This window comes from Primulina eburnea, chromosome 17, assembly GCF_022965805.1.
Source record: "Primulina eburnea isolate SZY01 chromosome 17, ASM2296580v1, whole genome shotgun sequence".
NCBI classification, from domain to species: domain Eukaryota; kingdom Viridiplantae; phylum Streptophyta; class Magnoliopsida; order Lamiales; family Gesneriaceae; genus Primulina; species Primulina eburnea.
Genome location: NC_133117.1, coordinates 5,779,681 through 5,841,554, shown reverse-complemented (window position 1 = coordinate 5,841,554; position 61,874 = coordinate 5,779,681). Strand labels below are relative to the sequence as shown.

The following is a 61,874-nucleotide window of genomic DNA, read 5'->3' as shown; positions in this document are numbered from 1 at the left end:
GTAGTGACCCGTTCCAGAATCACCTACTAATGAAGAACTAAGCATGCAACTAACTTAATTAATAATAATCAGAGATAACAGCGGAAAAATGGCCAACGACAAATAGTTATACAACCCAAACGAAATCAGAACAATCTCAAAATATATTCGGTACAACCATATCGAAATAGAAAAGATACCGAAATACTAAACCAACCAGCTACTCAACGTCCTCCTCCTCCTCCTCCTGAGCTGTCCAACCTGAGGCCTGCCCCGTGGGAAGGGGGTGTCCAAGATAAACAAAACCGAGGACGTGAGCGATAAGAACGCCCAGTACAAAAGCATGAGTATACAAGCCTATATGAAATGCACATGCTATGATATGATACCAGGGTAGTCAAGAAACAGGAGTAACAAAGGATCTCAAAATACTCAGTCTAGAGGCGCCAAGTGGATAGTGCCGCGCGGTACTCCTCTGGGTCACTGCATCCACTACAAGAACAGACGTGGACCTAAAATGTCCCGGATCACCGAAGCCCTCCCGACCCGTCGGCCACTGTGTACTCTCGGTGTCCATGCGTCCACAAGACAAGACAGGGCTGAGCGGCCCCACAAGATATAGCTTATCTCGAAAGAGATACAGCTCAACAGTAAAGGCTATCTCGAAGGAGATACGGCTCAACATGAAATGCAACGTGCGTCATAAAACGTGACATAATAACATGCATCATATGACATATATCAATGCACCACATAATCATGCAACACATATAAGGATGTATACTCGACCAGGATATCTCGGATAGTACTTTCGTACCTCTATCACAGCAAGCCTAGCCTTACGCAACACCGCTAATCAGGTCTAGAACAAGCCTACGCATCAAAAACATACTCAATGAACAATACTACCATGCTCAACTAGCAAAACCAGTACTCCCTAGTACTACCAAAGGTTTAGGGTTTACCTTCGTCCGTCGACAGCCCTTTGATGTCGATTGCCTCGTAACTCAGGCGTCGCTACACTACCAATCCTGGCAGCTCTTGGCTATCGCTCGACCGACAACTAACCCTAGAAACCTTCCAAACCTCTCAAAATGAGACACAACTTCAAGAATTGACAATACAAAATGAGGAAATCCGAGCACTATTTATAGGCTATGTTCGGATCCACCGAACCCACTTCGGAACGTCCGAACTCCTACGTGTCCATCAGCTCTTGACACCTCATGATCGGATCCACCGAACCTACACTTCGGATCATCCGAACTTGCATGTAAACTGACGTGTCGATCAACTCTTGACACCTCATGATCGGATCCACCGAACCCACTTCGGATCGTCCGAACTAGTCGGAGCTACCGAACCATCTTCGGTCCGTCCGATCATGACCACGGTCAAAATTACACATTAAACCTTCTTAATCACCATTAACCCGTTAATTACCCAATTTGGAATTCGGGCTACTACAAGTAAGGAGAAGGTTCAGGGTCGCATCTTTACCATGACTAAGGAAGGTATAAACCATGATTATTCTGTGATCTCTAGCACTATTTTAATTTCAGGCAGAGTAGCTACGACATTGATTGATACTGGTGCTACTCATTCTTTTATGTCTGAATTGTTTTTGAGATCTTTGGGTATAGTTCCTTCTGTTCTTCCCCTCCAGTTCAATGTTGTTTTGCCTTCGGGAGATGTGTTGTGCCCGACGTCTATTGTGTATGCCTGCTCTGTTCAAATTGATGAGCGAGTGGTTTATGCTGATCTGATTGTTATCCCAATGGTTGCATTTGATATTATTTTTGGCATGGATTGGCTATCGACCTATCGTGCAGTGATTGATTGCGTTGTTAAGACGGTGACTTTTGCAGATGATGGCAATAGGTAAGGTATGCTCGCCAGTGCAGGTACTTCGCTGATCCTTCCTTTTATTTCTTGTCTTGAGGCTGAGAAGTTGTTGTGTAGAGGTTGTGATGGGTTTTTGGCTTCGATTGTTGATGTGGATAGAATGGTTAAGTTGAATATTGATGATATTGATGTGGTGAGTGAGTTCGCTGATGTTTTTGAGGATGATGTGCCGGGTTTGCCGCCGGATAGAGATGTGGAGTTTGTAATTGATCTGATTCCAGGTACGGTTCCTATTTCTAAGGCTCCGTACAGAATGGCCCCTACCGAGATGAAGGAGTTGAAGACGCAGTTGCAAGATCTTTTAGATAAAGGTTTCATTCGACCGAGTTCTTCACCTTGGGGAGCTCCGGTTCTTTTCGTCAAGAAGAAAGATGGGTCGTTGCGTCTTTGCATTGATTACAGAGAGCTAAACAAAGTGACGATTAAGAATAAGTATCCGTTGCCACGGATAGATGACTTGTTTGATCAGCTGCAAGGGGCTACTGTGTTTTCGAAGATTGATTTGCGATCTGGCTATTATCAGTTGAAGGTTAGGGAGTCTGATATCCCTAAGACAGCGTTCCGGACCAGGTACGGTCATTATGAATTTCTTGTGATGTCTTTTGGTCTGACCAATGCTCCTTCGGTCTTTATGGATCTGATGAACCGTGTGTTCAAGCCTTATTTGGATAGCTTCGTCATTGTCTTCATCGACGACATTTTGATCTATTCCAAGACCAGAGAGATTCATGCAGAGCACCTCAGAGTTGTTCTCCAGTTGTTGAGAGAGAAGAGGCTGTATGCTAAGTTGAAAAAGTGTGAGTTCTGGTTGGAGCAGATTTCTTTTCTAGGCCATGTTGTTTCGAAGGATGGCATAGCTGTTGATCCGATGAAGATAGAGGCAATTCAGAGGTGGACTATCCCTACCACTGTATCAGAGGTATGCAGTTTTCTTTGTTTGGCGGGTTACTATCGTCGTTTCATTTCAGATTTCTCCAAGATTGCCCTGCCGTTAACCAATCTGACGAGGAAGACTGTGAAGTTCGAGTGGTCCAATGAATGCCAGGGTGGATTCCAAGAGTTGAAAGATAAGTTGACGACAGCTCCTGTTCTTGCATTGCCTAGTGGATCAGAGGACTTTGTTGTTTACACTGACGCGTCGAAGAAGGGTCTTGGTGCAGTGTTGATGCAGCGTGGGAAAGTCATAGCCTATGCTTCTCGCCAGTTGACAGACTACGAGAAGAATTATCCGACGCACGATTTGGAGCTGGCAGCTGTGGTTTTCGCCCTGAATATTTGGAGACATTATTTGTATGGCGAAAAGTGTGAAATCTTCACGGACCACAAGAGTATGAAGTATTTGTTCTCTCAGAAAGAGCTCAATATGCGATAGAGGCGGTGGTTAGAGCTTGTCAAAGATTATGATGTGACTATCAGTTACCACCCAGGGAAAGCGAATGTTGTAGCGGATGCTTTGAGCCGTAAGTCGAGTTCTTCCTTGAGTTCGATGATTCAGCAGCCGTTGTTGATGGACTTGCAGCGAGAGGAGATTGTTTTGGTGGTTCCGGTGACCATTGCTCGCTTTTCAGCGTTGGTCATTCGGGCTACTTTGACGGACAGGATCCGTAGAGAGCAAGCCAGTGATTTGCAGTTGGCAGAGATGAGAGCTAGAGCAGAGGAGAGAGGTAATTCAGAGTTTGGGTGGAATGGAGATGGTTTGACGACTTTCAGAGGCCGTATTTGTGTTCCTGTTGGTGATGATATTCGGCAAGACATTTTGACTGAGGCACATACCGCGCCATATTTGATACATCCAGGCAGCACCAAGATGTATCAGGATCTTCGTAGACTCTATTGGTGGCCAGGTATGAAGAAAGATATTGCCATATTTATTTCTCAGTGCCTAACTTGTCAGCAGGTGAAGATTGAGCACCAGAGACCTGCTGGGACATTGTTGTCATTGCCGATTCCTCAGTGGAAATGGGAGCATATTACGATGGACTTCGTGACTGGTCTTCCCAGGACGCAGAAAGGTTTTAATTCCATTTGGGTTATTGTTGATCGATTGACCAAGTCAGCGCACTTTCTTCCAGTCAAGACGACGTATTCCATGAATCAGTATGCCGAAGAGTACGTAGCAGAGATTGTTAGACTTCATGGTGTTCCTGTGTCGATCGTGTCTGATCGTGACCCTAGATTTACTTCAGAGTTTTGGAAGAGTTTGCACAGAGCTATGGGTTCACGGTTAGCTTTCAGTACAGCATATCACCCTCAGAGCGACGGTCACTCAGAGAGAGTTATTCAGATTCTAGAGGATATGCTCAGAGCTTGTACCATTGATTATCCTGGTAGCTGGGATTCTAAGTTGCCTCTTGTTGAATTCACGTACAACAACAGTTACCAAACGACGATTGGCATGGCACCGTATGAAGCACTTTACGGCAGGAAGTGTAGATCTCCCTTGTATTGGGATGAGGTTGGTGAGAGGAAGTTGTTGGGTCCCGAGTTGGTCCAACAGATAGCTGATGTTGTTGCTGTTATTCGAGAGAGGATGAAGACTGCTCAGTCGAGACAGAAGAGCTATGCAGATGTGCGTCGTAGGCCGTTGCAGTTTGAGGTTGGTGACCATGTGTTCTTGAAGATTGCACCTCTCAAGGGTGTAATGCGATTTGGCAAGAAGGGTAAGTTGAGTCCGAGATTCATTGGCCCATTTGAGATCTTGGATAGAGTTGGTGATCGAGCTTACAGGTTAGCCTTACCGCCAGATCTTGACAGAGTTCACAATGTTTTTCATGTTTCGATGCTCATGAAGTATATTGCGAATCCTTCCCATGTTCTTCGCCACTATTGGATTTGACGCCGAACTTGACCTACCAAGAGATTCCAGTCCAGATTTTGGACCGCAAAGTCAGAGTATTGAGGAACAAAGAGATCGACATCGTTAAAGTCCTTTGGAGGAATCATTTGATCGAAGAGGCTACGTGGGAACCGGAGGATGAGATGAGAGAGAAATATCCTGAGTTGTTTGTGCAGTGATGTCAATTTCGAGGACGAAATTCCCTTAAGGAGGGGAGATTGTAATAGCCGAGCCTGGTGTACGGTACGGTTTAAGTTTTGTATGTTTATTGGGTTATATGATTTAGATGTTAAGAGTTGTGTTTATGGGTTATAGTGTGTTGGTTATTATTGTTTTGTGGTGTTGTTGTTAGTGGTTGATGGTGGTTATGTTGTATCAGTGTTTCGGTTCGATTTTAGTTGCTTAATATTTTGTCTTGGCCGTGACCAGACCGCACCCGCGCTCAGTACAGGACCGCACCCACGGTCGTAATTCTTGATTTTTGGTTGGTTTTGCCGTAGCCACACCGCACCCGCGGTGTTAAGTGTACCGCACCCACGGTGTAAGCAGCGCACCCGCGGTAGTGTTAGGACCGCACCCGCGGTCGTGGTTTTTCAGAAACTGTTGGGATGCCGAGAGCTTACCGCACCCGCGGTAAGGATAGACCGCACCCGCGGTCGTGCACAGCAGAAACGTGTTTCGCATTTTTAAGTGATATAATTGGATGATTGGTTCACTTTCCCTTTTCTTTTCTTCCCCTTTTTGATTTCTCTCCTTAGAGACTAGGGTTTCTCTCCTTTCTTTCATTTCCTACCTTTGATTCTTGCATCTTGGTGGTTATTTGTTGAGAGATTAAGGTTCTACTTGGTGCTAGGAAGCTAAGGTAAGCTTTTGGTGTTGTTTATCTTGGTTTTGGGGGAGATGTGATATGGGTTTGTTGATATTGTTGGTTTTATTGATTAATTGACATGTGTTTTTGGTTATTGAGATGTTGATGGAGTATATTATGGTTTATTGTTATAGGATTTCAACCAAGGGTTTAGTTGAAGGTTTCAAGTGGTTGTAAGTGAAATTTCATCCTTTGTGCTCACATGATAGTATATGTATTGTATTTCAATGATTTTAAAGTGCTATTCCTTCACTTGATTCATGTTTATGTATTGATATACTTGTTATGTATTGTGGAGACAATTGATGTCTCAATTATTGGAATGGGAATACAAAAGAGAAAGAGTTTACAAAGTGCTTGTTTAAATACCAAAGAGAGTTCAAATTGATTTATGGATTGATAGATATATAGTCAGAGATTGCATGCAATTAGTTGATCAACGACCATAGGCTTATATCCCTCAGAGTTGTCGATTTATATCGATGGGATATAGGTACAGAGACAGAGATACTATTTAGATATCAATCCATACCAGAGAAAAGAGAAATACCATCTTATTGTTGATATGCTATGATATTCACATTTCAGAGTTGATGTTATTTATGTTTTTAAAGCTATGATTTTCAGAGTATGATATGTTCATTGATATGTAAGAGTTCCACTTGCTGAGTTTTATACTCATTTCAGTTATTTCATGTGATGCAGATAAGAGCGACGGACCAGGACAGTGATTGTGGGCCGGAGTCATATGCATGGGAGAAGGAAGGAAGATGTTATTTTGTTGACATTTTGGACATGATCATAGGAATGATATTTTGTATTTTGTTATATCATTTGAATGATCATGTATTTAGTTTTGATGTAAATGTTTTATAGAAATGTATTTTGAATTCCTTCTTCCCTTTAAAGAAAATTTTAAATTCCGCTGTATTTTATTTTAAACGGGTCAGAGGTGTCACAATATCATATGTGATCTGATGAGTTAATAGTGAAAGGAGTCTTTGGCCAGATAAAGACACGTGCTTTGGGAAAATGTGTTTTCGTAGTTGCACATACCATGTCACTGTTATCACTCAAAGATAGATCATAGCATTATCGAATTCATTTGCAACTCTCGATATATCAATGATTGGAGATTCGATCGGAATATATGAGTTGAAGGGACCGTGTAGGACCGAGCGCTTGCCGCTTTACCAAAAGCTATAGCTAGTGGTAATGGTGCAACTCAAATCTTTTAAACCGCACAACAGCTCAAGCACCACGGTTCGATCGCTCTACTAAACAAGGATAATTATTGCACCCAACAATCTCCATCCCAATAATTGCACTCCTTGCAATCAATGATAATCGAACCCGCGACCTTGACTCTGATACCAATTGTAGGACCGAGCGCTTGCCGCTTTATCAAAAGCTATAGCTAGTGGTAATGGTGCAACTCAAATCTTTTAAACCGCACAACAGCTCAAGCACCACGGTTCGATCGCTCTACCAAACAAGGACAACTATTGCACCCAACAGACCGTACTGTACACTAACCATAACTTAAGGTTCTTACATGCACTATCAGAGATACCTAGGGGATCATAGGACGATGCTACTAGACACTCTTACCATGATCTGATGGGTGCAATTATAATTGAGTTATGACATTCTTGATAAATGTATTGATGAATAGAATGAGTCAAATTATGGTAAGTCCGAATAAGAATAAATGTTATTCTAAATCACAAGAAGTTGTGAACCCACAGCTAGCTCTATCGCTGACAAGTATAAGATTCTGTGTTCCCGTTGATATAGTCAAGTTCAAAGAGTTGAATTTGACGACTGTAGTTTGATGAAGATCAAACAGAATACTTATAAAAAAGTTTATAAGTTGATTCCATAAGATATAAGAAGCAGAAGTTAACTTAACTGACAATTGAGCTAGAAGAAAAAAATGTCTGTTTTCGCGAAGGAGTTCACAAAATTGGCTGTTGTAAAAAATGGATTAGTGTAAAATTTTGATTTTTGCAATTTTCAATTTCATTATATGAACAAGATTTGTATCATTGATATATCGGTCCTGTCTGATCATCGATCGGGATTATGATGAGTTTACAATTATTTATTTAGTGAATTTAGAATATACCAATTAAATAATAGTGTTAATAGTGATGCCTATTAATATGTACAAAATTCACATGAAATATTTCAAAAGAATCTAGAATTTATTTACTAATAAGTTAATTAAGAAATTAAATAATATGTCTATACATATAAAATATGTGCATCTATAGACGTATTAATATAAATATAAATATAATATATATATATATATATATATATATATATATATATATATTATAAATAAGTGAATATACTATCTATTATCCAGAGTTGATTTATATATGATATAATCACATGAGAATGTAAAATAATGATAACAAACAATCTTGATAGAAGAAAGACTCGTGATGTAATAAAAAAGTAAAGTCTATAAATATTTCATTAATGATTATTTGAAATAAGATTATTTTTGCATCTATATTTTGGCAACTAAAATTTTCCAACTCTCCCCTTCAACTAAAATTTCAGCCAAAACAGTTCTAGTGAAGCAAATCGACAGACCTCTTCCACCGTTCGTCGCCCGTCGCAGCCAGATCTCTGAAATTTCGACGATCCAGTCTTGACATAATATTGTTCGAGATTTCTAGTGTGATCCAAATAAATAATCCAGTCTTCGATCGTGAACTTAAATTCGACGATCAAAAAAAGAAGATTTGTTCGAAGAGATTTACAAGAATGACTATCTCGAATTAAAATTCGGAATAGTTTGTAGCTAAAGTTGATGTTTTAATTCATACGACGTCCAAGGAATGTTTCAACTTCGAAACAAAATTTTTAAACTTCCGACGCGCCTTAAGTATGAGAAATTTGAGTTTCCAACAATATTATATTTATTTATTAAATGGCTAGAATCGGGCAGCTCATTGCCGGTGTTCTTATCCTCTGCGCCGCCGGCGTACTGTCGGACCTCTTTGTGGAGGAGAATCCAATCTGCCAAGTTGTCCACGGTTTATGTCTCCATACTTTATGTGATCATTATGCCAACACATAAGGTTTCGTTGTGCATATAACATTTGCAAACATGGGATTAGAGGAAAATAATAAATTCTCTTTCATGAAACATTTTTTTTATTGAGAGATTTGCTTAAATAAACTTCACACAATTACTATAATCAATTTTAGTCTTCATTTAAATTAATTTATCAAAATAGTCTTTTTATCTTATCAAACTACACAGATATCCCCTATCATTTAAACTGTATTCACCGTCAATTTCTTCATCTCAAACTCTTTATTTGATTTTCTCATGCTCTCGAATAATCTTATGAATTCCATGCATTTGGACATAGAACGATGATAATTTGAGATAATTCTTTTGTCGAGTTGCATTTTTATGCATTTTATTTTTTTGAAGGTTTGTTGTGCATACTCATAAACTGTTAGAATTAAATGAAGTAGAGACTTAATTGAGACCATCAGATTTCTTATTTATATTTGTGTAAACTCACATTGATGTAATTATTACGTTTCATAACCATGATGATTGATGATTTTGTTTATATTATTTTGCATGATCAACAATCGTAATTAAAATATTATAACCTTAGTGGTTTCGTATGCACTAATTCAAGCTAACAATTTATAATTTTATTAAAATATGTTTATTGATATAAGTAAGTAGTATTAAAAAATTAATATATTATAAATTAAATAAAACAGAACAAATGTTAAATCAACTCTTAAGTCTTAAAGAAAAATAATAGATAATTAAACAAATGATTCACGAAAATGGAACATGTGTGTTCATAGAAAAATGTTATTTTAGGATTTTTTTAATTAAATAAGACATAATACAAAATGTGCAATAAAGAAGACAATGGACTAGAATAATCAATTTCTTTTTTTTTAGGCAAAAACTTGTGTGAGACGGTTTCACGGGTTGTATTTGTGAGACAGATCTCTTATTTGGGTTATCCATGAAAAAGTATTATTTTTTATGCTAAGAGTATTACTTTTTATTGTGAATATGGGTAGGGTTGACCCGACTCACAAATATTGATCCGTGAGATGGTCTCACATGAGACCCACTCTTTTTTTTAATACCATATCAAATAAAAAGGAAAAGATTTTGCTTCTTTTCCTGTAGATATTTTGATATACATAAAGTAGGATAGCGTGTAAAGATAATAATATATTTGATTTTTGAAATCAAATTAATTATACTAATTTTAAACAAAATCTAATTAAATAACGAATATTATATATATTGCAATATGATTTTCCGAGCGAAAACATACAATTCGGACTTTGAATTTGAGATTCAAATTGAGAATTCAATTCTCCCATCTTCTCGGTTGAAAGTTTTATAATATAATTTCATTCTTTTGTACTTTCGTACAATCTATACATCGTTGAGACCATGGTTTTACTAAGATATTAGAGTTTTGTTCGTGTAAAATTGAATAGTTGTCAAGTGCTAATTATTCGTGGTACTAAAACAATAGATGTCTCTGTGGATGATCGGCATTGCTGCTGATTGCTGAAGAATGAAGATAGGACAATGCACCAGCACATTCAGCAGCGATTCTTGGATGGTCGCTCCAAGAAAACCAAGGTGCTTCGCCATTGTTATGTATGTGATCACGAGAGAGTGTACCATTTGATATAAACTCGTAAACCAATAAAGGAACTTCACTCTCTAAACAACGTCCCAAAAGTTTAAAGACATTTCGATTATTTACTTGGATCAAAATGGACAATTCGTTTATAAATTGCTCGATTTGGTTCTGGTCCATTATTCTTGATTTCTTGATAACGACAACTCGTTGATCACGTAGGATTCCTTTGTATATCGTGCCATAACCCCCCATGCCAAGGATCCGGTCTTCAGAGTAGTTGTTAGTGGCTATTTCTAGCTCCTTGGCATAGAAGATCTTACACGACTCGACTCTAGACTCAAGAGATGAAGTCCGCTGCTTCAAAAAGAGCCCACCATTTTATGGAAGAATTTCTCTCATTTTAACAAGGTTTCTTTTCTTCATTCCATAATCTAGCCATGTCATACGAATAAAAATAAACATCAGTCCAATATTGAAACCTGAAACATCAAGTGACAACATCAAAATTACGAAGAGAACAAGGAAAATGTGCAAAAGTTGGTCAATTGAGGTGGTCGCTTATCTTCAATCTTACCTTTATATATTTATGTATTACACACAAACACATATATATAATATTTGATTTCACAATACTGAGGTACACGCATGTAAAATAAATTATTTTTGAAGTATTGCTATATTTTTCTATGAGTTTACAAGATATGCAACATGTGTCTTGAACATCTATTATACTGTCATGATCGAAAACTTGTAGTTGAACTCAACCCCAAACTTCCTTTGTATGTATATCGATTTGTCTTCAATATGCTAAAATCTCAAGCATGCATGTTAGCATAGAGATCAAGATATTTAGATGATTAATTTTCTCTGACAGTTAGTTCCTTTTGGCACTGTTTGGTACACGAGACAAGGGTGTGATTGATAAATAATCCGTCTTATCCCCTGTTTGGTACGTTTTTAAAAAGCCCATGATAATATCATGGGCCCTTGATAAATACATTTTTAGAAGGATAATACATCCTTAATGAGAGGTGTGATAGTTTTAATTTAATGATAAAATATACTACAAATTACTTAATTACCCCCATTTATAAAATGGAAATATGATTTTTTTAAAAAGTAAAATAAAATGGAAATATGGCTTTATTTGTTCGAAAACATTGAATGTCAAATAATGGGAATTTTATTTGAATAAATATTTATATGACGAGTAGGCAATAGGCATTATGTCAAATTTGTTTTAATTTCAACCTTTATGTTTTAGAATTAAACAAACTATTTACAATTAAATTGTATTTTATATATCGTTTAAAAGTATAAGAGGCAATTATTAAATGATAACTTACTCAAAATTCTTTTGAATTTATAGGATTAGAGATGTTCAGAAAATGGATTTTGGAGTAAAATATATAACATATATTGAAAATTATGATTTCTTTTGAATAAAAAGGGTACCGGATCCAAATTTCAGAACCATATATATATATATATATATATATATATATATATATATATATATATATATAATGAAATATAAGTTTTTGTGATAGAGTTAATTTTGTCATTACATGTCAATATATAAATTTAATCACTCATGTTAAAATCATACCAAACATTCAACATATTATCTTATCATTATATTTATCCTTGATTTATCCTTACACTGTATATCCCTTACTTATCATATCCTATGTACCAAACTGTACCTTTATGTGCAACCTCCACCTAAGAATATAATGAGACATATTTTGATTTAATACAAAATAAAAATCAATAAAAATATCTCATCAAACTAAATGCTTTTCGTATTTCATTTTCAAGGCATGTTTTATTTTAAATTTTTTTACATCGTATAAAGTTTCATTATTATTTAATGTTACTAAATTTATTCTGAAAATACAAAGAATTTTCGAGATTAAGGCATAAACCAAACTTCACCAATAAGAGAATCTGACCTTAGTTTATTTTGAGATTTATGAAATCCAGCTAATTATGGACCTCATATCTAGAACTTGTAAGATTTTGTCTGAGCTAGCTATACTTGGTTTGTCGCTTCTTCAAGTTATCATTCAAAAACTAAGCAGTGCAGATGAAACTAAGCTCATAATATTACAGGTGGCTGATCAAATCATACTGCTTTTCCTCAATGTTTTTGGTTGCCGTAGTTCTACAGTTCATGAAGAAGCTATGCTTGCTACTAGCGCACTGGCCTATGCCACCGGGCATGAATATTTAGAGATGGGTTTGCAAAATTTTGAGGAATATCAGGTTTGCGCCTTTTCCCGTGCACTGGATGAAAAGATCTTGCCGTGATGTGATCGGATGATGACACTTCTTCTCAATGATCTCTCCAGTGCTGAACTACACCGCTCGCTTAAGCCTGCCATATTTTCTTGCTTTGGTGACTTCGATCTTGCAATCACTGAGCATTTTGAGAAGTACATCAGTTATGTACTATCAATGATGCAGAGGAAGTGTGCACTCGGATGGATTACACCGATGAGATGGACTATGGCAACCTGCTCAGACACAATATTTCGAGGGTTATTCAGGAATTCTTCAGGGATTCAAGAATTCGAAGGCTGAGCTCGTGCTACCATATGCTCCTCTCATCTTCTGTAGTTCATTGATTTGGTTGCCACAGATAAAACAGAGTTATAATAAATTGATTTGTACATTAATATCTTCCATTATTAGTATTATTATATTATTATTTGTACATTAATATCTTTCATAAATCAACTCATTCCATGTGTCGGGCACCCCTGGAAGGCACCAATGCAAACAATCAGCGAATTTAGCCGGATCAGCTTTCTGCCGGGGCTGTTCATCCACCATATGTAAGTATTAAAGACTAGAATATCTGTATCCTTCCAATGGAATCCATTCTTGGAAATGTATTCTGCCATTTTGTTCTTTGGGATATGCTGTGATTTCGTGGATCATCTGAATTTGATTAAACCAGGATTGGCGCCGTCAAATTCAATTGTAGCATTATAATCCTACACATTACAAATTCAATGTTAAATCTAAAGAAAAATTTTTAGATTGCAAAGTCCACTGTCATTATTTGGTTGAAGTGATATAAATCTTTATGTTTTAAGAGAGATATATGGCTTTATGCCGGTATTAAAAAAAAAAAAAGAAAGTCCCCACCCCAAATGTTATAAAAAGGAAGAATTAATGAGGACCCCGACCATGACAGTCCAAGAATCCGACAGACAGAACCCCGCCACCGGTCGCAACTTCAATTTGGTGAGATAGAAAATAATGTAGGACCTAGCTTTTAAGGGTTCTTAATAATTGATCAACCGACACAATATAGATAAATATTTTGTACACAAATAAACAAAAATATTACTAGTATTACTAGTTATGAAAGAATGAAAATAATACAATTATTTGATATCTTTTGGACACATTTTAGCTTATGGAGAGTCAAACCTGAATCGAGAAAACAAAGAACGGGGCTCCCATTTTCCAGGATAGCAGAGCAAGTCGTGGCCTCCCATCGATTTCTGTTCACTGAATCCCCCACGAAGAAAAGTCTCTTCCCCCTTAGTTTCTCCCAGAACAATTTGGCTTTGAACCTCAACCAAACCAATCAATACATTTTTGAAGTTAAATCACTCATAAAATCAACACTAAAAACTAGCCCTACAAAAAACAAAAGCACACCAGTTGGATGGAGCAAAACTTATATAATAAATATTTTCGAACACACACACACATATGTAGACGTGTGTGTGTGTGTATATATGTGTGTATTTATAGACTAAAATAATGAGATTACTCATGAGTGCTTACTTGGGTAAAGAACAGTCATTAGCTTGCCATCTCCAGTTCTAATACATTGTGTCCATTCTACCATTCTTCACACAAGTGACCTGTGAAGTTAAGTAAGCACATTCCTCCTCTTTGTACAGCGGCCGGCTGATGTTATTAAAGACCCGTTTCCCCTGTGACAAATGAAAGCTCTCTGATGGCAAAACTATCTCCTCTTCCTCACTTGGATTGCTGATTTGTTCAAGAAAACTGACTTTGTACTCTTGGAACATTTGGAAGGCTGGCCGTTGGAGAAAAATCGAAGTAACATCTTTGGTGAATACTTATAAGCGGGTCGTTTATTGCGTGGATCAAAGGGATACTCCCCGTTGCTGCATTGTGTTCAAGTCTCTTTCTTTTCGTAGTACTTCGAGTTCCATCGCCACTTCTCTCATCGTTGGCCTATCATCACCTTGTAGCTTAAGGCAACTCTTTATGAGCTCTGCAACGGCCTGGAGTTGCTCTAGAGTCCCCTCTCTACGTACTCGGGGATCCAAGATTTGGAACAAGCGGTTGGATTCTAATGATATCAAGAAAAATATGGACAGGCTCTTCTCTTCATCTGGTGCCGTGCTGGAGATTGGCTTTCTCCCTGTCATTAGCTCTGCAAGAATAACTCCAAAGCTGTAGACGTCGCTTTTCTCGGTTAACCGGCTTGTTTGCATGTACTCGGGGTCTAAATATCCAAAGGTCCCTTGGACTCGAGTGATTACATGTGCTTGATCAGCGGGGACTAATTTGGAAACCCCAAAATCCGAAATTTTTGCATTGTATTTTTCATCCATGAGTATGTTTTGTGACTTGATGTCTCTGTGGATGATCGGCGTTGCTGCTTGAGAATGAAGATAGGACAATGCACCAAAACATTCAGCAGCAATTCTTAAACGGTCGCTCCAAGAAAACCAAGGCGCTTCGCCATTGTGATGTATGTGATGATAGAGTGTACCATTTGATATATACTCGTAAACTAATAAAGGAACTTCACTCTCCAAACAACATCCCAAAAGCTTCACGATATTTCGATGATTTACTTGGGTCAAAATGGACAGTTCGTTTATATATTGCTCGATTTGGTTCTGGTCCATTATTCTGGATTTTTTGATAGCCACAACTCGTTGGTCTCGTAGGATTCCTTTGTATACCGTGCCATAACCGCCCGTGCCAAGGATCCGGTCTTCAGAGTAGTTGTTTGTTGCCGTTTCTAGCTCTTTGGCATGGAAGATCTTACACGGCTCGACTCCAGACTCAAGAGATGAAATCCGCTGCTTCAGAAGGAGCCCGCCATTTTGACGGAAAATTTTTTCTCTCATTTTAATAAGGTTTCTTTTCTTCATTACGTAATATAGCCATGTAATACCAATAAAAATGGACAATAGTCCAATACTGAAACCTGAAACATCAAGTGACAACATCAAAATTACAAAGAGAACAAGGAAAATGTGCAAAAGTCGGTCAATATAGGTGGTCACTTATCTTCAATCTTACCTTTATATATTTATGTATTACTCACAAACACATATATAAAATATTTGATTTCACCATACCTATGGAGTATTTCATCAGTGGAAAATGAGAGTTTACAGCAATGCATCCGTGTCCGTCTTTTCTTCCATCACCGGAGTATCTCTTTTTGCAAACACAATGAAAGCTCCCAGGAGTGTTTGAACAAATACTATTTTCATCACATGGATTGTCCTTGCATTCATTTATATCTGTTACATGGAATCACATTATGTCATTTAGGAGCAATGCCAAAACCTTGGAAAGAAAACAATATTATTTTTGAAGTATTGTATATTTTTCTATGAGTTTACAAGATATGTAGCATGTGGCTTGAAGATCTATTATACTGTCATGAACGAAAACTTGTAGTTGAACTCAACCCCAAACTTCTTTTGTAACACACGTATATCGATTTGTCTTCAATATGCTAAAATCTCAAGCATGCAAGTTAGCATAGAGATCAAAAAATTTAGATGATTAATTTTCTATGACAGTCCCTTTATGTAGCTAGGCCTGTGCAACCTCGACCTAAGAATCTAATGAGACATATTTTGTTTAAACACAAAATAAAAATCAATAAACATATCTATCAAACAAAATGCTTTTCTTATATCATTTTCAAGGCATTTTTTATTTTAATTTTTTTTTACATAATTTCATTATTATTTAATGTTACTAACTAATTTATTCTGAAAATACATATCTACGTGATTGAACTTGTCACCTACAAGTTTGAGTTTACACAGAATGCCGAGGTCAAGGCATTGGCCAAATGTACAGCGAATGGTCGATAATTGAAATTTCTCTTGTTTTGTCAATCTTAATGAAAAATAAGTCTTAGAAAAAAAAACAAAGTACATTAATATTTAAGATGCTCAATCAACTTGAGCAACCTTTTAATTTGTCCTTCATTAAGGTAAAGTACTCCTCCATTATACAGTTGTTTTATTGTACCCTTTCAAGAAAGCAGCAGAACACTACAAATTTTGTGAATTACTTGATTTATGGAACAATATATATAATGGCATGTGCACAGCATGGCCTGCCGGATTAAGCTCATCGATCAGAGATTCTTTGAAAAGTCACTTATATTTAATTAGATCTAAAATAGTTTTTTTTTATTTACAAAAAAAATTACATCATCATTGATCCCTTTTAATTTTAGTGTGTCTTGATCTTTATACATTTCTCAAACACATAAAATGCAGATCTCGTCTTCTTATGGCAATAATATGACATAAATTCTCCTAAATAATTTATTAAACTCTTTACTTTCCATTCTTAGTTAAAAAATCATAAAATATGTTAGTATTAAATTTCATATTATTAGATTATTATAGAGTGAGTCTCATATGAGACCGTCTCACGGGTCATAATCCGTGAGACGGGTCAACCCTACCCATTTTCACGATAAAAAATAGTACTTTTAGCATAAAAAGTAATACTTTTTCATGGATGATCCAAATAAGAGATCCGTCTCACAAATATGACCCGTGAGACCGTCTCACACAAGTTTTTGCCATTATTATATTCTTATCATGTTATTCTATTATTGTATATATAATTATTACTTTTCTTATATCTTTTTGTGATACTACAATTTATTACTTAATTAGAAACTGCGTTAAAAATATAATTACAAAATTGTTTTAAAATCATAAAATAACATGTAAAGAGAAAATTAAAAGGATAAAATTTTTAAAGATAGTATAGAGGTGGATTCTTTAATAAAATTAATATAGGAGTTGCATTTTATTATAAAACTAAAGAGGAATTATTATTATTATTTTTATTATTACTTATTTATTATTTAATAATCATTAGCTTTATAAAAGTGTATATAATGGGACAAATTTTTTTATTTGCGATTTATCAACTTGACCCTTTATTCTACACTATTCTATATAAAACTACTTAAATGTAAAGATATAAATAATAGGATATAAATTCTCCTAAATAATTTATTAAACTCTTTACTTTCAATTCTTAGTTAAAAAATCATAAAATATGTTAATATTAAATTTCATATTATTAGATTATTATATACTTATCATATTATTCTACTATTGCAAATATAATTATTATTTTTCTTATATCTTCTTGTGATACTACAATGTATTACTTAATTAGAAACTGAGCTAAAAATATAATTAGAAAATTGCTTTAAAATCATAAAATAACATGTAGAGAGAAAATTAAAAAGATAAAATATTTAAAGGTAGTATAGAAATGAATTATTTAATAAAATTAATATAAGAGTTATATTTTATTCTTGAAGTGATATAAATTATCATAATCAATGTATATTGTGGTGATAATAATAATTAGACTACTAATTAATTATATATTAAGTGGAATAAATATAAAATTTTGATATTTCATTTTTACTCTTACAACAATTATGAATTTATATAGATAAATCCGTACTGATTTTTTGAATTTGTATTGATAAAGAGGTCATTTTTCTCTTTTGACAATTGGAAAAACATGGCCAATGATCCACATTTTTGTAGGTACGTAGATATAGATAAAAAAAAAATGTATATTAATTAATAATTAATACTAATTAACCATATTTTATGGTTATAATTATGTCTTTTTGACTTTCTTTCCTTGTCTTTATTTCATTAGCATATTCAATTACGTCATTTTTCATTATATTTCATTTTTATATAAAAAAATTTATTTCATTATATATATATATATATATATATATATATATATATATATATATATATATATATATATATATATATATATAAGTTTTCCAATTGTAAGCAAGCGTGATAAATAAAGTTGAGTTATATTCGTATTTTAATTTGTATGTAGCAAATAAGTCATTTTTTTTAAAAAAAATACTATTAAATTTATTTAATATTAGTATCAATTATTTTTCTCATTTTAATAATTTTCTTGGACATTCATTTAAATTCCAAATTAAACCAATTACGTTATTTATTGAGTTATTTTACTATTATTTGAATACATTCAACGAATTATTAAAAAAATTAATGTAATTAGATTTAAAAAAAAAAAAAAAACCTTCAATGAATTATATATATGAGTAACCCGTGATAAAGTATCTCAATGCTTTGACCGGAGAGTCTTAAAAATGAATTCAAAATTAAATATATTGGCAAATGAAAAAAATAAATATTAAAACCAACATTATTACTTTTAATTTAAATAAAATGAATTGAATTGAAAAGAAAATAATATTTGATCAAATTTTTTAACCCAAAACTTGAATTCAACTCAATTAATCAAGAATTGAGATTCTCTCTTTATTTTTCAAGCTATCTTCTTCTCTGACTCAACACAAATCATATTATATACAATTCCTAGAAAACTTCAACATCAAGTGATAGAGAAGCTACACAAGCCTACCTCAAGTTCCAAATTGCATTTCGATTCCTTTCACCACCAGCTAAAACAAATTTTCATCTTTATGTAACACTCATACAAAATTCTATAAATTTGTATTGCCTTAATATTTATTTTCGTCAACACTAAGAAACATCTAAAACATTAGATTAGTTTATTGACGTAGAGTAGATAACAACATTTCAATGTATAAAACATATATTTTTTCAGTAAGTGGGAGAAATTATGACGCTGAAAGTACGTTGCTTTTAAGTGTTGAATGAATTTAATTAACGTTGACCTTTTCTCACTCAGATAAATTCGAAGACGACAATGCAAATTCTCAAATTCAATTTAATGATGATTAAAAAATTGATACTTTTATAAAGAGAAAAAAAATCCAAAGGACTCCTACGTCAAATTCACGAAGCCAATAAAACAAAAAGAAATTAGACGATGATGCCAAAAGAAGTACCCAAATCCTGATTGGTACGATGACAAGATTTTTTCTTTCACAAGAGAAAGAAACAAGTAAAAACTAAAAATGATACACAAAATGTGTCATATGTGAGAAGATCAAGCAAGAAAAACTTTGAATCCATCATAACTTATTGCACCGTTTTTTTTTTGTTTTTTTATTTACGTCCTAAATTAATTTCTCCTATTAATAAATATTTGTTTTTACATTTTTGAAACATTTATTATTTTCATTAACTGATTATATATCAACATCTTAATGTTTTATAAATAGTTTTTTATTACACGATTTAAGTTAAAGTCTACACAAAAAAAACGTGAGCAATAATCATCGGGATATCACGTTGCTACTTGCTAGTAATATAAAATAACATAAAAATCAAGCCTCTGTTCAACCAAGCTTTGTAACTAATAAAGTCCCTGAAGTATAGACGGTACCTAAAGTATGCAGAAGCCTTTTGTTCGACAAGTCATTTCCTAAAACGAAGGAAAGATATGGAAAATGCTTAGAATATGAAAAATAACGATGCTCAAGCTGAATAATGACATAATGCAACAATGATACTGTCCAATGGGTCGATAAGGGTTCAAATATGATTTTACGAAAATTTTCCAAAATAGAAATTTTTGAGATTAACATGTAGCTGAGAAGCTTATGTTAAGAGGATTCCAGAATGGTAGGCATAATCTAGTTCGGAGTTTCGCAAAAGTTACTTGGCTTACGAACTTCCTAAAACAGCAGAAACGCGGTTTCGCACAATACTTCAGAAAAGCAAAATTCGAAAATAAATTTACTATTATTATTATTTTAATAATTCGCTACAGTAACTTCGAAATAGTAGATTTATTATTTTTTTTCCCGACTTTCCGAGAGAATCAATTACGTAAAAATAATAATTAGCTACTGTGCCCCGAAAATGTGCATATTTAGACAAAATGCTACAGTGGCTTACGGAAAAGGGACAAGATATGTGATAACAATTATTCAATCACTTAATTGTTACAGTAACTCCGAGAATGAGAAAAAGTTAATTTAAACTTTTTTTTAAAAAAAAAATTAACTAAGTAAACTCGGACAACTCCTAGACTTACTCTCGGGTGGCTCCACTCCAAGGAAAATAACCGAGAATTGATGAACTTGTGGGAGGATTTGGGGCTTTGAAACAGCAACTTGCTGCTGCACAAATCAAAGATGAAAGAGAAAGTTTCATAAATCTGCTGCAAGAGGACTCCTACGGGAGCTTCACAAATATATGAAAATGCTGCCAGTAGGTGGGGGGAAGTGGGAACTGCCAGTCCCTAGCTTAGATTCATGGTTCTGTTGCCAGTAGGTAGGTGGGAAGTGGGAACTGCCAGTCCTTCAAATGAAAAGAAGGTGGATTAGCGACGGTTTTACCACATCCGTCGCTAAAATTTTTTAATTCGTAAAAACGGATGGATTAGCGACGGTTTTACGAAAGCCGTCGCTAATATTACGACAGTTGTATAATAACCGTCGCTATATAGCGACGGTATTGTACAAACCGTCGCTGATTTGCGACGGTTACATATAAACCGTCGCTAAATGGCGACCAAATCGTCGCACCTTTCAGAAACCGTCGCTAATGTGCGACGGTGTTGTATACACCGTCGCGGATCAGCGACGGTTTTGTAAAAACCGTCGTAAATATTAGCGACGGATTTAGTAAAACCGTTCTTCCTAAGTTTCGATTCAAGTTTAGTACAAGAATGAAGATCAAGTAGACGAGGATGAATAAGACATGTTTTGGAGTTGGAGATGAAGTTTCGAGATATGGAGATTTCTCACTTACGTTCTTCCTAAATTTCGATTCAAGTTGTATAACGTTTCTGCATATTTTATTTCGTTTTGGAAATTTATCACTGTAAGACAAGATTATTTTGAGTTAATTATGAAATAGACTGGTTTTGGTTTATACTGAACTACGAGGCTTGTTGTTTGGCAATTATGTGATTGTTGAACAACGCCGATGTCGACTAACCCCGGTCTCGGGGCGTGACAACCTTAATATCAAGCAAGTTCATTCTATGCATTTGTATGTTGAATAACCTACAGTTTAACTGAATAATGTCTCGTTGATAATCAATTCAAAATTTTATGTCACTAGATTAATTATGCCACAATTCTTTGTTGATCAAAAATTTCAATTTGAATAATTCCTATTATCGATAAATCATAATTATTCCCAAATTTTTCGAAAAAATATTAATAAAGAAAAATTACCCCAACGAGATCAATTCCTAGTTTATTCATTGTTGTATGCAAATCTCGCTGTGGGCTCGTTTTCTTCGAGTTTTAGGCTATTATTTTGAATCATTCTTCACGTACACATACTGATGTAGGTTTTTTTTTAAAAATATTATAAAAAATAAAAATCATTACAAAAATATTACAAATTGAGAATGTTTACAAATCTATAACAATCCGCAAAATACTGCTGCGGATTCAAACAATTTTTAAAAAAAAAATTAAAAAATAAATAAAAAAAAGAAACGCGCAGTGTAGTGTACACGGATTCTGAGAATCCGTGGGTCACTGCCACGGATTCAGAATCCGTGGCAGTGACCCACGGATTCTCAGAATCCGTGCACACACCCGTGATTTTTGTACACCCGTGATTATTAACCCGTGAACAAAATTTTGAGTATTTATATGCGGGTTGCCTTCCTCGTTTTTGCACCGAAGTCGAGCAAGTCGAAGGAGCAAGTTTCTTCTTTCTTTGGAGTACCGCACCTGTGTTCAGATTTTTCTACTTATTAACGTAAGTTTTCGGTATTAGTTATATCAGTTTTAAATAATAACAATAAGTATAATATTAATTTTATTATTGCAATTATAATACTGTGATTCTGAAATTTTGGAATAATAATTACACTTAATTTAGTTACGATATATTTATGTGATATAATCTTATATATACAATAATTCTATTTAATTTACGTGTTAAAAAATAATTAATAATTGTACTTAATTTAATGACAATAATTATATTTATGTGACATAATTTTATATCTACAATAAGCACACTAATTACAATAATTAAATTTAATTTACGTTAAAATTTATTATAATAATTATATTACGTGATATAATATTAGAATAATCACAATAATTATATTTAAAATAATTACAGTTACGTGAATTTTATTAAGTATTCGACTAATTTTTTACGTGAATTCTTAATCATATGTAAATGTTAATAGTTTATTTGTTATTGTTATTTAATTGTTAATTATTATTAATAATTATTTACGTGAATTAGAATAATAATTATTTACGTGAATTAGAATAATTTTACTTGAATTGTTAATTATTATTATTAATAATTATTTGCGTAGGTTAAAATTTTTAATTTTGGTATATTGTATTTACGTAGGTTAAATTTTTTTTGAAATTTTGTTATATCTAGTGGCAAAAATTATAAATAAGTAGTTGCATTAACTAGCTAAAAATTTACTAAAATTAATAGTAAATTTATAAAAAATGACACTTAATAGTTAATTATTATTAATAATTAACAATTAAGTGAATTAGAATAATTATTATTTTTAATACTTATTTACGTGAGTTTTTTTACGTGAATTAGAATAATTTTACGTGAATTGTTAATTATTATGATTAATAATCACTTACGTAGGTTAAAATTTTTAATTTTGTATATTGTATTTACGTAGGTTAATTTATTTTTGAAATTTTGTTATATCTAGTGGCAAAAATTGTAATTAGTGGCAATAACTAGCTAAAAATTTACTAAAATTAATAATAAATTTATAAAAAATGACACGTATATATTATTTAATAACATGCAGTAAATCTCTTGGATTAGACCTTATTCTTATTAATAATGCATTTATTATAAGTATATTATTACGAATGTATTTATTATAATTAAATGTTACGTATTATGAAGTATTATTGTATTTTAGAAGGAATTATTCAATCTACAGTAATTATTCTTTTTACCCATTTGTCATCAAAAAATATGTTTTATTTTCTCAAGCCTGAAATTTCAACTATTTTTCGTTTAATTTTAAAAATGTAGTTAAATTTTGTTGATTAAAAATATAATATTTGTTAACTAATGCATTTTGTTTTTTTTGCAAGATGGCTGAAAATACGGATAATGTGTTGTATTTGCGGGACAGACACATATCAACTAATATCAACGCTGAAAACATGGATGCAATAATTACGCCACGTCGATCTGACAAATGTCTTTGGAGATTGCTTAATTCTGGGATTCACCTCCGTGTCCGCCTATGTCTTGCACGCATGGGCTTCTATGGTATCATTCAGTGTGGTCCTATTAAATATTATGATAATCATTTGCTTACAGCCATTGTTGAGAGATGGCGTCGTGAGACACACACATTTCACCTTACCGTGGGCGAGGCAACAATCACCCTGCAGGACGTTGCCTTTATTTGGGGGTTGAATATTGATGGCCTTCCCATCACTGGTATAGATACCGCGTACAATAAACATACTTTACAACAGCGATGCGCTACTTGGTTGGGTTTTACGCCTACGTTTTCTCAGATTAAAGGTGCACATCTTTATCTGACCGCTTTGCTAGACCATTGCCTTAATAATATGATTACTGATCAAAGCACTGAAGAGGACGTGGCACAATATTCTCGTTGTGTTGCGTTAATGATCATTGGTGGATGTATGTTTTCGGACTCGGAAGGTGCTGCCGTGAAACTTATGTATTTGCAGTTCCTTGAGGACATAGAATTAGTGAATACGTATAGCTGGAGTTCTGCTGTGTTGGCATATCTTTATAGAGAGTTGTGCGACACATCAATGAGAATGAAGGCCGATGGTTGTGTTCACGTATGTGTTCACGTATTCGCTCAATGTAAACCATGGTTGTACAAGCTGTGCGGGATTCAAACCAAACCATTTTGCTGCACATATAACATGTGAACAAGGAATTCCAAATATTGTGAATTTACCACATGTGCATTCACGCGTAGAAATGTTCACAGCTTGTACGTGATGTTGACGACCCGGTCTTCCTCCTGTCGCGACGGATGCTGTTTTATCCCTTTGGTCAAATCTTACTACTCGATGTTCAATTGACTTCTTTGACCACATATCAAATTTAGAGTATGCATAGTCGGTCCATGGTTGATTTTTTTCCAGCATCTTATCACTGCGAGCTCGCCGTTGAATGAAATAGTTCACGCAACGCTGTAAGCTCATCTCCACTATCGCAGTTATTGGAAGACGTCGCGCCCCTTTCAACACACCATTAATACACTCGGACATGTTCGTCGTCATTATCCCTCGTCGCCATCCACCATCATGAGCTAATGACCATTTTTCTTTTGGAATGTTCGACAAATACGTGAAAGCTGCTGCATTATTTGTCTTAATTGCCTCCATTGTCGCATTAAATTTTGCTACTTGGTGTTGTATCCCTGCTTCCCAACATAAGTCTTTCAAATGAATGTTTTTGAACCTGCTGTTGAAATTAGAGCAAACATGCCTCAAACAGAAACGATGAATACCAAGAGGAGGCTTGAAGTCGGGGAGATCTTGAACTGCACTTGTTATACCCGCATGTCTATCAGATATAAGGCACACACCACTACACCCTCTGGTAACATGTCGTGCAACATTACCGAGGAACCAATGCCAAGACTCATAATTTTCTTCATCAACAAGCGCAAATGCTAGCGGCAAAACCTGGTTATTAGCATCCAATGTTACTGCTATGAGTAGTTTGTGCTTATATTTGGTGTACATATGGGTACCGTCTACACTGATTACGTTGCGACAATGTCGAAAACCATCTATACATGGTCTGAATGCCCAAAACACAAAGTTCAAAACTTTATGTGGATGGTCTAACGGTCGAAGATGCTTCCATTCTACAACAGTTCCTGGATTGTACTTCGACAAAGCTCCCATATATTTAGGAAGCAACGTTACAGAGCTTTCCCATGTGCCATAGACTAACTCCACCGCGCGTTTCAAACTCCGCCATGCCTTAGCATACGATATATCATAACCATATTTTTCTTTAATACTTTCTCGCACATATTTGATTTCGTATGCAGGATCACAACGTACGATTCCCAAAAGTGTATTTGCTATCATGTTTACGTCAAGGTTGTGGTGATCTATACCGACTTCGGTAGACATGCATGTGTGATCACCACAATATTTTGTAATCATGAAGTAGCTTAAACTTTTTTTGAACGATGCTCGAAGTCCCCACCCACAATTGCCACCTTCCGACCAGTTCTTGCATTTGACCTTCCAAATTGTCGGAGAACTTTGGACAACGATATATTCACGTCTCAAAACCCGAACAGAAAAATCCTTCACAGAAGCTATTAACTCACCTTTGCTCTTAAAAACCATTTTTACACCGAGCTCTGGCCTTTCAGGATTGTAAAAGTTTGTTCGTGATGCAGAAGGAATACCAAATGAATCTGGAATTTGTTCTTCATAGACTTCATTGAAAAATTGGGGAATTTCATGTAAATGTTGCTCTGGTGCAATAGGAATGTTCGCTGTCATTGTTGCTCCAGACATTAACACACGCGCCGGTGTCCCTTCATTTGCATTGTCAACATGATGCTCATCTTCTTCGTCACTTGATGTAGCATACAAATCGTCATCGCTATTCATGACATGATGCAAACTGTCCCCAAATATATCATCTTGCTCAGGCATGTGTTCTGTAATTGGGGTTCGAATATTTGCATCCACAGTAGAACTATCAAAATGTCTAACATTTGTGGTATTATCCTCACCAGCCCATGAATTTAAATCCAATTGGCCTGTTCTAGTAGAACCCCATGCGACTTCAACTCCTGATGGACCCGTGATATTATGATCCCAACCCCCTGAAGTAAAATCCCATTCTCGTCTTGTATTCATCCCCCATGCATAGTCTTCTTCAGTGTGAGCTGTGATATGGTGATCCCAAGGACCAGTGGCGATCCCAGAGTATGTATGAGCTGACTGTTCATCGACGTGATACATAGAAGGTCCTGCTTCATTCAAACCTACTGTTCCCAAACCTTGCGTTATTACTGGCATGACTGCATCAAAATCGTAATCACTTACGTTCTGTAACACTGGCGATGAATCAACATACAAGTACATGCAATCTAGTGTCGGCAACTCAAACATAAATTGTAGACTATCATCATCTGTGATATAGACATGCTCTTCAATGTAACGACCCGACGAGCTATAACAATATTTCGTTGACAACTTCATGCAGAATTTTGATGGGTCGATAGACAGCTTGCGATGCACATAATTCACCAATTGAGAAAATGTAGTAGACCGAGAGATTTTAATGGGCCTTGTCGCGGGGATACTATATCCAACCCTACCATCTTCAATAATGACATAGCCACCTACATAAAGTAAGGCTCTCACAGTATCCATGTCTGCACCAAAAACTATGACATAATGTATACAATCATAACAAAATTTAATACAAAATATTGTTATGAGTTATATTAAAAATGTAGATTTTTAAACATGTGTAATTAGAATTTTCAAATATATTAATTTCTTATATTAACAATTTTAACAATTAAGTGTATAAAAAAATTTAAAAAAACATAATAAACAGAAACAAATGAACAATTTACAAGATAAATTTATATTTTTCAAAATTGTTTTACTACATATAAAATTTTTGGTACCTTAAAACTTAATTTAATTACTAAAATAAGACTTAAAAGTAAATAAATTCAAAATATATCATTGAAAAAAAAATATGTTGTTGTTATTATTATTATTATTATTATTATTATTATTATTATTATTATTATTATTATTATTATTATTAATTTACTATATACATGTACTGTCGAGACGTGCAACTTTGAAATAATTATAAAAAGTCACTAGTAACAAAATTATATAAAATAGTATAATACAAACGAAAATAATAATAATTACATTAATACAACATAAATAATACAATTAAAATATAAGATATTATTTAAAATACCTTTTCAAATGTCGTTGTACGGAATTTGTAATTAAATCAGCTACCGGAGTTTAATATCTGCAATAAATTAAAAAAATTATCAGATACAATTTACATACAACAATTCAATATAGAAAGAAAAGAAAAAACAGATATTCGACTTAGAATCGGCGCAATTCTCCCAAATTCTGATACTCAGCACAATTCTCCCAAATCAAATTATGAATTGGTGAAACTCGGCGCAATTCTCAAAAATTCTGATAATCAACAGAAACTATAAAATCAAATTAGGAATTTCAATAATAACACGAACGACGCAATTTATAAAGGGAGAATAATCACGGATTCTTTATAACTAACAAAAAATAACACTGAGTGAAAAAAAAAAAATAGCTCCGCAAGAAGAATGCCGAACAAGTGCTGAAGGACTGGTGAATTCGCCAAATACTCGGTGCAATTTTATTACATATTTTTAAAAATTGTTTTGTATATAAACACACAAATTTTAAGTAAGTTATATCAAAATATATAATTGGATAAAAATATTTTAATTACAATTATCAATTTCTTATATTACTTTGCACTAACATAAACATATTTATAATATTATATAAATTATATTAGAATGACCAAAGATATAGAGTAACTAAACACAATTTCATATATAAATTTTTAAAAATTTATTTAAAAAATGTAACAAAATAATTTATAATTTCAATACTATTAAGTACAATAATATTAACTCATTCTTATATTAAATTAAATAAATTAATTATATTAAAAATACTAACATTCAAATATTTCAAAAATCACAATATCATATTTATTATTTTTTAAAAATTCCAACTATTTTTTAATATCGCTTTTAATATTATAAATATAATATTTCACTAAATTATACTTAATAATATAATGTTAGTGAACAAAATTATAATTAAAATAATATAATATAAATAATACAAACAAAATATTAAAAAAAAGTACTTAAATTACCTTCTCGTACGTAATTATACGGAACTTGTAATAACATCAACAGACGGTGCTAATATCTGAAAATAATGACAAGTATTATAAAAAAAACTAAACAAAAGAAAATATTATTCTTAATACATAATTATAATATTAACAACGAAATTAAACATATATCTTCAAATAAAAAAGATGATAAAATCAACAAATAATATTAATACAAGATGGAAATGAAAAAAATAGATTTTGCGCATAAGAATCGGATGCAGAAATAAATTGCGAAAATGAATCTTACGAACAAATAATTTCGGTATATTTCTCGCAACACGAAGAACTAATATTTTCGGTATATTAAACAATGGAATGAGAATACACGAAGAGAAGCCTTTCTATTTAAAGGGGTGGGTACACGCAGTGTACACGGATTCTGAGAATCCGTGGGTCACTGCCACGGATTCTGAATCCGTGGCAGTGACCCACGGATTCTCAGAATCCGTGTACACTACGCGTTTCTTTTTTTTTTATTTTTTAATTTTTTTTTAAAATTGTTTGAATCCGCAGCAGTATTTTGCGGATTGTTATAGATTTGTAAACATTCTCAATTTGTAATATTTTTGTAATGATTTTTATTTTTTATAATATTTTTTAAAAAAAACCTACTGATGTATTCATTAAATTGCCTGGCCTTGTGTGATTTTTCCATCAAAGATACTGTCAAATACAAATTTAATACATCAAATTGCCTGGCCTTGTGTGATTTTTCCATCAAAAGGATACTTTCAAATACAAATTTGTATGCATCTGTCTTGTTCTATTGATTGTTCACATTTACTCAAAAGTTTTAAAAAACAAGATTCCTATATAGAATTTTTTATATTAAATATATTATTTAACCCCAAATAGGAAAATATATACATTTGGTTCGGCGGTTGAGTCTCTCAATAATTTTGACTAAACTCAGTTCGATTCTCATGCCCTACATTTTTATTAAAATTTTCAGCAATAGGGAGGGTGTGTAATCTCTCTATTTGGTTATTAACCGAACCGAACAGTTATATAATCGATTTTATTTCCGAATAACTGAACCGACCGAAATATTCGTAGAAATCGAATTAATTATACCGGTTATTTCGGTTATTGATCGAAATAACCGATATCTTTTAAAAAAGTACGAATTTTAACAAAAAAGTAAAAAAGAAAACAATGCAGAGCTCATAAATAACAAGAAACATTGAACAAAATATATCAATAACAAATAAAATATTGAAGATAAAATCATTGGATCAATAGATATATAAGGATAACTGATATAAGGATCAAGGAAACAACTACAGCCATTTTAGCCCCACAAGACAATTCAATAAAATGATTTCTGAAGCACTAGCTACAATTTCTGTATCAACCGAGTATTAAGCTAAAAACATTTTTTTAAGAAAGCAAATGTCCGATTCAATCTGTATCCAAACAATAACGACAATGGGTTTTGTAGTCAAGAGCCAAGAAATTAACTTGCAAATAAAAAATAACACAATATAACTCCAATCAAATTCAAACAATACAAAACATGATACAACAAAACTTAAAAGATACAGACTTGAAGATATTACAATCACCAAAACTTAAACATGACCATCTTTAAGGAACTATAGTCTCTCATCCTCAAATCTTGACAGTCAAAGCAGATGAACAACACATAACATAGCCTGCCAACAGTAAACGATCGTCAATCTTTGTTTCTATTTTTGTTCACAAGTCATAGCACTTCAAATATTAAACTAATTAATACACAAAACAAACCTTCACACTTTGGAGGAATCTTCAAGCTTGGTGTACAATATTCTTCCAATCATAATAAAAATACATGACAAAATATATCATTGATAATTCTCATTAACGTAATTCATTTATGATTATCCACCGGTTTTGTTGAGGAAGACGAGTCCCACCTAAGTTTTGCTATCTCTAAAAAAGAAATTATGATATACGAGTAAAATAAATTAGAATTTATAGCAATAAAGAAAATCTAACTATAACATTTTTATAAGAAAACTTACGATCTTCTAGGTTTTCCATATCCTCCAAAGTCTCTTCAACATTGATTGGAATTGGGCATGAACGAAGCCAATCTTGTGTGCAAATAAGACTTTCCACTATCTTAGGAGTCAATGAACTCCAAAAACAATCAAGTACTCGGCCACCTGTACTAAAAGTAGATTCTGAAGCAACAATTGATACTTGAATAGCAACACATCACGAGCAACTTCAGAAAGTATGAGAAATCTATGACAATTTTGCTTCCACCATTCCAAAATATTCAGAATACTACTCAACCATCTCATTCAGATATTTTTCCAATTCTAAAATATTATCATCACCAAAACTCTGTGCCTTTTGTTTTTTGTACTTCACAAGAATTGATTGTCTTTTTAAATCCGTTTGACTTGCACTATTTTGTTCAGCGTCTATTACTTGTTGAACAGATAACACTTTTGTTTTGCAACTTTGAGGCTCCATCTTCTCTTTGTAATTTTTATACAAATAAAGCAAAGTTTCTTTTACTGCCTTTCCTATTCTTACACCCATTTAATCTCCATTTCTATCAACATTAATTCAACAAAATCCAATTCGTGTCTTGGATCAAACACCACCGCAACATAGAGCAAATTATTCATTTTCTCGGGATCTCCCCAGTAGTACTTGTCAAATTTTCTTGCCACTCCCTCGATATTGTGTGCATGAAACTAATCTCATGTGCAAAAGTATTGGATGTGACATACAATGAACCTGAAAATTTCAAAGTTAGTTCATAAAATATTTGCAATAAAGCAGCAAAAGTCCCAACTGTCACGCCCCGAGACCGGGGTTAGTCGACACCGGCGTTATCTCGCAATCACATAATTGCAAAACAACTAGCCTCGTAGTACAGCGTATACCAAACCAGTTTATTATTATAAATTTCCCAAAAGTTCAACGTCTTTACAACTCAGGAAGAAATAGAAACATGCGGAAGGGTAACTACGAAATACTGAAATCATAAGACTGAATAATCATTCGGTCACGAATTAGACTGCTTCTTCACCATCCCCAAAAGCATTCTTGCTCCTCCTCCTCAATTCGATTCTCATTCTTATCTGGGTGGGAAAGTAAGGGGTGAGTATTTTGGGGAAAATACTCAGTAAATGGGGGCCAATCGTGCATGAAAAATATCGAGGTTATACATATAAACGAATTATCACAATTTCAATATTTAGCATGTCGAATCAGATAAAAAAACGGATACAACACTGAAATCATCTCATTTTCGATGGTTTTTAACTGATCAGTCCCCTATATGTTACTCCTCTAAGGGGCGAGGCCAAAGGAACGGTTATTATAACCCACCGCATCAGGGCCTAAACAAATATTTCAAAGTTCCGAATTTCCTTTACCATTTCTAAGTCGAATCATTACAGTGCTTAACAAATACTCAACATGCTTTCAATAAACGAAAATTCCAAGAAGGGTTACATACGAAGCAGAACGAATATATCATGCCGATATAATTTTCAGAGTCATAGCTATTTTCGAAATATAATATGCCAATTGAAATAGTAGCAAAAACCACTTACCGTATTCTGACTGCTCAAGGAACGTAAACGTGAACGGTGAGATTGCGGCGGAGTTACTAGAGGGCGAAGAGCTTCGAGAATACAGTGCTGCTAGAGAGGATTTCGAGAATTTGGATGTGCAATTTCGAATGAGGAGCCCTCTTTTATATAGGCACGAATAACCTTCTACAAGGTAAGCTCAAGTCGCTCCACGAATGACGCTGCGTTGATGGCTCCACGAATGACGCTGATGGCTTGATCAATGGTTGATTGCACTAACTTCTCCTGGATGAATGTGGTCACTTTTTGGTTCAAGGTGCTCACTCGAGATTTATGCTGAAATGGAGTGATTTCGGCTGAATGAGTTCCTCCACAATTGGTGCACTTCCATAGTGCATGGTCTTCACATTCTCCCCTCCTTAATGTAAGTTTCGTCCTCGAAACTTGGATCATCTTGTCCTTCGAAAAGGTAAGGGTAATGGTTTCTCATTTTCTCTTCGAGTTCCCAAGTGGCTTCTCTTTCGGTGTGATTGGACCATTGTACTTTGATGTGTGGAATCGTTCGTCGTCTTAGCACTTGGTCCTTGGCATCCACAATTCTGATCGGGACTTCCTTATAAGTAAGGCCTTCATTCAAGTCTCCCTCGATTAAGAGTGGTTCAGATTCGAGGATGTGGCTTGGATCCGAAACATATCTTCTTAGTTGTGACACATGGAAAACATTATGGATTCTAGACATACTCGGTGGGAGTGCCAATCTGTATGCAAGTGTCCCCACTTTCCCTAGAATTTCAAAAGGTCCAACATATCTAGGGTTCAGTTTCCCGGGTTTGTTGAATCGAATCACACCTTTCATTGGTGATACTTTCAAGTATGCTTTATCTCCCGCTATGAATTCCACTGGTCTTCTTTTCAAATCAGCCCAACTTTTCTGTCGGTCTTGTGCCACTTTAAGTCTCTCCTTGATTCTAGCGATTTTATCCACTGTTTCTTGGATCAATTCGGGTCCAGTGATGGCCTTTTCTCTTACTTCATCCCAATATAGTGGTGACCGACATTTTCGCCCATACAAAGCTTCATACGGCGCCATTCCGATGCTGCTGTGAAAACTGTTATTGTAAGCAAACTCAATCAAAGGTAAATGTTCACTCCAATTACCGCTAAAGTCTAGAGCACATGCTCTCAGCATGTCTTCTAAGGTTTGGATTGTCCTCTCTGTTTGACCATCGGTCTGAGGGTGGTAGGCCGTACTGAGGGTGACCTTAGTTCCCATGGCTTGTTGAAAACTCTTCCAAAAACGAGATACAAACCTCGGGTCTCTGTCTGACAATATGCTGACTGGAACTCCATGTAATCGTACGATATTATTCATGTACAACATGGCTAGCTTGTCCAAATTATAGTTCATGCGGACTGGTAAGAAATGCGCAGATTTTGTGAGTCTATCTACGATTACCCAGATGCCATCATGGCTTTGTCTAGACTTTGGTAACCCAACCACAAAGTCCATGGAGATATGTTCCCATTTCCATTCTGGAATTTCTAGAGGTTGAAGAAGTCCTCCAGGCCTTTGGTGCTCTGCTTTGACCTGTTGGCACACAAGACATTTGGAAACAAATATCGCAACATCCTTTTTGATTCCACTCTACCAGAAATTCTTCTTTAAGTCTCTGTACATCTTGGTACTGCCAGGAAGGACTGAAAATTTCGACTTATGTGCTTCTGACATTACTTCTTTTCGAAGGTTATCTACGTCTGGTACGCACAATCGTCCTTTCATCCAAAGGACTCCTTTGTCGTCGATCTGAGTATCTTGAGACTTTGCTTCCTTAGCTTGTTCCTTAAGTTTTACTAGAACTGGGTCTCGATCCTGGTTCAACTTGACGATTTCTCGCAGACATGGTTGAGCGGAGAGTGCAGCTAAGGTAACCTTACTCATATTCCTCCAACTCAAAGCATCAGCTACTTTGTTTGCCTTACCTGGATGGTAGCTTATAGTCAAGTCATAATCCTTCAATAGCTCAATCCATCGCCTTTGTTTCATATTTAATTCTTTTTGGGTAAACAAGTATTTGAGGCTCTGGTGGTCCGTGAAGATTTCGCACTTGGAGCCATAGAGGTAATGTCTCCATATCTTCAAAGCAAAGACGACTGCTGCCAGTTCGAGGTCGTGAGTGGGATAATTTCGTTCATGGGGCTTCAACTGCCTTGATGCATAGGCAATCACTCTTCCTTCTTGCATGAGTACACATCCCAACCCTTCCTTCGATGCGTCACTGTAGATGGTGAAATCCTTATCTTCAGTGGGCAAGACTAACACTGGTGTAGACGCGAGCTTCTCTTTCAATGTCCGAAAACTTTTCTCGCAGTTGTCATCCCAAATGAATTTAGAATTCTTTTGAGTAAGCCTTGTTAATGGTACGGCTATGGAAGAGAATCCTTCAACGAATTTCCTGTAATAGCCTGCCAATCCAAGAAAGCTTCTAATGTCTGTGGCGTTTCTCGGTTTCGGCCAATCTAGAATTGACTCCACTTTCTTTGGATCCACTGATACTCCTGCTTCCGATATCACATGCCCTAAAAAAGATACACTGTTTAGCCAGAATTCGTATTTCTTGAACTTGGCATAGAGTTCTTTCTCCCTTAAGGTTTGTAGAGTGAGGCGGAGATGCTCTTCGTGATCTTCCTTGCTAGGAGAGTAGACAAGGATGTCATCAATGAATACCACTATGAACCGATCCAGGAACGGCTTGAATACTCTGTTCATTAGGTCCATAAAGGCTGCTGGTGCGTTTGTCAGACCAAAAGGCATCACCGTGAATTCGTAGTGTCCATACCTTGTCCGAAAGGCCGTCTTTGGGATGTCTTCAGCCCTGACCTTCAATTGGTGGTAGCCCGTCCTCAAATCCAATTTGGAAAACACTGTGGCTCCCTTAAGCTGATCAAACAGGTCATCTATCCTTGGAAGAGGGTACTTGTTCTTGATAGTGATCTTATTCAATTCCCTATAGTCAATGCACAGTCTCATGCTCCCATCTTTCTTCTTGACAAAAAGTACTGGAGCTCCCCATGGAGACGCACTTGGTCGAATCTGCTTTTTGTCTAGCAATTCTTGAAGTTGCTCCTTTAGCTCCTTAAGTTCAGCTGGTGCCATTCTGTACGGTGCCTTGGAGATGGGTGCCGCTCCGGGCACTAAATTGATTTCGAACTCAATTTCACGATCCGGGACTGTCCCTGGTAGTTCCTCTGGAAAGACGTCTGAGAATTCTTGCACGATAGGGATATCCTCTAGTTTAAGTTCAATCTCCTCTTTCACTACGTTAACCATTGCTAGATAGATATCTGCTCCAGATTTCACGGCTTTCCATGCTTGGGATGCGGAAAGAAGTGACTTCCGTTCCTTGGATTTGCCATGATACACGACTTCTTTTTGGCTCGGGGTTCGGAGCCTAACACTCTTTCCCTTGCAATCTACCATCGCATTATTTCTTGCTAACCAATCAATTCCTAAGATGATGTCAAACTCCACCATGTTTAGTTGTATCAATTCTGCTTGGAATAGTTGCTCATCGATACAAATTTTACACTTTCGGTGCACTCTATGTGTTTCGACTGTCTTACTAGTAGGAGTCGCTACTCTAAATGGTTCAACTAGTAATTCAGGCGTAAGCCCTAGTTTCTTAGTGAACCTCTTAGATATAAATGAATGAGTGGCACCACTATCAAATAACACGTAAGCTGGTATTTCATTGACAAAAATGGTACCTGCCACGACATCGTTTGCACCATCTGCTTCTTCTTGGGTTAGTGCAAACACACGAGCGTTGGGCTTATTCTCCCTAGGCTTGTTGGGGTTAGCATCAGCATTAGGCTTGGTACTTCTCTTCAATGGCTCGGGGCAATTTGCAATTCGATGCCCTAATTTCCCACAATTGAAACATGCTCCCGTCTGTCGGTGACATTCTCCAGAATGACGATTATTACATTTGGGGCACATCTTTGGTTCTTGGTAAGTTGGGTGGGACGAAGCACCTTTGAAGGGTCCACTGGACTGATTTGGTCTCTTGAATGGTGGCTTCCCCTGAGATGATTGTCCAGTAAGAGGTCGCTTATTCTTGTTCTCGTCCTCCCGACGCTTGATGTCGGTCTCAGCTCTTATTGCTGCTCCCATTAAATCAGCAAAGCTCGTAGGTTGATAAACTGCTAAGGATGACTGAATACGGCTGCTCAATCCCTTTTTGTATCTGTGCATTTTCAGAACTCCATCTGCCATGATTGTCGGGGCATAAGTTCCAAGGTCATTGAATCGGGAGGTGTAATCTACCACTGACATGTCTGGAGTTTGCGAGAAGTTCTCAAACTCGCTCAATTTTTGTAGTCTGACTTCTGCTGGGAAATATTGTTTGAGAAAGACACCTCTGAATTGTTGCCAGGTGATCGCTCCGGCGGCTGTCAGGGTAGGTGAGACTGTTTCCCACCACTTGCTCGCCTTATCTTCAAGGAATGGTGTTATTACCTCTACTTTGAGTGCCTCGGGTATCTCTAATAATCGCAGCTGGGTTTCCACACTTTTCAACCAGTTCTGGCTACTTTCAGGGTCGGCGTCTCCCTTGAACACTGGGCAACGGTTCTTACGAAGGGACTCATAATGATACTTGATTCCATTCTGTGCCGGTGGTGGTTGAGGCTGCTGATTACCGTTACCATTGGGGTTTCCCAAGCCCTGGATAGTTGTTGCCACTATGGTGGCTATAGCCATCAAATCTGCTTGGCTCAGGCCCACTCTGGGAGGTGGTGGCGGTGGATTTCCGTCAGGATTCGGATTCTCATTATTGTCATTGTGGTTGTTGGCGTACCGTGGGTTGCGATTGGCTCGTGGAGGTCTTCCGGCCATTTCCCACAAGCGTACAAGTTTCTAAGATATTTGTTGCACAAATTGATAGAATGCATTGAATAATTTGCGCGAAAATAAATTGGCGCCAACAAGTAATCGAAATAACAACTTTTATTGATTTCTCAATTAAACATAAACAACTGAATGGGAATTTATTGGAATGGAAAATGGCAACAACGGAAATAAACTAAAAATGGTTCACTAAAATATTCTAATCTGATATCTCTCCATTCCCCACAGCTACGTCAGGTGGGGCTTCTTCCTCCTCGGAATCCTCCTCCGGCATCTCCGGGTCTAAAAACTCTGCCAGCTGCATCTGCAGACTTTGATTCTCCGATTCTAATTCAGCAATCTGCTCACTATGAGTCAGAATCTTCCCTATTGCGTTGTCCAACTCATTCTTTGCACGCGCGCAGTTTGCTTGATCCTTCTGGATGAGTGCCTTCTCCCTTGCCTTCCTTTCGTCTATCTCCTTTGATAGCCTTTGGTTATTTTCTGACAATTGCATGACCACCTTCCAGGACTCTTCCATTCTCTCCTTGTCTCTTACCCGTGCGTGACGAGCTTCAGCCAATTCTACGGTACGTCGGTCTAATTCATCCATAGCTTGTTTGGTTTGGCCCCTCGTCAGTTGTAATGATTTTCGTAGTTCGCCGTTATCTTCATTAACGAGTTGGAACATCTCATATACCTGATCGATCCTCTTTTCTGCTGCCAATAGCTTGGTAGTCAGATCCTCCACTTGCTTCCTCCTCTCCAGATTGATAGCTCTCAGTCTCCTAACCGTCCTATCGTGGCGTGCTGGAGCCAAATCATCTAAACGTATAAGAGACTGGGCGCGCGGGCGAGGTCGGGGACTGTCTAGCTGGAACGTCTCGCTATGAGTAATCGAAGCTACACTCTTACGGGCAGTTAAACGTGTGCGAGCCATTTCCTGGAAAAAAAGAGAAATGCTCAGAATATCAAAAATAGGCCAAAATAAAATATCAGAGTCGTATAGAGTCAAATAAAGGAAAAATAAATAAAATTTTTCGAAAATTTCCAAAAATGGAAAGTTTCGAGATGGACATATGGATTCGAAACATATGTCGAGAGGATTCCAGAACAGTTGACGGAATCGAATTCGGAATTTCCTACGAAAATTTATAGGAGTTACGAAACTTTCCTAAAACGGCAAAATCGAGGTTTCGGAGGCCTAAACGAAGGAATTTCGCGATTTTTCGGTGGAGCTCCCTATTAGGGTGGGGAGTCTTGATCGTTGGGCCGTTTCGGAGGGGATAGCATTGGCCGATTTATAAAATTCCACCGAAGAATTTTTGAACATTTTCCTTCCCCAACCGGATTATGAACCTGGCTGCTCTGATACCACTTAAATGTCACGCCCCGAGACCGGGGTTAGTCGACACCGGCGTTATCTCGCAATCACATAATTGCAAAACAACTAGCCTCGTAGTACAGCGTATACCAAACCAGTTTATTATTATAAATTTCCCAAAAGTTCAACGTCTTTACAACTCAGGAAGAAATAGAAACATGCGGAAGCGTAACTACGAAATACTGAAATCATAAGACTGAATAATCATTCGGTCACGAATTAGACTGCTTCTTCACCATCCCCAAAAGCATTCTTGCTCCTCCTCCTCAATTTGATTCTCATTCTTATCTGGGTGGGAAAGTAAAGGGTGAGTATTTTGGAGAAAATACTCAGTAAATGGGGGCCAATCGTGCATGAAAAATATCGAGGTTATACATATAAACGAATTATCACAATTTCAATATTTAGCATGTCGAATCAGATAAAAAAACGGATACAGCTAGGGGTGTTCAAACTTCGGATAAAACCGAGAAAACCGAAAATCCAAATCGAAAAAACCGAACACCGAACCGAACCGAAAATCGAATTGTGTAATTCGGATACAAATGTTAAAACCGAAGTTTATTTGGTTCGATTTTGGATTATATATGTCAAAAACCGAAAAACCGAAAAACCGAAATTTCATTAAATTAATAATATTTTTTATATTTTTATTTATATTATATATTTTGATATGATATCTAGTGAATGAAAAACCATTTTGAACAATTTCTAGTTGATTGTTGTTTGTTTAATAAATTTAGATCTTATATTTAAATATTTTACTAAGAAAACGTATAGAAAATTAACATATTATATTTTAAAATATATTTATATTATTAATTTAAATAATTATACCAAAACCGAATTAATCCGACCGAAATAACCGAACCGTTTTGGTAGAAAACCGAACCAAACCGAAGAAAAATGGTTCGGATATCGGATTATATATTTCTAAAACCGAAAACCGAAAAAACCGGAATAAAAAACAGAAAACCGAACCGAACCGACCGATGAACACCCCTAGATACAGCACTGAAATCATCTCATTTTCGATGGTTTTTAACTGATCTGTCCCCTATATGTTACTCCTCTAAGGGGCGAGGCCAAAGGAACGGTTATTATAACCCACCGCATCAGGGCCTAAACAAAGATTTCAAAGTTCGGAATTTCCTTTACCATTTCTAAGTCGAATCATTACAGTGCTTAACAAATACTCAACATGCTTTCAATAAACGAAAATTCCAAGAAGGGTTACATACGAAGCAGAACGAATATATCATGCCGATATAATTTTCAGAGTCATAGCTATTTTCGAAATATAATATGCCAATTGAAATAGTAGCAAAAACCACTTACCGTATTCTGACTGCTCAAGGAACGTAAACGTGAACGGTGAGATTGCGGCGGAGTTACTAGAGGGCGAAGAGCTTCAAGAATACAGTGCTGCTAGAGAGGATTTCGAGAATTTGGATGTGCAATTTCGAATGAGGAGCCCTCCTTTATATAGGCACGAATAACCTTCTACAAGGTAAGCTCAAGTCGATCCACGAATGACGCTGCGTTGATGGCTCCACGAATGACGCTGATGGCTTGATCAATGGTTGATTGCACTAACCTCTCCCGGATGAATGTGGCCACTTTTTGGTTCAAGGTGCTCACTCGAGATTTATGCTGAAATGGAGTGATTTCGGCTGAATGAGTCCTCCATAATTGGTGCACTTCCATAGTGCATGGTCTTCACACCAACATTTTTCCAATCGGCAATAGTCGGCTTCCCATCGATAGTTCTCATTTCTTTATTAGGTTTATCATCTGCATCGAATACCACTTCTCCATCATCATTCACAACACCAACTCATTTTGTGAGTTGAAGATCCAATTTAAACATAGATCTTGTTCATCAAATCTTTTTAAAGCCTTTTCAAATTAATACTCTTTTTTCGTAAAGTCCAATTTTATCAATAAAATGAGCTGTCAGACACATATAATTGATCTTTTGAATCGATGTCCATGTATCTGTGGTCAAACAAATTCTCTGTGATGAATTTTTCAAGAAGCTTTTTTAAAATCTCTCTCAACTTCATATAAATAAACAATATCACATGCAACTATCTATTTTGAAGGGATTCTAAACTTTGGACATGTTATATAGCCATAAATAGTTTAAATCCATCCCTTTCTACAAATTGGAAAGGGAGTTCTTCAACCACAATCATTTAGCCAAAACTTTCCTACATACTTCTCGATCAAGTTTCCAAGTAGTTAAACATGCCTCACCATCTTATGTTTTTTCTACACGAATTCATATGAGCCCTCAAACTCGCAGTTCCATTTTTATATGGATCACAATAAAATTCCTTTCCGCAATACTTGCATTTAGCTTTAGTTTCATTTTCAGAATTGGAAAATTTTGTGAAAGGCTGCCATACCTCACTTCTTGGTTTCATTGCTTTTCGTTTGGTTTCCTTCACTTTAGAATTTGCACATATTTATGTTCCATTTGAAGGTTGTGGAATGGAACAACTATCGTCAATATCCATAATGGATATGTCTTCATTCCTTGACATATAAAAGTAAATCATACAATTTTCATAAAAATGCATATGAAAAATATTTCTTGTGAATAATTCAAAATTTAAAATAAAACAGATATAGGAAAACTATATATATCATTTATCAAATTTCAAATAAATTATCAAAAACAGAAATTGAATCATTGTACTATAGCTTAGTTGCTAACTTCAGCTTATAAATACACTATTTCAAACTAATCTCCCTTAAAGTTTTTCCCATGTCTCTCGTGAAATTGGCAACATCTAGGTAATTGAAAATAGCTCTTTCACCAACTAAAGAAAATAAATAACGCTCCATTCAGATCTTCACTGATTATACATAAGCCCACAACTACTAATATAAAATGAAAAAAATCACATATCTTCACCTTTATTTAGAACCTTTTGTAAAATATAATAAAAATATTCATCCATCGTCACAATTAAATAACTTTTACATAATAATACATAAATTTTTATGAATATCAGAAAATAATAAATATTTTCTAAATAGTCCAAAAGCTATTGAAAGGAAAATCGGTTAGCATATCATTCATGCGCAAGATTTTCACCTGACGGTTCCGAAAACAATCAGATGTCGGTTGTCTACTCTGGAAACAATCAGAGGGAGAGTATGGAAGGAAGCCCAGAAATATTTTAACTATTAATTAGGATTTAATTAGTCTTCTGCTATATTTTGTGTATATTCGATGTAAACAATTATATTTAATTTCAATTTTTCCATTACATATATATTTACTGTTTAATCTTTTATTTTAACTAGCAAATTATGCACACATTGTGTGTATAAAATTATAATCATAATTTAAATAAGATTTTTTTTATTAAATGCTTAACTTTATGTTTAATTTAATAATAATTGATAGAAATTAGTTAGAGATCATAATGCAATTTGAGATGTGTAATACTGAAAATAAGTTGGCTATTTTGAGAAAAATTGTTGGTGTAAGAGCAATTTCGGAAACAAAATATGATTTCCTCTAGGTGATCGATTATTTATATAATGGTATAGATAATCTAACTAAATTTGTGATATAAGATTTCGGATCAAGATGCTTTCAAAAGAATATTTACCTAAAATCTAAGATTTATCAATATTATTGAAAAATATTGATTTAATATATACCATTTGTTATTGTTCGTGAAAAATATGGATCCAAGGTCAAATATTTTTCAACATTTATTTCCGATAAATATTGATATAAAATTTAAGATAGATCAATATTTTACAAATATTGATCTAAGATGTAAGATTTGTAAATATTTCCATAAAATATTGATTCAATATGAATATTTATCAATATTCAGGAAAATAATGTTATAAGAGCTACAATTTATTGATAGTTGTAAATAATATCTATCAAAATTTAAGATTAGTCAATATTATACCGATATATGATCAAAGATTTATCGATATTTCTGAATAATATTGATAAAAAAATTCGGAGTTGTTTCGGTTCGTCCCTAAATGGATCACGTGCGTCACGTATGTCCGTTTCCCGCCTTTTGTTATGGATTGGACAGAAGATCACTATGTATTATTGATATATCCTAAATTTTACATAATTATTTTTCGGATAAATCTTTGACTTTGGATCCTTATTTTTCAGAATCATTAACAGATGTTATATCTTAAATTAATATTATTCAAGAATATTGATATATGTTAGATTTTAGACTTTGAAATATTAAAAGATCTGATATCTGAAATCTCAAATCACAAATTTGGTTAGGTTAATAAAATAAATTCAACTTGTATTACATCAAAAGATTCAATATAAAACTGAAAGTCGGTCGATTTTTTCCCTATTTTCCCCTTCATAAATATAATTTCATCGAAAATCAGAAACACAAATTGCTGCCCACACTCTTCTTCATGTACATTATGGGTAATGGTAACCTCCATAAGCTGCAAAACATCAACATAAGTAATGATAATAATACTGAAAAAATGGAGAAAGAAATGAAAATTTGTTTTACATGGATCTTGTGTAACTATAACACCAAGTCCTCTCAAACAATGGGCGTCCTGACGGCGATATACGAGATTGAGAACAAATGATGCATGGTTACGCACTGTGTTGGGATTTTTTTGTATAGTTGAATACAGGGACGGAGCCACCCCAAAGGCTGGGGTGGGCTCCAGCCCAGGCTAGATTTTCGGATTAACGACGGTTTTACCACATCCGTCGCTACAATTTTTGAATTTGTTAAAAATTTTAGCCCATAGCCCACTACAAAAAAAAAAACGGATGGATTAGCGACGGTTTTACTAAATTCGTCGCTAAAATTACGACGGTTTTGTTCTAACCGTCGCTATATAGCGACGGTTTTGTACAAACCGTCGCTGATTTGCGACAGATTAATCAAAACTGTCGCCGATTTAGATCGGCGACGGTGTTTAGAAGAGCCGTCGCTAGTAGGGCTATCATTCAGCCCAGTCTCAGTTTAATTCCTGGCTACGTCCCTGGGTGGGAACTGCCAGTCCCCAGTCTGTGATGGTAAGCTCCGCATAACTCTCGCAAACTGAGCTGGACGCTGACTGGACTTCGTGCATGCGTTGTCCCAAAAAAAAAAAGCATGCTGACCGTTGCCCAAAAAAAAAAAAAAAAAGCATGCTGACCGTTGCCCAAAAAAAAAAATCTAAAAACCAAACCAACCTTGATGATGGGAAATTTTGCTTTGATCGGCCCGACATCCGACGCACTTACATATAAGTCAAGCCCTTTACCACAGCGAATCGAGCCCATGAATTGCCCCCCTGCGCCAGCGTGCGCGAGAGAGAATCTCTTAACCAATCTTTCTTACACTTTCACTAAGTGTAAATCAATATATGCTCACCATTGTTATGTTCATTTTCCAATGTGGGACATTTCCCACTTAGCATCTACTAGGCCTTGCTTGTTCAATTTCTCATTTAAAAGGAGCAAGCCCAATAGGAAGTCCATTAACCTCTAAGTCCAACAGTTGTTTAGATTATAAAAACATCCCGCTTTGAAAATAAGCAAGCCTACTGGATTTAATTTCGTCATCCAATATTCTGTGAACTTGTGAGCATGATTCAATAGCTGTTTTTTGTTGAATGAAAGACAATCTTGTTCTTGATAATTAAAGGGACGGGAGTTGTGCTTTGCCTGGAGAAGGCCTTGGTACAGTCGGGGGTAGCTAGAGAAGACATCAACTATATACCATGGAGAAGGCCTTGGTACAGCCTTTGCATGGAGAAGGCCTTGGTCAATTATTAAAGTATGTTGATAATGCTTTAAAATCTGAAATTTTCAGCTGCGGATAAACTCCACAAAATGTATGCTTGGTACAGCCTATTGGGGGCTGCTGGTGCTGTGGAAGCTGTGGCGACAGTTAAGGTAGTTTGGTAATGAACAAACTTGTTAGGGGAGTGTGTTTTATCCTATAAAGTTTGTGAAGACCATGCATTATGAGATGAGGAATTTAAGTGCACCAATCTTGGAATCTCCATTTACAATTTAAGGAAACATAAATCACTCTCCATTCAGCATGAATCTTGGGTGTGTATCTTGAACCAAGAAGAGACCACGTTCATCCGGGAGAGATTAGTGCAATCATCCATTTGATTAGTCATCAGCGTCATTCGTCAAGCGACTTCAGAGCTTACCTTGTAAGCTGATTTTCCGTGCCTATAAATAAGAGGACTCCTCATTCAGAACTTGCACTCCCAAATCTCGAAATCCTCTCTGGAATCACCGTGTTCTCGAAGCTTTTCGCCCTCTAGTAATAAAGCTCTACCGCAACCTTGTTCGAACGAAGTTCTTTTGGCACGTCCTCCTAGCGTTCTAATCCAAACGGTAAGTGGGCTTTTGCTATGTATTTCTTTGTAACTTAAACTTTGTATAAGTATTTCATGGCATACTTGTATGTGTGTCAAACCATTTTCGAAAATGCTATTATATATTTCATAAAATCTCGATCGATGTATGATATGTTTCTTCTATTTCCTAAGTTCTTTGATTCTGCTGAGTTCATTCAAAAATTCCGATAAGTATTGTTCAATACATCTGATTCTGTGGTGCACTGTTATGATTCGAGTGGGATATGGAACGACGATTGTAAATTTATATGGCTCTCATCAGTGGGTATAAAACTGTGTTTCGGCCCCCATCAGTGGGTATAAAACTGTGTTTCGGCCCTCATCAGTGGGTATAAAACTGTGTTCCGGCCCCCATCAGTGGGTATAAAACTGTGTTTTGGCCTCACCCCTTAGAGGACTAACATATTGGGGACAATTTGACCATGGATAACAAGATGAATAATAGTGTTTTCGTTTGTTCTGATTCGTTCTGTTCTGAATTGTCTGATAATCCTTGTTTCTCATTTCAATTCCGATTCTGATCTGATATGAGATACTAAGTTTTGAAAATCAGTTGCAATATGGGTTTTAAATTATATTTATATGTATTTGTGGTAATCGATCGGCCCCCACTTGCTGAGTGTTTCCCAAACACTCACCCCTTACATTTCTCCCAAGATAAGAATGAAGATCAAGAAGACGAGGATGAATAAGACATGTTTTGGAGTTGGAGATGAAGTTTCGAGATATGAAGATTTCTCACTTATGTTCTTCCTAAGTTTCGATTCAAGTTGTATAACGCTTCCGCACATTTTATTTTGTTTTGGAATTTATCACTGTAAGACAAGATTATTTTGAGTTAATTATGAAATAGACTGGTTTTTGTTTATACTGAACTACGAGGCTTGTTGTTTGGCGATTATGTGATTGTTGAACAACGCCGGTGTCGACTAACCCCGGTCTCGGGGCGTGACATTTAAGTGGTATCAGAGCAGCCAGGTTCATAATCCGGTTGGGGAAGGAAATTTTTCGGAAAAAAAAGATTCGGTGGAATTTTCAGATCGACCAATGCAGTTCCCTCCGAAACGGCCCTACGAGTAATATTCACAACATTGTTGTGAGGCATAGTCTGAAAAAGTGAAAAGCCTTCGTTTAGACCTCCGAAATCGCGTTCTCTCTATTTTAGGAAAGTTTCGTAGAACTCATGACTTTTCGTAGGAAACTCAGAATTTAATTTCATCAACTGTTCTAGAATCCTCTCGACGTATTCTTTCTATCTATGGGTCAATGTTCAAACTTTCTACTATTGGAAACTTTCTCGAAAAATCCCGTTCAACGTGTTTCTTGAACTACTTGTCGAAATTTTATGGAATTGTATTATGAGAACAATTAGTATTTGTCTATATTTTTGGGAATATACCTATCAGAGATAAGTTGAGTTAAGCTTCTGACTTAAGATGAAAGATTTGACTCGGGATGATAAATTATTTATGAAAAACTAGCATGCGAAAATATGATATAAGAAGTATATAATAAGTTTTGGGTATTTCAATATAGAAGTTGAGTTTGTGTCGATAGTTAACTGTGTGAGCAATATGTTTGGGTTATTAAGAATGTTAAGCGCTAACTTTAAATATATAGGACCTTGGAATATCTTGTGAGATGATATCATCAGGTTAAGAAATTTATATTATTTTGAGATAAAAAGTAGGCTGCGATCTTACGTAAATAAAATGAGTTATGAGATACTGGTAGAAATCAAGAAAATTATAGTACAATAAGTTTTGACTTTTGTGGTACTAAGAATGATTCAAAGAGAACGACATTCAATGAACTCCTTCGTGTTAGAGCGTGATAAGCTCATGATCTTGATGAAAGTAAGATTTAGTGAAAAATAATAATTATTATTTGAGGTAACGACTAGGTTATAATTTTTCGGGATTTAAGTCAATAAGCTATAGATCGATAATGAGTTAAGTTTCAATATTCTATATGGGTTTTAAGTTTTGAGATAGTAATCGAGATAATTTCAAGATGAGATAAAATTTGTATAAATTCACATATATTCAGTGCCGACTTGATTCAAATCACTTCGGTAGATTTCGACGCCATCCTAAGGATGAATTGGTTATCTAAGAATCATGCAATAGTAGATTGCCAAAGTAAAAATGTCAAACTCTAAACCCTGAACCAAGAAGAAATCAGATACCATGGCGATACCAAGGAACAGAAATACATTTTTTTTCTGTTACCCAGACTTGGAAAGCCATACTATCAGGAGAAGAAGTTTATCTAGCAAAGGTGAACAAAGTGCAAGAAGGAGATGAGCTGAAGTTGGAAGATATTCCAATAATACAAAAAAAATTTGGTCGTTTTTCCATAATTGCTTCTTGGAATGTTCTCGAACTAAGAAGTAGAGTTCGAGACAAATTTGGTACCGATAATGCACTAATCTCCAATACAATGTACTGAATGGCTCCAGATGAACTCAAGGAGCTAAAAGAACAATTTCAAGAGTTGTTAGACAAAATAAAAAAAAAAAAGGATTAGGTCAAGTGCATCTCCTTGGGGAGACCCAGTCCTATTTGTAAAGAAGAATGATGAAAGTATAAGATTGTGTATAGATTATAGAAAATTCTATAAGATCACAATCAAGAATAAATATCTTCTTCCAATAATAAAAGATATTTTTTATCAACTTAAAGGAGTCAAAGTCTTCTCCAAGCTCGACCTAAAATAAGCTCAAGGTCAGAGCAGAAGACACCCCAATGTCAGCATTCAGAATAAGGTCATGTAAGATCGAAATCAAGAATATCAGTGGAACTAAGAAAGTAGAGGCAATTGTAGATTAGCCGAAACATAAGAATGCAACCAAAATTAGAAGCTTCTTTGGATTACCAAGCTATTAGCGGAAATTTGTTGAGGGCTTTTCTTCAGTAGTCGTATCACTGACGAGACTCACACAAAAGAACTATGAATTCAACTGAAGAGAAAGATGTGAAAAGAGTTTTCAAATATTAAAGGAGAATATAGCATCTACACCAATGTTGGTATTATCTACTGTGGACAAGGATTTTACCATATGCTCTTAAGCATCAAAGAAAGGTCTCGACGCGTACTCATGCAAGACATGCGAGTCAAAGGTAACCGCATGAGCAAAACTTTCCTACTCACAATCTCGAGTTGGCAGCAGTGATATTTACTTTGAAATTTGGAGACGCTATCTCTTACGATGTCAAGTGTGAAATATTCACAGACCACCAAGCCTCAAGTAATTTTTTCATGCAGAAAGAATTAAAAATGAGGCAAAGAAGGTGGATATAGTTACTCAAGGACTATGAATTGACAAAAAAAGCTACCACCTCGACAAGGCAAATAAGGTAGTCGATGCTTTGAGCCAAAAAAAAAACATGGGTAAGATAAACTAACATCACTTTTCGCGCAACCATGTTATCGAGAAGCAGTCGAGTTAAATCAGAATCGAGACATGACACTAGAGAAGTTCAAAGAACAAGCCAAGGAAATAAAGTCGTCAAATTTTCAAGTAGACCCAGGCAGAATCCTAGGGATGAGAGGACAATTATGTGTGCCAGACATCCACAATCTTCGATAAGAAATGACGTAAGAGACGCATAAATCAACATTATCAATCCATCCCGTCAGTACAAGGATGTATAGGGACTTGAAAGAAAGTTTTTGGCGAAGCAGAATGAAAAAATACGTCGTTAATTTTATATCCAAGTGACGAGTATGCCAAAAGTGAAAGTCGATCATCAACGACATGGAGAATTACTGCAACAGTTAGAATCCCAAAATGGAAATGAGAATATATTTCCACGGATTTCGTAGTAGAATTGGCAAAGTCAATACAGAGACACGACATGATTCAAATAATCGTAGATAGGCTCACAAAATCTGCGTACTTTCTGCTCGTCTAAAAGAATTATAATATTGACAAGTTAGAAACTCTATACATGGATAACATTATGCGGCTACATAAAGTGCCTACAATCATAATGTTGGATACAGATTCAAGATTTGTGTCACGTTTGTGGTAGAACTTTCAAAAATCTATGAGAACAAAAGTTGCTCTTAGTACGACTTCTCAGCCTTAAAATGATGGTCAAATGGAGAGAATGATTCAAACCCTAGAGGATTTGATAAGGGCACGTGCCATAAACTTCGGTATTAATTGAAATAAACATCTACCACTGATAGAGTTCGCTTACAATAACAGTTATCACAACAATAATGCAATGACTTCATTTGAAGCCTTTTACGGACGAAAGTATCGATCATCACTGTACTAGGACAAAATAGAGGGGACAGTCATGACCGGGCTAGAACTAATCCAAGAGACAAAGGAAAAGTGACCATTTAGAGACAGACTCAAGGCTGCATAAGACCAACAAAAAAGTTAGTCTGATCTTAAAAGGAGACCAATGGAATTCACATTGGGTGGAAAAGCTTATATAAGGGTATCACTATTGAAAGAATCATAAGATTCAATAAAGATGAAAAAGTGAATCCTCGATATGTAGGATCATTCAAAATTCTGGATGGATTGGCACGCTGGCTTACGGAATAGTGTTGCCACCAGATATATCTAGAATCCACAATGTATTTCACAAGTCCAAACTAAGGAAATACACCTCGAACCCAAGCCCTGTTATGGAAATTGAACCGCTCATGATCAAAGGTAACATGGGGGAAGAGCTGAAATATGAAGATAACTCTATTCATGTTGTGAACATGAAGGACCAAGTACTGAGACGATGTATCACTCCCTACGTCAAGGTTCATTGGTAAAACCACATAGAACGATAAAACTACCTATGAGTTTGAAGAGAAAATGCACAAGCAATATCCCTACCTTTTCGAAGGACAAGTTAATCCAAGTTTCGAGGACGAAACTTACATTAAGGAGGGGACAATGTGAAGACCATGCATTATGAGATGAGGAATTTAAGTGCACCAATCTTGGACTCTCCATTTACAATTTAAGGAATAAATCACTCTCCATTCAGCATGAATCTTGGGTGTGTATCTTGAACCAAGAAGAGACCACGTTCATCCGGGAGAGATTAGTGCAATCATCCATTTGATTAGCCATCAGCGTCATTCGTGGAGCGACTTCAGAGCTTACCTTGTAAGCTGATTTTCCGTGCCTATAAATAAGAGGATTCCTCATTAAGAACTTGCACTCCCAAATCTCGAAATCCTCTCTGGAATCACCGTGTTCTCGAAGCTTTTCGCCCTCTAGTAATAAAGCTCTACCGCAACCTTGTTCGAACGAAGTTCTTTTGGCACGTCCTCCTAGCGTTCTAATCCAAACGGTAAGTGGGCTTTTGCTATGTATTTCTTTGTAACTTAAACTTTGTATAAGTATTTCATGGCATACTTGTATGTGTGTCAAACCATTTTCGAAAATGCTATTATATATTTCATAAAATCTCGATCTATGTATGATATGTTTCTTCTATTTCCGAAGTTCTTTGATTCTGCTGAGTTCATTCAAAAATTCCGATAAGTATTGTTCAATACATCTGATTCTGTGGTGCACTGTTATGATTCGAGTGGGATATGGAACGACGATTGTAAATTTATATGGCCCTCATCAGTGGGTATAAAACTGTGTTTCGGCCCCCATCAGTGGGTATAAAACTGTGTTTCGGCCCTCATCAGTGGGTATAAAACTGTGTTCCGGCCCCCATCAGTGGGTATAAAACTGTGTTTTGGCCTCACCCCTTAGAGGACTAACATATTGGGGACAATTTGACCATGGATAACAAGATGAATAATAGTGTTTTCGTTTGTTCTGATTCGTTCTGTTCTGAATTGTCTGATAATCCTTGTTTCTCATTTCAATTCCGATTCTGATCTGATATGAGATACTAAGTTTTGAAAATCAGTTGCAATATGGGTTTTAAATTATATTTATATGTATTTGTGGTAATCGATCGGCCCCCACTTGCTGAGTGTTTCCCAAACACTCACCCCTTACATTTCTCCCCAGATAAGAATGAAGATCAAGTAGACAAGGATGAATAAGACATGTTTTGGAGTTGGAGATGAAGTTTCGAGATATGAAGATTTCTCACTTATGTTCTTCCTAAGTTTCGATTCAAGTTGTATAACGCTTCCGCACATTTTATTTCGTTTTGGAATTTATAACTGTAAGACAAGATTATTTTGAGTTAATTATGAAATAGACTGGTTTTTGTTTATACTGAACTACGAGGCTTGTTGTTTGGCGATTATGTGATTGTTGAACAACGCCGATGTCGACTAACCCCGATCTCGGGGCGTGACAAAGTTTGTCTTTTTACTGGCCGAACAATCAGGTCGTATGACCGATGTCGTTCTTGTGATGCATACAGGCCATACAGACTGGGTGGATCCATCCAAATATCAACCTTGAATACCCAGATGAGGGTGTGGTATGGATTCGTTTTTTCGCCCATTCCCCTCGACTTTTCTCTGATGTGATACATTAATGAAATGCTGCTCCTTCCTCAGGATGCAAACATGCTCGCGAGTAAACGTAAAAGTAGCTCTCTCCAATTCACTTGGCTTTGGAGGTCACAACTCCTCTATTTTATTTGGCCCCTACAAGAAGTTTGGTTACTGATACCACTGCAACAAATCCTAGTCGTTGAACTCCTCTAATTTTTACTCTAAAATAGTTATTTTTGTTTTTATCTTATTTTGTTTTTATTTCTTGTTTTCAAATCAAGTGGGGTTTGATTATTATCTTTTTATATTTTATCTCATGTCTTATTTTTTTTTTAACTTGAAAAACCTTAATTTTTAAAATTACTCACAATATATAGTAAAGAAATAATGGATACCAACTACAGAATATTTTTTTTTCCAAATTTATTGTTAACATATTTTATTAAAAACTAGATAAATACACGAGAAATAGAGATAATTTGTATATGATAATTTTATTTAAATATGTTTAAATTATTTTTGAAATAAGAATAACTTTTAATAGATAAATAATTAATTATTTGGTTACAAATGAAATAACCACATTTTCTTGTTTTTGATTTGAAGAACTCTTGAAATCTTTTTGTTCCCGTCGGTTTTTATCTTCTTATCTCTTTTTTTGTACTCGGCAATTGGTTCTTCATCTCGAATCTCTATTTCATCTTCGTCTTCATGGATCTTCATGTTTTTGTTGATATTTATTTCATTTGATTTTTCTACCTTTCACGGTACACTGCTTTGTTTAGTTGGCTTGATAATCTTCCGAGATCTCCGTTTTTTGATATTGACATTTGTTGTTGGAGAATTGTCATGTATCTCAATAGCTTCTGCCAGAATTTTTAACACTTCATAACGTTTTTCCACTAAATTATCCAACTTGAACAAGAATGTGTGGAGCATGGAGCTTGGTTGATTTAGCGAATCTTTATATGGGTTATTTGGTAAATTCTGCATTGAAAATTTTTATTGTTAGATGCAATATTTATGTATATATAAAATCATTTGTTTGTTTTATAACCTTGTCATGAATTTGATTGATATCTTCAATAGAACATCCAACAAAAGACGCTGCAACTTTTTCAAATAATGTTATTCTTGCCATCTCATTCTCATCTTCAATTGTGATTGTTATTCTATATCTGTAACATAAAGAAGTAAAGTAATGATCACCTTTTTTTTAGTGTAATCTAAAACTTGGGTTGTGTATCTGTAATTTGTTTTACATAAAAACGATTTGAATTCATTTTCATTTCTTTTTTTCCCTATCCATTTGATGTATATAAGAGTAATTATTACACATAAAATAAATTTAAACTCATTTTGATTCTTTTGAAGTGTTTTCTTATTGTACCAAACAATTATTTGTGTTTGTCATGCATAGGGTTTTACAATTTGGCAAATTGACAGCCACATCAATGCAATCCTCATTATGTTCACCATTTGATTAGTATAGGGCTTTGCACGGTAAATCACAATTATAGGAAATAAATATTGACTCGTGGGTAAAAAATATAACTTTTGACATAAAGATTAAGCAACATTCGAACTAAAAGATAAATCTTTCACTATCATTCAGTTTTGTTAGGTTAAGCTTCCAAGAGTGAGGGTAGTATTGGAATGAGTGAACTCCTGTAAAGTTTTCGTGAGTTAAGCTGCTGACATTGTGTCGTTTATTTTAAATTCCATTAAAGATATAATTTTTTTATTTTGTTAAAGATATTTTTTTTAAAAAAATGATGTGTACGTAAATTTAATTCCAAAAAAATGAAGGCTTAATTTAAATTTCATTCTAAAAAATGGTGGCTAAATTTTATTTTTTTTCAATTTATTTTATAATATATTAAATAATAGATGGAAAAAAACAAACAAGCGAAGAGAAGTATACTAATTATTATTATTTACGTTATTCATAGATGTTAATTTATTTAAGTTAAAAATATAATTGACACAGAAACTCCTATGAGGTTGTTTCACGACTGAATTTTGTGAAACATGTCTCATATCCGAATTGAATCGTAAAAAAAAATTAATTTTCACTCCTGAAATAACTGGGTCAGCCCCTCTCAGGACTATATAACAATGAAATGTTTCACATAAAACCTACTAAAAATTGGAGAACTATAAAATTTTGAACAATAATGTAAACTTCATTTTTATTCGATTTATTTTTAAATTCCTTAATTAATAAAAAAATAGAACTCAAACAAAAATGCAAATTTCATTATTCTTGTAATGCCCGGAAATTTAATCCTAGTAATCTGTAATTATTGATTTATAATTTGATATGATTATTGAGGATTAATCGGGACACGAAATGAGATCGCGTGTGAAAATTAATGTGTGAGGGCAGTAGCATCGGCGCACATGCGCGACCGGATGCGCGCACATGCGCCAAACAGACAGAAGACCTCGCGCATATGCGCGAAAGATGTCGCGCATATGCGCGAGTCTGTGCAAGCGGAGTCCAGAGAGTTGGGCGCATATGCGCGGAAAGGTGTCGCGCATATGCGCCAGCGATGGTAAAGCCAAGCGCCGAGACCAGTAGGTCTCGCGCATATGCGCCGATGATGTCGCGCATATGCGCGAGACGTGTAATAGGCGGAGTGAGACACTTGCTTTGTTGCATGCGCGAGATGTATATATATATATATATATAAATATATATATATATATATATGTATGTATGTATATGTACATGCAATTCATTCCTAAAAAATAATAACCGAGGCCAGAGAGAGAATTTCAATTTCTTGATCGTAGAATTGGGATTTCATAAGATCCATCCGTCCAAATTGTAATCCGACTTCAGTACTGTAATCCTATCGACGTAGGCTACAACTGGACGTAAGTTTTGCTACGTTTTGACGTGTTTTGAAATTATGCTATTGTCAAAATTGAATGGAATTCATATATGATGTTCTTGATATGTTAGACATCATAGAATCGAAGTCAGATTGAGAAACGGACAGATTATGGAATTGTTATGAATTTTTAGGGTATATTGAGTTGTATCGGACAGATTTGAATTACGATTGGATTACGGATTGTATTGAATAATGGTTATGAATTGTAACTATTATCTGGTGATGTTGTATTGACGGGGATATTGAGATTGTACCGTTATACCGTTGATTTTGAATAAAATCCAGATTAACCAGATTCAGTATTGAATTGAGAATGGAATATTGATATTAGTATTCCCGGTATGTCCTTTCAAATTTACAAAGACAGTCTTGAGTTCAGAACTGAGATTGCTTCAGACCGTGACTACAAACGAAAAGTATAAGTCAATGTGGTTTTGGGAGATCTACTTGAGTCGGTTTAGACTTGAGTTTCCCTAAATCACATACTTTACTTTATTGCATTGATATTGCATTGATTTGATTGATGAACTTGTTTTCTTGATTTATAGATAGCAGGTATTAGAAGAGTAATCTTATGACAGAAGTGTCTGATAGTGGTGGGATCGCCACGGGCACATTGCACGATGTCATAAGATAGTGTATTGGCGATAGTGCCATAGTCTGTCACCAGAGGATTGGCTATCGATGTGGATAGAATTAGAGCTTTTTCTATTATTGGTGATCGGTACCATATCGATGTGGATAGAATTATAACTTCTTCTATTATTGATGATCGATGCCATATCGATGTGGATAGAATCGAAATTTCTTCTATTACTGGTGATCGATACTATACCAATGTGGATAGAATCAGAGCTTCTTCTATTACTGGTGATCGATATTATATCGACGTGGATAGAACTGGAGTCTTTTCTATTAGTGTTGGTCGATATAGGAATACCAATATCTGGAAACCGGGATCCCTAGACTAGGATTGAGTCTAGTCTGAATTGTAGAGTTACGAGCATTGTCGACAGTCTGTGATTGATTATGTTTCAGATTTTGATACATATTGCTGTTACCTGTTACATGCTTTATATTTGTTTATATGACTGCATGTTTCGTTGATTTACACTGGGATTTTATTCTCACCGGAGTTATCCGGCTGTTGTCTTGTCTGTATGTGTACATGACAACAGGTGGGACAGGTTCAGGGTCACGAAGATGAAGAGAGGGATCATGATTAGAGTGGAGGCTCTGGACTTGGATTAGGGATAGGGTTGGATACTTGACATTAGATCTTAAACCTTAGTTGAATAAATGTATGTGGTACAAGACTTGTACTTTTATACTGAGATGTATATACGTTTTATTTCACTGCGTTCCACATTTTTAAAAAAAAAATTTAGACCCTGTTTTATAATTGTTTAATTAGTCCCAATGATGATTATGAACATGATTAGCGTTCGGGTCCCCACAACAGGTGGTATTAGAGCGATAAATCCTTGAGACTGAGATAGGAGCTAGTGAGCGGGGTAGAATGTGTTTTCTTTCCTGCTTTTGATTGCTAGCATGATTTACTGCTTTATAATGCATGTTTATCTGTTTATCTGACTTGATTTGAAAACATGTGTTATTGAGAATGAATCAGAGCCGATTCTGGATCAACAGTAAGATGATCGGAGGAGGACTGAAATAGAATTCTTGTTTGGGGTTACTAATTCTTTTGATTATCAGATATGCCTCCGAGAAGAGTACCAGAACAGGGGAGTACATCGAATTCTCCCATGGATGTGACAGCTACTCCCATGGAGAAATTGTTGAAAAGATTTCAGTCATTCCATCCACCAACTTTGAAGGGTACGGAGAATTCCGTGGAATGTGAGAGTTGGTTGGACGATATTGAAATGATGTTCGAGTCTTTAGAATATACCGATGAGAAGATGGTGAAATTGATTGGACACCAACTGCATGACGTTGCCAAAAATTGGTGGATCACGACAAAACGGGCATTGGAACAACGAGGTACGGCCATTACCTAGAATGTGTTTAAGGCTGAATTTTATCAAAAGTTCTTTCCAGTATCGTATAGGAAGGACAAGGGAGCCGAGTTTGCAAACTTGAGACATGTAGTAACCCGATTCCTAATTTGAGTTAATTATCGGATTAATTCTAATTTCGGTGAGATCGGAAGGACCGAACAAGTTCGGATCGTCCGATGAGTTCGGATCGTCCGAGCCAGTGTCGGACCGTCCGAGACAGGTGGCTGGACACGTGGAAGGGTTCTGGACACGTGGTAAGGTTCGGATCATCCGATTGGGGTTCGGATCGTCCGAGACAGGTGGCTGTACTCGTGGAAGGCATGCAAGGATCGGATCGTCCGATCAGAGTTCGGACCGTCCGAAGTGTGCCGGATCGGAGCTTCCGAAATGGTTCGGATCGTCCGAACATTGGCTATAAATAGAGGCGCGAGGCTTCATTTGTGACTCGCCAATTCAGAGAGTTCCATAGCATTTCAGTCGTTTCTGTGAGATTCTAGTTTTTTTCCGAGGTTCGGGCACTAGCGGGGAGCTGCTAGTCTTGTAGCGGAGCTGTGCTCTAGTTGGGAGCTAGCGGCATCAGTGGGCTAGCGACGGACGAAGGTTTGGAATTGTATCAGTATTATCTCAGGATTATCTAGTTAAGTCTGGTAGATGAGTTTTAGTGATGGTTTTCACTTGCTGAATAGGCTTGGACTAGACCTGTTGTCTGGTTATTCCAGTGGATTAGGATTGCTGTGATAGAGGTACGAAAGTACTATCCGAGATATCCTGGTCGAGTATACATTCTTATATGTGTTGCATGATTATGTGGTGCATTGATATATGTCATATATGATGCATGCTATTATGTCACGTTTATTACTGCATGTTGCATTTCATGTTGAGCCGTATCTCCTTCGAGATAGCCTTTACTGTTGAGCTGTATCTCTTTCGAGATAAGCTATATATCTTGTGGGGCCGCTCAGCCCTGTCTTGTCTTGTGGACGCATGGACACCGAGAGTACACAGTGGCCGACGGGTCGGGAGGGCTTCGGTGATCCGGGACATTTTAGGTCCACGTCTGTTCTTGCAGTGGATGCAGTGACCCAGAGGTAGGACCGCGCGGCACTATCCACTTGGCGCCTCTAGACTGAGCATTTTGAGATCTTTTGTGATTCCTGTTTCTTGACTACCCTGGTATCATATCATAGCATGTGCATTTCATATAGGTTTGTATACTCATGCTTTTGTACTGGGCGTTCTTATCGCTCACGTCCTCGGTTTTGTTTATCTTGGACACCCCATTTCCACGGGGCAGGCCTCAGGTTGGATGGCTCAGGAGGAGCAGGAGGAGGACATTGAGTAGCTGGTTGGTTTAGTTTTCAGTGTTTTCCATTTGATTTGATATGATTGTAGCAGATACTTTCAGTTAGTTGAGTATTTTGGATTTCGATTGGGTTGTATAAACTATTGTTGTTAACCATATTTCCGCTGTTATCTCTGATTTTTATTAATTAAGTTAATTGCATGCTTAGTTCTCAACTAGTAGGTGATTCTGGAACGGGTCACTACATTTATGGTATCAGAGCATGCTTACGATGTTGGGATATAGATTCTGTTTTGGGATTTTCGTTGACCATTTTACCCCATTCTATCTTGTAGCGATGGCTGACCACTTTGATGACGAGAGTAGTCAGGGGAGTGTAGGTCGTTGGGGCGACCAGGATGATCATAGGCGTCATCGTGAGCATCGTCATCGTCGGGATGGTCCTAGGCGTTTTGAGTTGCATCGTTTTATTCAGATGGGGCCTAAGCCTCTAGTCGGTGGAGAGACTCCCGATGATGCTGAGGACTGGTTAGAGCGCATGGAGAGTTGTTTCCGTGCATTTCAGTGTACCGAGGAGCAGAAGATAGAGACCCTTAGCTTTCTTCTCGAGGGCCGTGCGCGCAAGTGGTGGCGATCGACTTCTGCGCCGATACTCCAGTCCCAGGGTAGGATGACTTGGGCCGATTTCCGTGCAGCTTTCTTGCAGCTGTATTTTCCTCCAGCCCTTCGCCAGGCAAAGACGATTGAGCTCCTGAACCTTAAGCAGGGGAGTATGTCTGTTGATGAGTATCAGCAGAAATTCTTCGAGTTGTTACCCTTCGCTCCTCATATCAGTGGCAGTTCTGAGGCCAAGTATGACCATTTCCTCCAGGGTCTTAACCAGGAGATCTTTGACCGAGTCACTGTCTGTGATAATCCTACTTCTTATGATGGGTTAGTGAACCGGTGTCGCCAGGCAGAGATCAGTCTCCAGCGTGGTAGGGCTATTCTTTCTTCTAGACCTCCGAGTACTCTGAGGCCTCGATCTCAGTCGTTCAAGAAATCTGGTTCGTCTTCTTCTGGATCTGGATCTCGATCTAGCGGTGTTTTCCGTTTTGGTAAGAAGAAGGAATCTTGTGCGCATTGTGGGAAGAACCATCCATCGGAGCAATGCCGAGCAGCCGCAGGAGCTTGTTATCAGTGCGGAGAGATGGGGCATATTAAGAAGAATTGTCCTCAGTTGCGAGGTGGAGCAGGATCCAGTTCTGGATCTCAGACGACTGTTCAGCAGAGGAGGCAGGGTCAGGCAGTGGGTAGTTCGAATCTTCGACCTCGTGCCCAAGGTCAGGTGTTTGCGCTGAACCAGGATCAGGCTGCAGATGAGACCGGGAGAGTCATAGCAGGTACTTGTTGTTTATGCGGTATTCCTGCTTTTGTTCTTATAGATACCGGAGCATCTCATTCATTCATTTCTGCACGATTTGTTAAGCGTCATAAGTTACCGTATGTTTCTCTAGACGTTATTCTTTCTGTTTCTACCCCGATGGGTCATTCGGTTTTAGCCAAACGTCTAGTGATGGGTTGTCCCTTAGATTTTGAGGGTAACGAGTTGACTGCGAATCTTATGATTCTGGAGATGGAAGACTTTGATTGTATTTTGGGTATAGACATTTTGACTACCTACCGAGCTACTGTGGATTGTTACCAGAAGCTTGTTCAGTTCCGTACGACTGAGAGCTCTAGTTGGTTTTTCTATGGTGAGGGAGCGCGACCTCCGATGCCAGTGGTATCTGCTCTGAAAGCCTGTCGTGCTTTAGAGGCGGGCGGGGAAGGCTACCTCATCTATGCGATTGATACGTCCACAGGTAGTGTTGGTATAGAGGATATTCCAGTGGTTTGTGAATTTCCTGATGTTTTTCCAGATGAGATTCCTGGTTTTCCTCCGGTTAGAGAGGTGGAGTTTGGCATTGAGTTAATGCCAGGGACTGCACCGATTTCTCGTGCCCCTTATCGTCTTGCGCCGTCAGAGATGAGGGAACTGAAGCAGCAATTGCAGGATCTTCTTGATAAAGGTTATATTCGCCCGAGTGTTTCACCTTGGGGAGCTCCAGTTTTGTTTGTCAAGAAGAAGGATGGATCGATGCGATTGTGTATTGATTATCGCCAGCTGAATCGTGTGACGATCAAAAATAAGTATCCATTACCTCGTATCGATGACTTGTTCGATCAGCTTCAGGGTACCTCTGTTTACTCCAAGATTGACTTGCGATCGGGTTATCATCAGATGAGAGTCAGAGATGATGATATTTCCAAGACTGCATTTCGTACTCGTTACGGGCATTACGAGTTTCTAGTTATGCCATTCGGATTGACGAATGCGCCAGCGGTGTTCATGGATCTGATGAACCGAGTCTTTCGTGATTTTCTAGATCAGTTCGTTGTGGTTTTCATCGACGATATCTTGATTTATTCTCACAGTGTGGAGGAGCATGTCCAGCACTTGAGGATTGTGTTGCAGATTCTTCGCGAGAAACAATTGTATGCTAAGCTGAGTAAGTGCGAGTTTTGGATTGATCGTGTAGTATTCCTTGGTCATGTGATTTCCAAGGAAGGAATTTCTGTGGATCCCAGCAAAATTGAAGCAGTGCTGAATTGGTCACGTCCTACGACGGTGGCCGAGATCCGTAGTTTTCTAGGTCTGGCAGGGTATTATCGCCGCTTCATCGTGAATTTCTCCCAGGTAGCTAGACCTTTGACGCAACTTACTCGGAAGGATGTTCCATTTGAGTGGTCATCTGAGTGCGAAGATAGTTTCAGAGAGCTTCGTCGACTTCTGACTTCTGCACCTGTTTTGGCGTTACCGTCAGGATCTGATGGTTTCAGTGTTTACACCGATGCCTCTTTCCAAGGCTTAGGATGTGTGTTGACACAGAATGGTCATGTGATCGCTTACGCTTCCAGGCAGCTGAAATCTCACGAGGAGAAGTATCCTATTCATGATCTAGAATTGGCAGCTATAGTGTTCGCACTGAAGATCTGGCGTCATTACTTGTACGGGGTTAAGTTTGAAATCTTTACTGATCACAAGAGTCTGAAGTATCTGTTCACTCAGGCTGAGTTGAACATGAGACAACGTCGTTGGATGGATCTATTGAAAGATTATGACTGCGAGATCAAGTACCATCCAGGCTCTGCGAACCTCACAGCCGATGCTCTTAGTCGTAAGGTGAGAGCCTCTGCACTTCAGACCAGTGCTATGATTAGTACTATTCAGGATTGTTGTTCGTTGGGATTTAACTTCAAACATCGGAAAGGTATGGAGAGCATTCGTGTTGCTACCATTTTATCTGAGCCAGCTTTGTTCGCTCGGATTCGAGATGCTCAGATGTCTGATCTGAAGACTCAGAGATTAGCTCGGTTAGCGGGTGGAGATAGCGGTTTCCATTATCAGTCTAATGGCCTTTTATGTTTGTCTAATCGGGTTGTAGTACCAGAGGATGATAATTTGAGGGAAGAGATCTTGTCTCAGGCTCATCGAAGCAAGTTGAGTGTCCATCCAGGAAGCAATAAGATGTATAAAGACTTGAGGACACGATTTTGGTGGAAAGGGATGAAGCGCAGTGTTTATCAGTTTGTTTCCAAGTGTCTTGTTTGTCAGCAGGTTAAGGCAGAGCACCGTCGACCTGGAGGATTATTGTTGAATCTACCTATTCCTGAATGGAAGTGGGAGCATATCACGATGGATTTCATTACTCACTTGCCATTGTCTTCGAGGAATAGTGATGCTATTTGGGTAGTGGTGGATCGACTCACCAAGTCTGCTCATTTTCTGCCTTATAACCGTGACTTCACTTTCGATCGGATGGCTCGCTTGTACATTCAAGAGATTGTACGTTTGCATGGAGTGCCAGTCGGTATTGTTAGTGACAGGGATCCTCGTTTTACCTCACGATTTTGGGGTAGTTTCCAGTCAGCATTGGGCACTTCACTGAGTCTGAGTACTGCTTATCATCCGGAGACTGACGGTCAGTCAGAGAGGACTATCCGTACGCTTGAGGATATGTTGCGAGCCTGTGTTATGGATTTCGGACCCGCTTGGCAGGATCATTTGCCTTTGATTGAGTTCGCGTACAACAACAGCTACCATCGTAGTATTGGTATGGCACCATTTGAGGCGTTGTATGGGCGACGTTGTCGTACTCCATTATTCTGGGATGAAGTTGGGGAACGACATGTTGAGGGACCGGAGTTAGTCCAGCAGGCTATTGATAAAGTTGCAATAATCAAGAAGCGGATTAAGATTGCCCAGGATCGACAGGCTAGTTATGCGAACACCAAGCGGCGACCTCTTTATTTTCAGCCAGGTGAGAAAGTGTTTCTCCGAGTTTCGCCTTTTCGCAGGATTTTGAGATTTGGTCTCAAGGGTAAGCTATCTCCGAGATTTATTGGTCCTTTTGAGATTCTGGAATGTGTGGGAGATTTGGCTTACAGGTTAGCATTACCTCCGTATCTGTCTGGGATTCATGACGTGTTTCACGTATCCCTTTTGCGACGATATGTGGCAGATGAATCACATATTTTACATCCATCTGAAG

At 36.4% G+C, this 61,874-nt stretch overlaps 1 protein-coding gene, 2 long non-coding RNA genes and 1 pseudogene across 4 annotated transcripts; 1 reads left to right on the top strand and 3 right to left on the bottom strand.

Moving 5' to 3' along the window:
• The first annotated feature begins 12,244 nt into the window (after window positions 1-12,244).
• LOC140818768 (importin subunit beta-1-like) lies at window positions 12,245-12,913 on the top strand (annotated as a pseudogene).
• LOC140818281 (wall-associated receptor kinase-like 1) lies at window positions 12,720-15,596 on the bottom strand. Of its 2 annotated transcripts, none has more exons than XM_073178203.1 (3): window positions 14,060-15,596; window positions 13,697-13,909; window positions 12,720-13,254 (listed from the first exon to the last, which is right to left on the bottom strand). In XM_073178203.1, exon 1 carries the CDS (start codon window positions 15,487-15,489, stop codon window positions 14,389-14,391), a length of 1,101 nt encoding a protein of 366 aa, XP_073034304.1. In that variant the 5' UTR covers window positions 15,490-15,596; the 3' UTR covers window positions 12,720-13,254; window positions 13,697-13,909; window positions 14,060-14,388. The 2 variants fall into 2 exon arrangements, with proteins under 2 accessions (XP_073034304.1, XP_073034306.1); XM_073178205.1 differs by having other exon boundaries at window positions 13,697-13,842.
• Window positions 15,597-26,685: 11,089 nt separating this feature from the next.
• On the bottom strand, window positions 26,686-28,769 carry LOC140818285 (uncharacterized). Its single transcript, XR_012114939.1, has 4 exons — window positions 28,402-28,769; window positions 27,570-27,665; window positions 27,430-27,486; window positions 26,686-26,857 (listed from the first exon to the last, which is right to left on the bottom strand). It is a non-coding gene; the product is annotated as an uncharacterized lncRNA (long non-coding RNA).
• A 1,131-nt stretch (window positions 28,770-29,900) lies between these two features.
• Window positions 29,901-41,106, bottom strand: LOC140818644 (uncharacterized). Its single transcript, XR_012115026.1, has 4 exons — window positions 40,645-41,106; window positions 30,432-30,575; window positions 30,175-30,339; window positions 29,901-30,080 (listed from the first exon to the last, which is right to left on the bottom strand). It is a non-coding gene; the product is annotated as an uncharacterized lncRNA (long non-coding RNA).
• Window positions 41,107-61,874: the final 20,768 nt, after the last annotated feature.

Coding starts and splice junctions, on each gene's coding strand:
- LOC140818281 (XM_073178203.1), bottom strand. CDS start 15,489: ATGTTGTCACTTGATGTTTCAGGTTTCAGTATTGGACTATTGTCCATT.